The sequence below is a fragment of the Amphiura filiformis genome, chromosome 2, assembly GCF_039555335.1.
Source record: "Amphiura filiformis chromosome 2, Afil_fr2py, whole genome shotgun sequence".
Lineage (NCBI taxonomy): Eukaryota > Metazoa > Echinodermata > Ophiuroidea > Amphilepidida > Amphiuridae > Amphiura > Amphiura filiformis.
In genome coordinates, this window is record NC_092629.1 from 47,342,180 (window position 1) to 47,403,318 (window position 61,139).

The window sequence follows — 61,139 nt, forward strand, 5'->3', positions numbered from 1 at the left end:
GTTGGATATCCATATTTCGCGGTTAGCAGTTCTTTGTAGCCCTGCGGGGCAAATTAGTTGGATATCCATATTTCGTGGTTTGTGGTTCTTTGAAGCCCTGCGGGCAAACTAGTTCGATATCCTCATTTCGCAGTTAGTAGCTTTAACGACCCGTAACCACCCCAATAGCTGCATACCGCATCCAGCTATTTTAATTATCAAAATATTAGTTTTTTAATGTTATGGGGTAACATAATTATTTAAAAAATTAATAGCTGAACCCAATAGTTCAACCAAGGACTGGAAACGACATATTGATGACTTTATATAGAGTGTATTCAATAAACCCAAGCGGAACGAGAGTTGCTAAGTAACCGCTATCCGAACCCATAAACACACATGCATGATCAGACAACGAGTATTCAATTTCCTCATAGCATCCCACGTTGTACACACGTCAGTCGAATTTGGCGGTGTTGGTTTGTTAGCCCTCCAAGTTATAACATCGTTCACTTTGTGTTGAACATTATGTGGGCCTCGCTGTAATAACATAAAGATCAGTGTGATATCACAGAGCAGACCCTTGAGAGGGCACTTGGCTCATTTGCATGGCAGTCGGACTCTCCATTGTATTTGATCATCTGTGTATGGAGAGCAATGGCAACCCGTCATTGTATTTGTTCATGTGTGTATGGAGAGCCACTCTTGGAGCCCATGGGACTTAGGCTAGGTCCTCAGGTAGAGTCAGATCAGACGCTGTATGTACTAGAAACGCCCATTCTTGATTCTGCGTTCATTCAATATTAGCATTAAATTTGTATAGCCATGTATAGCTATGCATATAGCTTTTGGTCATAACCATGTTATTAAGTGTATTTAGATGCTCCTAATGAATATGTATTGCTTATTTAAATATTATATGAATATTAATATATGAGTTATATAGAACACTTACCATTAAAACCACAGTATTCAATCAAATCAATAAGAGTACGACTGTTACAACCAATGTTACGACCTGTCATGAAACCATTTTGATCATCATGTATCAGATCAATCAAAACAAACAAGTTTAACACGATTCGCCATGGTTTTTAGTCGCAATTATAATCAGTCGTTAAAAGCGAAATAGGGCGATAATTTCTGCATTTGTATGAGCTTGGAACGGTCCATGGTTTTCCATGGATTAGCATGTGTTCCTCACGGACCAACCTGGGTAAACAAACAAACAAAAGTAGGGTCACGTTAAAGTGGGTAATGGTGAATCCAACGGACGAGGACACAAAACACATCAAGGATCAATAAATGATACAAGAGGCGGCCGGATAACTTGAATATACGAACAACTGAAAAGAAAGAGAGCAAGGTATATACCAACTTGATGTGGAGAAACAAAATACAAAATAGGGTCACGTTCCTTTTTTGGGTGAAAAACAAACCAAATTTGATGAAAGAAACCCAAAATAGGCCTATATCCTTTTTTTGTGTGAAAATGTCTCCTAATTTTTAGGCTATGATCCCGACTATGATATCGAAACATTTGTGACGTGTCATGTCAAAAGGAGACACTTTTGGGCAGGACCGTAAATGTAGAAATAGCCAAAAATCTGCCCGGGTGATTTTTTTTCACAATTTGGGTTTGTTGCGAATTTGTGATGTTATTAGTTTAAAATATTGTCTGATAGTTTCAGACTGGAATATAACTGGCATCTTGCATTTTTTAGACATTTTTCAAGGTAATTCCTACTCTCAACATTGTCAATAATATTTTTAAAGCCCGATATCTCAATTTCCAATTTTATAATACCATAACTTAAGATATCTTCGCTTAGGAATGTCCGATTTCATTGGGGAAAACTGCGTTGTGGAGCAAAACCTCAAAATTGATAACCTGCCCAAAAGTGTCTCCTTTAGACATGACACGTCACATTTTTAATTTTTAGGAAATTTTCAAAAGAGCTTCCCTGTTACCCAAAATATAATATGAATCGGAACTACTGTTTAGTGATGACTGGGCAAATGGTTTCAATGACATGATTGGCGCACTCTATGCACAGCAATAAAATCAATTTAGAAAAAGTTTCCATAAAGTATATAATATTTTATATAATACATAATAGAGATAGTGCAACAAATAGCTGTACAGGTCAGTGATTAATACCAATTGCCATTCCAAAGACTTCCAAACTGGTTTAACTACAATCCATTTGGCCTACTGATTATTGAGACTCGTCATAACTATATCTTAAGGTAAGTCATTACATTACCTCCTTCATACTTTAAATACATAAATCGTAAGTATCGTGTATGCCGGGCGTGTATGTAGGTTCCCATTTTGTGTAAATTTGTACATAATGATGCCAATGCGCATCCATAGTTGACCCGTTCTCACAAAACAACATGTCAAGATTTAACAACCAAATATGTCAACATTTGTCAATCTTTATTATGTTAAGGGGGTACTACACCCCTGACCAATTTTGTGCATATTTTTGCATTTTTCTCAAAAATTATAACGCATTGGTGACAAGTAAGATATGTATATTATAGGGGGCAAGGACTACAACTACTGCACTGAAAATTCAGCAACTCAAGATAAGTAGTTATTGATTTATTGATCAAATATTGGTTTTCCCTCATTTTTGACTGTAACTCCACAACTGTTGTCTGTGATGAAATAAAAATTTCCAGTGCAGTAGTTGTAGTCTTTGCCCCTATAATATAAATATCTTACTTGTCATCAATGCGCTATAATTTTTGAGAAAATGCAAAAATAGGCACAAAATTGGGCAGGGGTGTAGTACCCCCTTAATGTTTTGTTAATGTTAATTAGGTCTGCGCTGTAAAAACAGTTAAGGGTAGACGCGGTATTGTTGGTCGAAGCAGCCTAAATATCGATTTTCATTATCAATATATTATTGAAAAATAACACTTTGATGTTTTGCAAAAGTTCATTCTACAAATCATATACTTTGAAAACTTGCTTGATTTCTTGTTGTTAATGAGTTATGTACGTTTTACAAATGTGTTGTTGTTTCAGCCCTTTTTACAACATAACTAAAAAACCACAGGACCTACAAATCTATATTTGTGATATTTGAATTCTTCTACATTCGCTATGAAATGATAAATGCAATTTTTGCCAAAGCTCACTACCGTAGGCCTACCATTCGCAAGATGCAGGGAACTACTAAATCGCAACAGTTTAAAATAGTTGCTACCCTTAGGCCTAAATATTTTCTAACAACTATTGTACCATTTCTAAGTTCTAAGTATTTAAATGCAATATAATGTGTTAGGATAAATTAAACAAATGAAGTGTTTGGAATTTGACATTGGCGTTTAGAAATGAAACATGTTTAGAAACATGGTGACATTTGGTGTTTAAAATCCTAACACTGTTTTGCAGTGTAGGCCTATAATATTGAGCCTATATGTATCTTTTAACTCTCTCTTGCACGCAATTGTCGACTGGTGACGTAAAGTTTAATTTATTCGCAATTGTACATTTTCATGTCCGTATAAAATGCATAAAATGAGTACAGACAATTATATTGCCATATTGCTCTTTGCTATTTTGAAAACAAAAAAAGTTTCTTAAGGGTTTATCTCATCAGGTAGGCCTATGCTGATAGTCCAGGTTTTGCAGGAACGGGTCACATAATTATTTCAGCTTAAAATAATACTCATTTGTTGCTAACCGATTGCGACTAGTTAAATTGACTATTTTAAGGGTTATTTATTATAGGTGTAGGTCAAATGTAGATCATGAAGAGCAAGAATAAAAAGATTTTTTAATTAGGCCTAGGCTATCCCGGGATCGGGAGTAACTTCTAAATGGGAAAACTCTCAAAAACAGGATTTCCTCATTTTGTCACAAATGCATTAAAATGCATTTTAGAAAAAAAAACTGCACTGGTACATGTACCAAACACAAAAATAAACAAACAATAAATCCCTGACATCGCACGACTTGAATAGGCCTAGACTTGACGGCATAGCGAACTTGCCGTAACGGGTCATTGGAGCATAAAAGTGCATTATCAATCAACTTGTTTATCATTAGGGCCTATGGCATATTTACCTGAATACAATTAAGGGGCTGTGCAATAATTATGAGCCCGGGGGGATTTCCAAACGGCTCGCCAAAACCCCTCCCCCCCCCTCTCTGCCCCCCAAAAATTGCTTGCCCCCCCCCCCCCAATCGGCCTGCCAAAATATCTTTGCCACCCCCCCCCCCTTTGCACATGACAATTTTTTGGGAGTCCAATTTGCAATGGTCTGCGAGCGCAACGAGCAGGAAAATTTGCATGTTTAAGCGTTTCCGTACTGTTATCCTAAGCCTTTTTAGAGCGTTTTATTTAAAAGGCGCCCCGTGAATGTGTGCCAAAAATCGCTTGCCCCTCCTCTCGGTTTGCCACAAATTGCTTGCCCCCTTCGGCTCGCCAAAAATTTCTTGCCCCCCCATTTTACCTTCCCCAGGGCTCATAATTATTGCACAGCCCCTAAACGGTTGATGCAGCATCAGATATCAGCGGCAAAAAGGTGCCAAATAGGAGAGTTGTCATATGACCTATGGAAAATGAATTCATAAATAAATACCAACACACAAAAGTATATAAATTTACTTCTGTATTCATAAATACCAACACACAAAAGTATATAAATTATGTCAGGCGGATTTATCCGCCTGATATACTGTGAAGCTCCTAAATCTTCTTCTTTCTTCTTTAGTAGAACCAAAAATTGCTACTAGTGCCAGACGCTTGGACCAATTTTGATATAAAATTGGATGGATTGAGCATGATACACAAAGATATTGGTCGAGCTGTGAGTTTTAAAAGATATCGTGCGAGGCGATAGCCGAGCACGATATCTTTTAAACTCACAGCGAGACCAATATCTTTGTGTATCGTGCGAAAGGATCCATTCAATTTTATCATTATTATGCTTTGAGAATCTGTTTTTTGGTCAAAAATGTGATATTTGGTCAAAAATGTGATTTTGGTCAAAAAAGTGATTTTTGGTCAAAATGAGATTTTTGGTCAAAAATGTGATTTTTGGTCTAAATTTTAAATTTCTCGATTATATTCTGTAACCGCCTAAACGGTGGTACGATATCTATACACTACATGTATGGTGATCGTGGACTGCAAGCTGATGCAGAGACCTCCGTGTTCAGGTGAAATTGGTCGCCAATATCCAGAATAATTGGTTTTAAAAAATGTGTATAAAGTATAGGATGGCAGATTCTCAAAGCATAATAATGACCAAACTTGGCCACAAGAAGCACTGACCCAAGCTTAATATAACTTCTACACAGATAGGGGTCAAAGGTCATGTAAGGGTTATTAGGGGTCATTTTGTGAAAATCTTAAAAATGCTACTTCTCCTTTAAATGACATGCTATGACCACCAAACATGGTCAGCAAGAACCGCTGGCCCAAGCTTCAAATAAGTTGTACCACAGATTGGGGTCAAAGTTCATGTAAGGCTTAATAGGGTCATTTTGTGAAAATATTTGCGTGAAATGTAATGAAGCAGCTATCATTAGAGGCAGCAATTTGGCAGATACCTTGTGCAGGGAAACAGCTATCTGATAACAAGAGGAGTTTTGTATAATAATCATAAGGGGATCATGAAACATCAGCTATGGTCATCCAAGGTCAAATGTTACAGCTGTTCCGATGGGGCAGTAACTCTGGGAAAATGATCCCTGACACTTGGGGAGTATGAAACCACAAAGGTCATGTGAGGTCAAAGGTCAGGTCAAATTTAAAGTTGCTCCGATAGTGCTGTAACTTCGGAAAAATGATCCCTGACAATTGGGGAGTATGAAACCACAAAGGTCATGTGAGGTCAAAGGTCAGGTCAAATTTAAAGTTGCTCCGATCGGGCTGTAACTTGGAAAAAATGATCCCTGACAATTGGGGAGTATGAAACCGCAAAGGTCATGTGAGGTCAAAGGTCAGGTCAAATTTAAAGTTTCTCCGATAGGGCTGTAACTTCGGGAAAAGGATCCCTGACAATTGGGGAGTATGAAACCACAAAGGTCATGCGAGGTCAAAGGTCAGGTCAAATTTAAAGTTGCTCCGATCGGGCTGTAACTTGGAAAAAATGATCCCTGACAATTGGGGAGTATAAAACCGCAAAGGTCATGTGAGGTCAAAGGTCAGGTCAAATTTGAAATTGCTTCGATTGGGCTGTAACTCTGGGAAACCAATCTCTGACACTTCATGAGTATAAAACTAAAAAGGTCATGCGAGGTCAAAGGTCAGGTCAAATTTAAAGTTGCTCCGATCGGGCTGTAACTTGGGGAAAAGGATCCCCGACACTTAGGGAGTATGAAACCATAAAGGTCATCTGAGGTCAAAGGTCAGGTCAAATTAAATATTGCTCCGATCAGGCTTTAACAACTTGCGGAAATGATCCCTGACACTTGGGGAGTATAAAACCGTAAAGGTCATCCAAGGTTACAGGACAGGAAAGGTCAAATGAGGTCAAATGTTAAAATAGGCCCGATTGGGCTTAAATGTGATGCAAATTACCCTTGATTTGAGAGAGCATGAGTAGTCAACTCACGTTTACCCGAGGTCAAAGGTCAAATGAGGTCAATCAGAAGTCATCGCCTGACATTCGTGGCTCGTGAGCCACAGTAGCTCTAGTTTACTTCTGTATTCATACTAAATGTTGTACTGACAAATTTAACGCAAAGTAAGCATAGAGAAACATTGTGAATCACAGGATGTGAACATCTATACTTTGAAAGTTATAGGCCTAGATGTAATTAAAATAATAAGCATATCAATTATCTCGTATAAAATATAGAATCTAAGCACCGTTAAGGGGGTACTGCACCCCTGTCCAAATTTGTGCCTATTCTTGCATTTTTCTCACAAATTATAGCGCATTGGTGACAAGTAAGATATGTATATTATACAGGGTGTCCCAGAATGATTTTTACCGTGTTTGCAAAAATAACTAAAAATAGAAGACGGGCAGTGTATCTATTTTTGATACCAGCATTATGATGTTGAAAATGTCTCCTACTTATTCTGTTAATTTCAGCACGCTACCTTTATTTGTTTTGGCGTGGCATGCAATAATGTAAAATCGATGAAAAACGACTCGCATACCTTTGAAAAATGGCACGATACGATTAAATGAAGAACGTGGGATGTGTGGACGACAACTACTGTTGGGGTTGCGCCTTAAAGCTTGCCGGACAGCTGCAATGTTCGCTCTAGTTCTTACAGTCTTACGAGCACCTGAAGCTTCACTCTGCCGATTCCTGACAGTTCCGTGCTCGTCAAACTTCTTTACGTTATACACTATCGTCTAATGAATCTTCTTTACGTCTCAACATAGCTGCCGGTTTGCCAGTAAGTTTTTGAAAGAAATCCACGCTGCTGTACAGTAAATTGAGGAGCCGTCTTTTCTGTACCACAACCAGTTCGATCTCTGCAAGCATTTCAAATGACATGGACCTCACACCACAATAACTATATTTAAAACTACCGCCAAAGAGAGAATGGGATTAGGCCACAAATCCTTAATTCCATATAATGATTGCTTCGTAACGTCATAAATAATAGATAGATATCGGCTATTTAGTGGAAATATGAACAGGGCACAACTAAAATACCTGCATAACTTTTTCCAAATAACTTTGTGCTGAACGGTTAGTAATGTTACAGATTTTCAAAATAGGTTGCGTTGTCAAAACTTAGAATTCACCATTTTTACGCAATCTTCTATAACTTCTACTAGAATCGTCCAATTTTTAAATTTTTAAAAATCTGAGAAAGCTAAATACATGTAGAACTTAAAATGCAAAACAATATGACCATTCAACATGCCCTTCATACCTAAAAAATTCCATCTTTCCCGGTATAGATCATTCTGGGACACCCTGTAGGGGCAAGGACTACAATTACCGCACTGGAAATTTTATTTCAACTCAGACAACAGTGGTGGAGTTACATGCAGTCAAAAATGAGGAAAACCAATATTTGATCAATAAATCAATAACTACTTGCCTTGAGTTGCTGAATTTTCAGTGCAGTAGTTGTAGTCCTTGCCCCTATAATATACAATATCTTACTTGTCACCAATGCGCTATAATTTTTAGAAAAATTGCAAAAATAGGCACAAAATTGACCAGGGGTGTAGTACTCCCTTAAATCATGCAAGATAAATTAATTTCATAGCAAAAAAAGTGTATCTCTGAATTGTGCTGATCATTTTCAACATGTATCGATCGACTTTTAGGGCGACTATGCATAACAATAGAAGAGGGTCATGCTAGGGTTCTGAGTGTTCAGACCCCGGGTTCAGACGCGTTCTGGATTCGTTTGAAGTGTTCAAGAGCAAAATCTTCTGATTACAAAATTCAAAATCAAGCATGAAGATATCGGGGCGATGACACTGTGCATCGCCCCGATATCTTCATGGCAGAAATTGCCATGGTAGGTTGAATCCACAGCCACTCATGGCCATTTTGTTCGTTGAGACGCATAATGACAATAGTCTGGTAATTGACCTCTCTATGTGTGAGTGAGCATGTATACGCCATGATCATGATGATGAGGTCAATGGACGTCTATACATACATACACTGGGCTTTTATATTGCGCCATTTCGTTTAGACCACAGCGCATAAAAATACAACAACATACTATTTAAAAAGCAATAAATAAACAACAATCTGAGTGAAAAAACTACTATTGAAATGCTTTTAGACTGCCTCCACGAAAGTGAGTGCAGCTAGCCTACGCTGCGCTATAGTTCGGCACATATAAAATCAGAATATTTTTGTCAGTTTTTGAGTTCAAGACGCACGCTTCTTTCTCAAGACGCTAGCTAACGACTATCATATCCGTTGAACACATATATTCAAGTACAAGAAACAAAATCTGGCTTCTTTAGACTAAATCAATTACGGGAGATATTCATCATTTTTTTTTTTTTTTTTTTTCCATTTTTATTGCCCTGTACTTGGGACTGGTGGGTGGAGAAAGGTTACAGAAAACCACCAGCCCCCTTCTTCATGTCAGCCATACAATATTATAAACAAATATGCAATTATTCCTTTAAGCCCAAATTAAAGTTTGATATGCAGCTACACTTGTAATTATTGACGCCCACCACTCACAAGTGCTGTGGTGTATACACCACACATATTCATCATTTTCTACCCCGGTATCCAAAGATTTATCGTCTGAATATCAAATCGTGCACAGCACATTCACGTGTATCGATCCCGGGTATTCATTTCAGTGTCTCTGCTGTATAATGTAATTATTAACCGGGCGATGTCGGTGTGCATTAGGCACTGAGACATTTGAAATTACGAATCACGTCATCTTGTAGGGGTGGTACAATAAATATGTGTACCCCGTGGTGGTGAATTATAGGGGGACAACGATTTTTTGACACACAGGGGGTGGGAACATTTTTGGTACGTCGAAGGGAGGGGGACAACCACCATTGGCAGGTCAGGTGTGGGGTAATTTTTGGCACAGATGTTTTGTGCACTCTTTACTCTTTGCCGTTCCCATTTTATCTCTGAAAAATTTCGGGTGGGGGAGGCAATTTGCCCCGAGAACTCTAAGAACCGGCAAGATAAAATAGTGACAAGTGGAGTGTAGCTAGGAAAGCGAGCGGAGCGACTAATGTGTGGGGTCCAGGGGTCCGCCTTAAGGTTGAAATAGTTAAGAAAGAATACAAAAATTCTTTCTTAACTATTTCAATCTTACTAACTTGTTCAATCCTTACCTATTTTTGTATTACAGTTTAACGCAGTTTTGAAGATGAAGATCGCTCTTCTGGTTCTCTGTCTTGCTGCCTACTCTTCGGCACAACTTAGTAAGCATATAATAACTTGAATAAGAATAGAGTGTGATGTGCCCTGAGTAATTTAATTTGATGATTTATCTCTGTGTACAATTAAAATTTATTTTATGAGACATTTTAGGGATTCCCCTTTCTTGCATCAACTTGGTCAAAAACAAATGGAATCATTTCTAATTTTGGATCATATGGGAATACCCCTGAGGTTGTAAATTGAAGATGATGTCACGGGATTCCCCTCAGGAAGTGATGAAATGTGAAAGGTTAATAATATAATTAAGACTTGGGAATTTCTCAGACTGCAGAATAGTGTGGAGGTAGTAATAGCCTATTGATATTATGGGGTTTTTCCCAGTGCTTGATATATAAGAAAATGTAAACACAATTATTGACACAGTTGATAGTGTTGATCTGGGCTAGCTAGCTAATATTCTTACAGTCCAATTCCTTCAAAGAAAGGAAATTGCAAACCAGAAATATTTTATGTAGTCAAAGTACTACTATTTGCCAGTGTTGTCGGAGAAGATCTAGAATACGTCAAAGAACGTACTTCTTCCAAGAAAGGAATATATATTCTTCTGTCGACTTGCTGAAGTCTGGTGTTTTGATTCAACGCAACTGTCAATATAAGTGGGGACAACTGCATCGCAGTCCTGCTTCCTGAAGATATTGTGTGAAAGGTGGGAATAGCACCATTTTTGGAGAAAGTAGCGCAAGGAGATAACGGTTTGGAGAAAGCAACGCCATTTTTGTGTGAGGATTTTACTTGCAAGGATATTTATCAATGCAAGTGTACAAAGGACTTCACTGATTTTCGCAGGGCAAGAGAATATGGTTATACATCAGCCGTCCAGAACATTGCAAGAACTCTTTATGATCACCAAGAAGAAGAATGCTGGCTAAGTACTAAATAGTTAAAGAGTGATTATATTTAATTATTGTGTATGTACATTTGTTGTCATATATTGTACAAATTATAACTAGCTTTCAATTAAAGACTTAGATTTTGTTAGCTTAATCAAACAGTGTATTTGTGTTGTGCATTCGTGTGAGTTCGGGTAAAAGGTGATTTTGGCCTTGAGTCAAGTACGACTCGTAACAAGAGAATATAGCGTAAACATAAATGAAAGATAGAACTTTTATTCTAAACGCATAAAAGTTGCTCGTCTTGAATTTTCAGTTGTTAAGGGCTCGGATAGCAACGTTTGCACAGTATTTTTGTGGGACATGAGAGCACATCAGACATATCGAATTGCATTCTCAATACGAAGAATGTCCTTCTGACATGTCTGATATCAAATAATTTTGATTTTTTTTAATTCGCGATATAATAGGCCTACTAAATTATTTGGCAAATTATTTTTGACATTCCTCGAAGTAAAATTTATAAATCTAATGACATTTACTTAAAGCCTGTAGCTGGGAGGAAAAGCCGACGATCATTTGAAAATATTGACTTTTTTTTCGTAATTTCAATGATATTTGTCTATAATTCCATATCTGTTCACATTGTGGTACATTAACTGAACACAATACCTTTATTCTCTAAATTTCTTGTTATACAAAAAACCTACCACGAATAGTTTGTGGGGAAGGGTTTTTTTCACCGAGATGAAATAGCATTTCCGCGTGTTTCAGCAGTGGCATACTCACGGAGCTGCAAGGGGCTGCGAACGCCACTGCGTTTCAGGCCTTATGGGGCGGGGGGGGGGGGTCATGTAAACTATTTTTTCTTACCCCACAACCTATTGCTTCAACTTACACAATACCCCACAAGAATGCTAACACACTAAAAAGGCTGGCTACGCCGCCTCTGAATATGACTGATGAGCTGAAGACTGACCACTATTTCTTCTTGCAGGTTGTGATAAAGGATGGACGCTTATCGGACGTGAGTGTTACTTGGATTTCCAACCCACTCCTGCGGGTGAACCACTGCAATTTTTGAGGACCTGCTGCGACCAACCACGCGGCAAAGAAATCTGCGAATGGTTTGAAGCACATCTAGTCGACATTAAATCTCAAGAAGAACAAGACAACATCCGGAGCTGGCTTGAAAGTATCAACTCAACGGACGTATGGATGGGAATGACGTCACCAGCTGATGGGGGAAACCTCTTCCATTCCGACCGTACTCCAGTTGAATACACCTCATGGTCTACCAGTGGGAGAAACGACCCGGTAAACTGTGTGAGGATGGAGCAGACGGAGGACGAGATGTTCAACTGGTCCGATCGGGCATGCCACTGGCAATACGGAGTCTTGTGCGAGAAAGCAGCGAATGAGCCTAAGATGAGAAAGGGCAATAATTAAGGCACAACATCTGTTTTAGTCCTATAGCGCTATCAATGCTCGAAGAGGTACCGATGGCACTTTTTATCGTACCCTATAATTGTACAGTGCATTTCATTTTTTTATTTAAAAGAAAAAAATAACACTATAACTGCAGTTGATTATTATGCTTGATATACTTTATTACATCTCAAGGGAGTGATGTTAAGAGGCATCGGTACCTAATTAACCGGGCACCGATAGTTCTATAGGACCAAATTTGATGTGGTGCCTAACAGCCATCAGAGCTCTCTCAAATCTGTTGTTACGATCATAGGTGTAGGGCTGGCACTTTCACAGTAAAGGGTATTCGGTGAGAGCAACATATAGGAAAGTATGGGTTCATTTGGTGAGAGCATGATTTTTGGCATTCGGTGTGGGCAAAATGTACAAAATATGGGGTCATTGGGTGAGAGACGGACTGTTTGGATCTAAATTAAAGGGGCATTGGGCATGTTGGGTGACCTTTTTAAAATGGGGCCTTTGGGTGAGAACCAAAATAAGCTTTGAAAAATTAATTTCTAGTTCTAAATGACTAAAAAAACAGTGATAGATGACTCGTTGCTGTTCAAATGGAAAATAAAGGTCTTTGGGTGACAGATCGAAATGAGTTATAAGGGATCCTTGGGTGACAGACCATTTGCTCATAACAAAATATGGGTTTTTTTGTGTGACAGCGATGCTGAAAGGGGGTACTAACGGCCCTACATAGACGTCACCTCCAAAGTAGGAGTGCCCCTCCCCCGGGTGATCATGGGTAGGACAAAATGGAAGTAAAAATATTTCCATAAATATTGAAATAAAGGTATCTGTAAACTGTTTATCATGTTTATTTAAGGGCTTAATTGGATAGCTACGTTTTCGCGTATTTTTTGTGGGACCTGAGAGCACATCAGACATGTCGAATTGCATTTTCAATACGAGGAATTTCCTTCTGATATCAAATAATTTTGATTTTTTAAAAATTCGAGACATAATGCACTCTTTATGGCAAATAAATGTATTTGAAAGTTAAAAGTCCTCGAAGTAAACTAATGATATGTACTTAAAGTGTATGTAGCTGGGATGAAAAGCCGACGATCCGAAATTGAAAGTTTGACCTTTCATTGAAGATAATACATTTTTTCCCAAAACGACATCAATTGTTTTGGTGTTTTGGGGAAAAATCTATATCTTCAATGCGAAAGGTCAACATTTTCAATTGATCATCGGCTTTAAATCCCAGCATTATACACGTAAGTACATATCATTAGACTTATACAATTTACGTCGAGGACTGTTAAATTTCATTAATATAATTTGCCATAAAATGAATATTATATCGCGATTCTCAAAAAAATTTTATTTGATATCATCAGGACATTCCTCGTATGAAAAATGCAATCATATAATGTCTGAAGTGCTCTCACAAAAATACGTGAAAACATCGCTATCCCAGCCCTTAAACCCATCAGATATTTTGATATTTTCCGTGGATGTATTCACAATCTTGTCAATCAAGAGATAAATGGGTTTTTTTCTAAGCAGCTATACAATTTAAAATATGGCGGCTCGAGAAAAAAATATATAGTCAGTCATTATTCTATTAACGTATGACACCTTTTTGGACCAAAAATAACTTTTTAGCCAAATATGATCTACATCTACATCTACATAAATAGGCCTACTCAACAAAGTTGCATGAAAGCAATATCTAGTAAGGCGCCAGTTGAATACAACATGGCTATACAAAACTGAAGAAAAAATACATTAAATTACATATTATTAATACAACTCTTGAAGCAGTCAACTGATTTGGCAATGATAAACAGACACAGACCTTATTTGGTCTATAGGCCTACCCAGGCAAAAAATTAGGCATGAGTCATGCCCATGAACATGCCATGATCTTGCCAAGAATATGCTAAGAACATGCTCTATTTTCGATAGCAACGGGCATGAATTTTCGTGAATTTGGGAATTTTTGATGGGGTTGTTCATGCTCACATATGCCTTTTCGTGCCTTTTCATGCTTTTTTGTGTCATGCGTTTGGTCAGAGCCTTGACATGTTCAGGGCATTTTCATGGGTAGGCTAACGAATATGGGCATGAATCGCGGTCAATGTCAAATTCTCTCTGCTTCCATGCCCATAAATTCATTATTCATGGGTAACTCATGGCATGAATCGTAGTCAATGTCAAATTTTCTCTTCTTCCATGCCCATGAATTCCTTATTCAAGGGCATCAATTATATTTTATTGGGTTCAAATTTCATTCCTAATTTCATGCCCATGAATCCATGATATAGGATTTTATGGCATGTTCATGCCACATACAAAACAAAATAATCGGAATGTCTTGCCATGTTCATGGCATGATTTGCATAGCAACCAGTAGCGAATTTTGGGAATACCCATGATTTATTTTTGCCTGGGTATTCCAATAAATAAGGTAAGTGCCCCAAAAATGAAAAGAAAAAACATAAACTAGCCACAGTTTGGATTTGCCCTTTTCCTATAGTGTGTTCCAAAATAATTTGAGGCAAAAATGTGTTTTTTGTCATTTTCTCCAAAAACGTTTCTTTTTACCCCAAATATGTGTTTAGATTTAAATTTCTTGACTAAATTTACATTCCAAAAATGTATACTTTTATATATCTTGTTGCATTATTTTAGGTAATGTATTTCACACATGCATGCACTGTAAAAGCAAGAACAAATTCCTAAATTAAACAGTATTTTTGTTGGACATGCGATCATCAGACGCATCAAATTGCATTCTGAATAATTATAAGGGATATTAATTTGAGATATAATACAAATTTTATGGCAAATTATTGACAATTTATATTTTCGAAGAAAGATTTAGTGATATGTACTTAAAGTGTATGTAGCTGAGAAGAAAACCCCTCCATCATTTGAAGATTTTGACCTTTCGTATTGAAGATATACCCCCCCATATGATCAAAAAGTTTATTGTGTCTCAGGTCCCACAACAAATGCTGTACAAACATTGCTGAAATATTTTAATGCCGGCATGGATCACTGACAGAGTAAACATGGTAAAGGGAACTTATGTTGATTTTTGTGTCTACATAGTTTTATCATAAATAAAGGATGAAAATCATGTTGAAATAAATTCGAAGCATGACTTATTGTAGGCCTACTATACTGAAATACATAGGAAAAAAAATTAAATACGCAATGTGTGATCTTTTAAAATGATTTTGGTTCATGGTTCAATCTTGCCCCCCCCCCTCCCCAAATACCGATGTAGGTATACAGTGCCCTCTCTAGCTAGTTCTTTGAGCGCAGCAAACCTGCAAAAGGCAATGGTTGGAGCCCTCTATTGATAATTGCGCTGAGTATTTTAAACGCAAACAAGAAATGTCTTTAAAAAGACAACGCCATGGATGAAGATCATGTTTCATAATTTTGCATTGCAAGTACTTGGAAAGCTAGTAAATTTGAATGTTTGGCACAACTAACCGGGTGCTAAATATTGGCATTTATTGGTAAATACCACCAATGACATACTAGGAAATACTCAAAATTTTCATGTCGAAAGCTGAATTGGAAAATGTGTGCTAAATTGGTCTACATTTAATTCATACTTGTAACAAACGGCTCAATTGATATCACATCCTCTGAGTTTTACAACAATCCAACAATCTATATTCAGATAACCTTAAGAATGTTTGCTGCTTAATTAAGGGATTTCATATCAACCACATTTCATGACAATCCAATTATCTATTATCAGTAACTGTTAACCTTGATATTGAAGCATTGTAATTAATTTTAGATATATTTATTCGCAATGTATAGTTTACTGGTAGTTACAATCACATCATAAGGCCACTAACAGTCAATTTTGAGTTTCCCGTCACATAATTTCTGAAAACAAGTGAGGTAACTTTTTCATTGTTCATTATTTTTCTGCCTTTCGTTATATGACTAACACGAATGTAAAATGTGTTGTTATTTGCCACTCATTCACTTGAAGATGGATGTTTAGCCCTAATGAGATTCAAAAGTATATTAAAAATAGTCACAATAATGAATTCAAGTGAGGGTCAGAAAATGAAGTGAGGGCGGTGACGGGAACTCAAAATCGACTTTCATTGGCCTAATCAAAAAGACTGATTACTCAATCCCAGGGATTCCCGGTTGGTCTACACGTACCAAAAAATGTATAAAACCAAAGCCACTATCTACCCCAATTACTGGTATCCCCCCCCACCCCTCGACGACTAGTGTCACTCCCAACATCAATTAGTGTTGGTAGTAGTGCATGCACTATTTATACCCAGCTCTGGTCAGATCAGGGAATGGTCAGATAATGTTCATTATTATTGGTAAATTAGTGGTCACACTTTACTTGTCAATGCTTGTTGACAGCTTATCAGTAGTCAGATCAGCAGGGGTGCAGTATTCTTTTTCATAGAGCAAAATTGTTCAAAATGTTCTAAAAACCTTATTTTTGAACGGATTTTAATCGTTAACAAAGCAAAATGTATGTTTAATATATTAATTATTTCATTAATAGCAATTTCCTAAATTTCCATCCATAAATAACCACAGAGCATTATCTGTTTACAAAATAAGTGTTTATTTTCAATTAGCCATCTTATCAGTAAAACTGATAGGAGGCCAAATTATAGTCAAATCAATTAGCCATCTTATCAGTAAAACTGATAGGAGGCCAAATTATAGTCAAAAACAGATTCTTTGTCTGGTAGTCCCGGCAACCCAGTCTATATGTGGCTCAGTTGTAAACATACACAACACAAACTGACTGTGAAGGAGCCTATATGCACGTAAACAACTTTCTAGTACATGTATAATAAAATCCGTTTTTGAGTATATTAAAGAAAGTCATGCATTGGCAACATGAAGGAAATACCTATTGCTAACTTGGTAAAATGCATACTCGTAGTCCAATCTTGTACATCATAGCACCCAGTTTGGGTTTGTAGTTTCGAAATGTTGCAATTAAACATTAGTTCTTTCAAATATGAAACGCTAAAACACAAATCTAGAACAAACAATCATTATATTTAGAAAGATATAGCAAACTTTCCATGATAGAGATTGGACCCAAGACAAAGTACACCCAAATTAGGTGACAATTCGGAATTAAGCCATGGCTGGAAAAAAAAAATAGAAATTGAGCTTATCATTCTAGCTTATCATTCTGAGAAACATTTCTTTGACGCTATAGTGTAATGGTGATGTAGGCCTACCCGTATCTTCTAGCGGTTCCCCGGAATCTCATCTTCATGCGCACTCTTGGCATCTTCGGTAGTTTCTCCGATTGGTTTCAGAAACCGAAAAAGTGTTATTATATTTTCGGCACTCGATACAGCTTTCGATGCATGATGAAAAACTACAAGTAAATAAATCGCACTTAAATTTGTTAAATGCGCATTGGACAACACGTTGACACCAATAATACTTAATCCGAACTGGGATTTTGCAATGAGCATGGAGGTTGCGCAGAGGCCAAAGGCTGTCCAACGAATATCATCTACGTAATGGAAAGCAAAGTTCGGGTCAGCTTGAATTAAAATGCATATGTAAATGCGTCGCGAGTCATGATTTACGAGTCAGCCGGATTATGCTGCTGCTCATTTTACTTTTATGTAGAAAATAATACGAAGCCACCAAAAGCCGAGAATAAATCCACAATATCGGGGTTTTTATATTCAAATCATGTAATATTTGAATACTTAAAACCACAAACCACGATAGACCGCCAACATCAACCGCTCACTATGGATATCCAAGTATATTACCCCGCAGGGCTATAAAGAACCATTAACCGCGAAATTTGGATATCCAGCAAGCTTTGCCCCGCAGGGCTACAAAGAACCACTAAATGCAAAACGCCAAAAACCGTTTCTTGGGATTTTCTCCAAAAATGACATTTTTGCCGAAATTTGCCTTTACACACATGACAAATGAAAGGGTTTAACCCTGGTTGAATATCCATCACATCCGAGTCGCCATAAGCGAATATGAGTAGGCTACATGTATGGATTGAGGGCCTTCAGATCATAGTGTTACTGGTTTATACCGTAGATGGCGATATTTAAGTTGGTCAAAGATTCACGGTTGGTACAGGTGCAGGTCCAATGACAGTAATGTGTGCTATGTGCCTCCGATTGATTCACATCACGCATACACGTATTGCGTCGACTCGGACGTGCATACCGTGTTCTTAAGTTAACATATACATACTTCTATCCCTCTCCATAATTTTCCTTAAATGCCATTGCCAACGTCTTTGTCTGTCTGCACTAGTACTGTCAGTCTGCCGTTTTTCACCCCCGTCTTTGTCTGTTGTTTGTAGGCGTCTTTTCGTTTTTGCACAGAGGGCAATCACGTCTTTCGAGCTTTGCTCTTGTGATTGTCCTACCATCTTTTTCTCTATATTTTGTTACCTATATGATATGATGATGGTGAAATAAACTTGAACTTGAACTTGATACCGTGTTCTATCCGAAAAACCTGACGTCAGATGCCTTTTCGCTGGTTTCAGTATACGATTTATTCCGTGTAAGAAAATAAACAGGGGTCAATATTGCCAAGTACCGGTATGGACTTTCCGCTGAATTTAGACACGCTCGTTATATCGTGTCATATCACGCGGCTAAGAGCCAATAAGATTGTAGGAACACTCTGAAGTGTTTAAGAATATTTTATATCGCGATATATAAATATTCATAGGCCCTGTGCCGGTCAGTGATTACCAACTGCTATTCCAAGCTGGTTTAACCACAATCTACTTGGCCTACTGATTATTGAGACTCGTCGTACTATTTTAAGGTAAGTCATTTACACTACTTCTTTACGTTACTCCCTATTCCAGGAAAAAACAATGCCAATTTTTTGGATAAAAAATATAATCATGTTTTGTCAAATGAAACATAGCTAAATCTTAATCCTTTAGGTAGTTTTAACTGGCAATGAAAGTCAAATTTGAATAGTTTTGCAATTTGAGGGGAAATGGGCCAAAACATGCAATTTTGCATGATTTCTTACAATTTCGTCATTTAAAGACTTAGTACTCAAAATTTTGAGTATAGGCCTAAGCTATGAATTTGCTCATAATTAAGTTAATTTGATAACTGGTCATAAAAAGTATTAGAAAATGTGTTTTCCAACAATGCATAATCTGAAATTAGTCTTAGTACAAATCTTCAGGCTTGATTGTCACATTGTGAAACACGAAAACACCCTAAAAACGCATGATATTAGCTCTTATTTCCAATCATTGGCCATATATCAAAAATTTGACATTTATTGCCAGTTAGATCTGGCTATAAGGATAGGGATTGTTAAGTTTCACTTGGCAGAAGTTGATGGGGTTTTTTTATTCCCAAAAAATTAGTCCTGTATTTTTTTGGGAATAAAGACATACATATTAAGTATCATGTTAAGCAGATCACATTTTTGATGTGCAATTTGTACATAATGATTCCAATTCGCATCCGGGCGCTCTCACATGTAAAAATTCTAAGAGAATTTTGCAATCTAATGCTGGTATAACTTTCTGCAACTTTGATACGTTGCGTCTGGAACCACTATACTTCACCAGGCAACTGACCGCTGGACTGGTCACGTCCGGTCACGCTCATACATGGGACTGGGCCACAATCCAGCGGACCAGTTGCCTGATGAAGTCCGATGATTCCAGACGCAACGTAGCATTGTTGCAAAAAGTAAGTTCCAGTAGTAATTGCCAAACTCAATGTTTGTTAATGTACATTTTCAAATTTGGAATCATCATGCTGAATACAGTAAAGGCCCCAAGTGTAAAAAAGTGCTTAAGGTTTGACACTATTTTAAAGTGTTGCGATTTGGTAGTTCACAACATCTTGCGAATGGTAGTCAGCTTTGGCAAAAATCATATTGCTCATTTCATAGAGAGTGTGTATAGAAGAATTTAAATATCACCGATATACTTTTGTAGGTCCTGTGGTTCTTGAGTTATGTTGTAGGAGTTGAAACACCTGCAACACTTACATAAACGTACATAACTCATTAACAACGATAAATCAAGCAAGGTTTGAAAGTACATGTAGGCCTATATGGTTTTGTAAAACATCAAAGTGTTATTTTTCAATAATATATTGATTTACATAATGAAAGTCGATATTTTTAGCTGCTTCGACCAACAGTACCTTGTCTACCCTTAAAATGCTTAAAAGTGAAGGATAAGCCATACAAATAATTATTGTCATTTGGTATTTTTAAAAGCCAATGATTGGTAGAGTGCTCAACCTTTTGGGATCATTATAATAATTTGAAACAAGGAATAAAATTACATTGCAGTTTGACAAAACTGACTTCACATTTTCAGTGGCGTGTCCAGCGGGCACTTTGTTAAAAACATGTAAAATCAGCCGTTTTTGGCGATTTTAGCCATTAAGCCCCCCGCATAAATATGAAAGTCCCTCTGAGCCCCCCGCAGGAAAAGATCCTGGACACGCCAGTGATTTTGGTTCCTGAAGAATGAGGTATTGTTTCAAGACCTCGCGAAACAGTTCTGTAAAACTGCAATGTAATTTTATTCCTTGTTTGTAATTATTACTGTCAGTATATAAATGTCAGATTCATGAGTCAGGGCCGGATTTACCTTTTTGGGGGCCCTGGGCCAGGCCACAATTTGGAGGCCCCAAACGCACCGTGAGGAAGGCATGTGCACTCAAGTAGCTAAGTTTTTAGATTGTACTAGGACATTTGCGCGTGAAGCGCGCGAAAAAAATTATAGTTTTGGCCCAAATTGAAACTGAATTTTGCTATATAGGACATTTCGCGCGCGAAGCGGGCAAAATTTTGCAATTTGTGTACCCTATTTTGGCCCAAAACATGGTTTTTTTCGTCTAAATGCACACTGCACAGGGGAATTTTTGGGGCCCCAAAATCTGGGAGCCCTGGGCCCGGGCCCATCTGGCCCTATGGTAAATCCGGCCCTGAAATGAGAAGCAGAATATATTTTTTTGTTTGGTTCAGGGGTTCTTGAGATAGCTCTTTGATATTTTGAAAAAAAAACCTCAAAACTTGGCTCGAGAACTTCTAAAGGGGAAAAACTCTCAAAAACAGGACAATGATTTTCTCTTTCTGTCACCTATATGCATTAGAAAAGGTCACATGATACCGTCCCGACACTGCATGATATAACCAAACACAAAAGAAATCAAACAATGATCCATGACAACGCAAATTGAATAGGCCCCTGGACTTGACGGTATAGCGAACCTTTTGACTCAATTATACTTATCGGGTCATTTGTACATTACAAAAAAAGTACACTATCAATCAATTTGTTATTATAGGTCTGTCACACTACGACGGACTGGATCAACGTACATCACCGAATACAAAAATATTTTATTCGGTGGAAAAATCACCAGTCCGGCAGAAGATTCGGTGGGATTTTGGGTCCGATTCCCGTTCGTCTCTCTATGCGTTGTGACCGCTAATAATCCTGCAGGCGTCTTATATCTGATCGTTCAACGTCCGACAAATGACCGGATTTGGGGGTCCGATTTCCGTTCGTTTCTCTATGCGTTGTGGCCGCTAATAATCCTGCAGGCGTCTTATATTCGATCGTTCAACGTCCGACAAATGACCGGATTTGGGGGTCAACGTCCGACAAATGACCGGATTTAGGGGTCCGATTCACGTTCGTCTCTCTATGCGTTGTGGCCGCTAATAATCCTGCAGGCGTCTTATATTCAATCGTTCAACGTCCGACTAATGACCGGCGAATCCGTCGCATGTGGCACCAACAGGGACGTCCACCCTATCAGAAAAGTGGGGGAGGAGAGGGTGTTTGAGAGGGTTTTTGACCCCTTAGAGGCAGTGACGTAGCAAGCACTTTTTCAGAGGGTGAACAAAGTGGGGAAAGACAACTTTTGTTTAAGGGGGAAAACTTTGACGAAAATGGTCAAATATTGGCTAATAAGTACAAAAGGGCTACAAATCTTATATATCAGGGCAACCAGCGTCCGGGGGCAATAGAGGTGAGAAACCTTTGGACAATGAAGGCCCAATTGAAGCCATTTGTCATTTTTGGGATCAATTTTAGCACTATTATTGGGTACTATTTTAGTTTGAAACAGCCGCAAATTGGTGAAACGAAAGCCTAATTGAAGCCATTGAAAAGTTTTCACCATTATTGTATAATATAAACAATATTGTTTTAAAAATAACACGTGGATGTCCATAGCAGAAGCAAAAGGAAGACTTGTCCATTTTTCAAAATGAAGGTCCAATTGAAGCCATTTGCATGGGGACTGTAGGGCCTATTTACATTATTAGGCCTAGGCCTATTGTGTAAAAATTTAGTTTTAAAAATGGAAAATTTGGAAAATTGTTTTGGTGCATCATTTTTACACTATTATTGCCTTAAACATGTTAAACAAAAAACAAAGAAGGCCCGAACTGAATTTGCAAAATTTAAAATGTTACACTGGTCCACTGACACTTAGATATAAGACTTCAGACTCGTAATTTCAGGTAAAGCATGCATGGATTGATATGTTAAAGTCAGTAATAGACCTAAGTCCGTCTTAAATACTGACTTTGGTGACAAAATGTCACGGGCCCTACATATCGACGGGCCGGCAGTAATTTTCACAGGCTTTTGGGCCAAGGACCCACCTTTAAGCACTGCCTATAATATTCACAGGCCTATACTTGGGCTTACTGCTATCCTGGGCCTACTCAATAACGTACAATTTAACCTTTTCTCTTCTTTTTTCTTTCTTGTCAATCACTAAAACTGGTAGGAATTTGATATCGCGTCCTCTACCCTTCAGAAAGTGCCCCTCCCCCAATACTACTTACATGCATGGACCTACTTATTACGTGCAATTTAACTTTTTCTCTTCTCTGTTCAATTTTTCTCACTTTCTATTCTTTTTTTTTCTCTCCTTTCCCCCTTTTTTCTACTTGTCAGTCACAACTAAAACTACTGGGGGATTTGATATTGCGTCCCACACCCTTCAGAAAGAGCCCCCTCCCCCCATGATCGATGCACATGTTCGCCATAGGCCTACATCCGGTACAAAAACCTGCGAAACCTCCCAAACACCTGCGGTTTATAAACGAAAGAATAACGAACAAACCAATCGAATATATACAGGATCGTACGAACACACATCGGACAACTTCCGAACATGTGTATCGGCACACTTTGTTTCAAGTTTTGTGCATGCACAAAACTTGAAACGGAGTGTCGACGGACTAAAAAACATCACCTAACACGAAACGCATTTGGCGGATAATAGCAGGACATATGAAGAACATAAAACGAACATTGACGAACACTAACGGATTTGCTAAAATACCGTCCGTTTCTTGTACGGAAGACCGATCCGGTGTAGTGTGACACTAAGACGGACTGGGTCAACGTACATCACACCGAATATTTGGGGTGAAGGCCTCACAGGAACGTGTTTGCAACGAACACGGGCCGAGTGCAACGAACAAAGAACGAACATGAACGAAAGGAGAGCGAACAAACTCCGGCAATATGCAGCACCATACGAACACACATCGGATAAATACCGAACATGTGTATTCGGTACACTCCGTTTCAAGTTTTGTGCATGCACAAACTTGCCGACGGACTTAACGAACATCACCTAACACGAAACGCATTTTGGCGGATGATAGCAGGACATAAAAAGAACATAAAACGATCATTGACGAACAACAACGGATTTACTAAAATACCATCCGTTTCTTGTACGGAAGACCTATTCGGTGTAGTGTGACAGACCTATTACTTATTTATCAAAAGGACCTATAGCAGTAGTGTTTCCAAATTCATCTGAATACCATGCCAGGGACAATGAGATCCAGGTTTTTGAAGGGGATGGGACACTTCCTCCCAATTTTATAGCAAATACAAGCTCTGTTGGTCATTCTGAGAGAGTGAGGGAGGGGGTATCCCCATAGGCGGCGGAATGGGCGGTGACACGGCGCGTTGTCCCTCCCCCTAAAAATCATAACATAAGAAAAAACGAAGCAATATGTGCCTAGGGCTACATTTGCCTTTTTAAAACGAAAAACATTCTTGTTTTGTCCCAAAGTAGTATAGAAAATTGTACAAATTTGCGCGCTTTGCTTGCACTGGCCCCACAAATAGCAAAAACACCTCATATTGGGCTAAAAGTCCGATTGAAACCAAGACACAATAGGCATATATAGGCCTACATATTCCCGACCCTTCTAAATTTTAATGCCTCCACCCCCACTGTGTATGCCTTTGAAATCTTTTGTTCAAAAATGATCATGAATCGTCAAAAAAGTGACCTTTTTACCTTTTCTTTCACTATAGCTTGCTGAACGTTCTAAGGCTTTCTATAGCCTCCCAGGGTATTCCATTTAAAATCCACTCTACCCCCTGGGAGATTTTGGAAATATCTTTCACATGGGGAGTATGCATTTCAAATGGAATGAACACATTAGGCAGCTCAATTTGAATTTCATACCCGCTCTGAGAAAGATTCAATCTAAATCTTCCACCTGATACCATGTGAGTTTCAAACGGAGCTGCCTGATGTGTTCATTCCATTTGAAATGCATACTCCCTCTGTGGAAGATATTTCCAAAATCTTCCACAGGGGTGGTGTGGATTTTAAATGGAATAGCCCAACACACAATTATTATTCCCGCCCAATGAAGTTTTTGTCCCCGGCAAACTAATTTTTTATTATTATTGTTATTATCATTGCTTCTGTTTTTTAAGCCACGAAAGTTTGTTCCTTTCTTGGGTCTATGGTTCAAGCCCCTGGGTCTATTGTTCGAGAGAGCTCTTCTGGCGACGAGGTCACATTTGACTAATCTACTTGTTATTCATTGTTTCGTGAATCAACGCATATCATGATAGATGTGTTAAATAACCGGCCGGGATAAACAAGATCGGTCATATCAAAGACCCAATATACAAAATGGTATCTGGGGTCCCTAGATCTAGGGTCTTTGATATTACCCAATAAAGTTGACCGCTTATATAAATTTATATCTGATATACTTACATGGTTTCAGAGTTGTCGCTTAAAATGATAGATTAAATTTCATTATTTTGTGCCATTCTTAGAGCTGTTTCAATCAAAAGAAGTAACGTAATTATTTCATTATTTGTGCCATTTGGTCCAGTGAGATATAGAGATATTGAACGACTTTTTAGCGTGGATTTTCCTGGCTCCGGATTTACTTCGAAAAATACCTGGGCATAATATAATTTGAAATGCCCTACACCAACATCTTTAGTACAGTGTGTCCTATATCATTTAGAAATCATCTGTTAGGAAAGTTTTGATATATTTTTTTAAGCAATCTGTATGGAGACACACTTATGTTCTGATTGGACCAGGCTCAAGCAAATTACTCAAGTCAGGCTAAACTTAGCCCGGGAGCAAGTAATTCAGAGAACCGACAAGATTGACAAGTGTAGTGTAGTAAGGGAAGTGAGCTGTGCGACTAGATGGTGGGATCCAGGGGTTTCGACTTCACTATTAAACTAACCTTTACCTACTTTTTTGTAATTACAGTTTAACGCAGTCTTAAAGATGAAGATCGCTATTCTTGTTCTCTGTCTTGCTGCCTACTCATCGGCACAACTAAGTAAGTTGTGCATCTAATATTTTCATTTAAAGCTACAACCTTTTTCAGCAGTATGATCGAGTTCATTGATCAATTCGGCTACTCTTGACTTGTGATGTCAGAGAACTAGTGACCCAGTGGGCCCTGGGGGTACTCAAGTTTGGTTTTGGTAGGGACGTGCCGCTGAGAATTTGAAAGTGGACCCATAAATATACCAATTTTTCAAGAAATGTGGACCCATTTATATACCAAAAGTCAAAATTTTCGGCCAAATTTAACCCAAATTGTCTTAGTTTTTACAAATTTTCCCAACATTTTGGGAAAATTTTGAAAATTTTGGCTAGATTAAGGAAAAATTGGGCTATTTTCCGAAAAATTGAGAAAATTTGAAAAAAGGACCCATTTATATACCAAAATAGGCTTTGAAAAAGGGGTCATTGATATACCAAAAGGCTGAAAATGCTACCCATATTTGCGGCACGTCCCCGTATGGTCATTTGTACTGAGAACCCCCCCGGGCAGTGGGCACGTCAGCAAAATGACGTCAATATGTTCATCGGAATAATAGATGGTGGCAAGCTCTGGTATGAAAGTTTGTTTACGTCAATTGGTTAGTTTAACGTTGTAATAACATAATTTTACGACCGTGGGTAAATTTTTGTTGGTTTAAAGTTGTAATGTCTAACGATCGTCAAATGAACCAACCAATTTACGTCAAAAATACTTTCATGTTACCATACTGCAACGATAACCATTATATATATATATAACGTTATTTTAAATTGGCACAACGTTATGCTCAATTGGGACAACTTTGGTATTTTCACTTTCGATTTTAATTTTTTTAAATCTTAAAGTAGCTGAAGAAATTATTACCTTCACGTGAAACTCCAGTGCCGCCGACATCGGGGGGGGTCAGGGGTGTGTTTCTAAAATGTATAAATAATTGTTTGTTACAACCTTCACACACCGTCTTAAAAAGGGTGGTTACCATGGTTACGCCGCCGATATTATTGATGAGCTGAAGACCATTTCTTCTTGCAGGTTGTGATGAGGGATGGACACTTATCGGACGTGAATGTTATATGGAGTTCCAATCCACTCCTCCGGATGAACAGCTGCAAATTCGAAGGACCTGCTGCGATTATCCAACCGCCAAAGCTATCTGCGAAAGGTTTGGAGCACATCTAGTCGACATTAAATCCCAAGAAGAACAAGACAACATCCGCAGCTGGCTTGAAAGTGTCAACTCAACGGACGTGTGGATGGGAATGACGTCACCAACTCCTGGGGGTAAACTCTTCCATTCAGACAACACCCCAGTTAAATACTTCACCTGGACTTCCAGTGAGCCAGGACGTGGTCTAGGGAGAAACGAACCGGTACGCTGTGTGAGAATGCATGAAGAGAATGATAACTTGTTCGACTGGTCAGATAGGGCGTGCTTCTGGCAATATGGGGCCTTGTGCGAAAAAGACCCGAATAAGCCTAGAAAGGGGTAGAGCCATAAAAGGCGAGGCATATAATTATATCAGAGAGGATCAGACAACTTTCTCTCAATGCTCTGCGCGCTAGCCACAGGTTTCAACATAAAAAGTCCAAGTTTTAAGATATTTTTCAAAATTTCAAGATCTCTTAAAGAGGAAGTTCGCCGGAGCAGTTCTTCTGGGGTGAACCAAACCTGCCTGGTTATCAAATGAATCAGTGACAATGTTATCTCTGAAATTAACCGATGTTAATTGATGCAATAACATTAAAACATCAATTAGCACCTGTCAAATTCAGAGAAAATTATGGTAACTGGTTAATTTGATAACCAGGCAGGTTTGGTTCACCCAAGAAGAACTGCTCTGACGGGGCTTCGTCTTTAAGGCTGAATACCATGTTTGTTTGTATACACGGTCCCTGTTTGTATTAATTTTAATGCATTTTTCATGCCGCTTCCAAATGTTGTCGTGAAAATTTACAATTCTGAAATGTTTTAATTTTTTTAAATTTGAAACTTGTCGTCTGCAGTCGAACCCGCTTGAGAGAGTTAGGATGATCTGTACTGATATAAGTTATGAATAAGGCAGAATGAAAGCCAAAATCTTAAGGGATCTGGAATGAGCGTTTTGAGCGTTTCGGCAGTATTTTTTTAGGGATATGAGAGCACATCAGACATATCGAATAGCATTCTGAATACGAAGAATGTCTTTGTGATATCAAATAGTTTTCATTTTTTTAAACTCACGATATAATACAAATTTTATGCCAAATTTTATAACAGTCCTCGAAGTAAATTTTATAAATCTTATGATATATTCTTAAAGTGTATGTATAGCTGGGAGGAAAAGCCGACGATCAATTGAAAATTTTGATCTTTCATATTGAAGATGTGGATTTTTTTCCCCAAAAGAACTAATTTTTGTTGGTGTTTTGGGGAAACAAATCCATATCTTCAATACGAAAGGTCAAAATTTGCAATTGATCGTCGGCTTTCCATCCCACCTACATACACTTTAAGTATAAATCATCAAATTTAGAAAATTTACTTCGAGGACTGTTAAATATCAAAAATATCAATTTTTAATAATTTGCCATAAAATGTGTATTACATTGCAAATTTCAAAAATCTTAATTATTTGATATCAGAAGGACATTCTTCGTATTCAGAATGCAATTGATATGTCTGATGTGCTCTAATGTCCCACAATAAATACTGTCCAAACGTTCATACCCCATCCCTTAATGCTAGAGACTTACAAAATATTTACAAATCTTTAAATAAAGGTAAAGGTATCTGTTAACTGTTAATTTAACTCATTAGATATTTTCCGTGGATGTAATCACTGTCCTGTACTCAGGGCCGTTCCTAGGGATTTTGCCGCCCTATAGGCAAAGCCTCTCCCTGCCGCCCCACCAGCATACCAAAAAGTGTTAAGGGAGGTTACCCCTTTAAAACTAGCAGGGATACATAATGACGCCCCTTTCATGAAACAATTGCGCGCTTACCACTATTTAATTTTGGTTATAATGAAATTGAATATCGAGCTAAAATTGATATTTCAAATGATTTTGTGCGAAATGCGCGCGAAGCTCGCGAAAATCTGGACTTTCATCATTTGGAGGGGCGCAGAATCGATCCTGAATTGGTCGATTCGGCGCCCCGTAAGGGTGGCGCCAAGGGGCACGTGCCTCCCCCCCCCCCATCGCTACGCCACTGGTTTTTTCCGCCGTTTTCTGTTTCTCTTTTAGCCCCCTTTTTATTTTTCCTCCCATTGTTTCTTTTTATCCACCCTCATTTTTTCGTCCCTTTTCTTTCTCCATTCCTGTTTTTTTAGTCTTCTTTTTCACCTTTTTTTTGCGCCCCTCTACGTTTGCCGCCCTAGGCGACCGCCTTACCTGGCCTAATGGTAGGAACGGCCCTGCCTGTACTCCTGTATCCAACAGATAAATGGTTTTTTTTCTAAGCAGCTACAATATAAAATATGGCGGATCGAGAAAGAAATATATGTATGTATAAAGCTAAGCCAGTCATCATTCTATTAATGTATGACACTTTTTGGACCAAAAATGATTTTTAAAACCCAAAGTGATAAAAAGATACATTTTGGGCTTATTTGGTCATAATTCATAAAAATAACTCCAATGCCCCAATAATGAAAAAAAAAACCCTTCCTAGTATGGAGTGTATAGGTTACAAAAAACACACAAAAGCGAAATTTTGGATGGGAATGACGTCACCAACTCCTGGGGGTAAACTCTTCCATTCAGACAACACCCCCGTTAAATACTTCACCTGGACTTCCAGTGAGCCAGGGCGGGGCTTAGGGAGAAACGAACCGGTACGCTGTGTGAGAATGCATGAAGAGAATGATAACTTGTTCGACTGGTCAGATAGGGCGTGCTTCTGGCAATATGGGGCCTTGTGCGAAAAAGACCCGAATAAGCCTAGAAAGGGGTAGAACCCATAAAAGGCGAGGCATATAATTATATCAGAGAGGATCAGACAACTTTCTCTCAATGCTCTGCGCGCTAGCCACAGGTTTCAACATAAAAAGTCCAAGTTTTAAGATATTTTTCAAAATTTCAAGATCTCTTAAAGAGGAAGCCCCGCCGGAGCAGTTCTTCTGGGGTGAACCAAACCTGCCTGGTTATCAAATGAATCAGTGACAATGTTATCTCTGAAATTAACCGATGTTAATTGATGCAATAACATTAAAACATCAATTAGCACCTGTCAAATTCAGAGAAAATTATGGTAACTGGTTAATTTGATAACCAGGCAGGTTTGGTTCACCCAAGAAGAACTGCTCTGACGGGGCTTCGTCTTTAAGGCTGAATACCATGTTTGTTTGTATACACGGTCCCTGTTTGTATTAATTTTAATGCATTTTTCATGCCGCTTCCAAATGTTGTCGTGAAAATTTACAATTCTGAAATGTTTTAATTTTTTTTAATTTGAAACTTGTCGTCTGCAGTCGAACCCGCTTGGAGAGAGTTAGGATGATCTGTACTGATATAAGTTATGAATAAGGCAGAATGAAAGCCAAAATCTTAAGGGATCTGGAATGAGCGTTTTGAGCGTTTCGGCAGTATTTTTTTAGGGATATGAGAGCACATCAGACATATCGAATAGCATTCTGAATACGAAGAACGTCTTTCTGATATCAAATAGTTTTCATTTTTTTAAATTCACGATATAATACAAATTTTATGCCAAATTTTATAACAGTCCTCGAAGTAAATTTTATAAATCTTATGATATATTCTTAAAGTGTATGTATAGCTGGGAGGAAAAGCCGACGATCAATTGAAAATTTTGATCTTTCATATTGAAGATGTGGAAAAAGACCTAATTTTTTTTTTTGTTTTGGGAAACAAATCCATATCTTCAATACGAAAGGTCAAAATTTTCAATTGATCGTCGGCTTTCCATCCCACCTACATACACTTTAAGTATAAATCATCAAATTTATGAAGTTTACTTCAAGTACTGTTAAATATCAAAAATATCAATTTTAATAATTTGCCATAAAATGTGTATTACATTGCAAATTTCAAAAAATCAAAATTATTTGATATCAGAAGGACATTCTTCGTATTCAGAATGCAATTCGATATGTCTGATGTGCTCTAATGTCCCACAATAAATACTGTCCAAACGTTCATACCCCATCCCTTAATGCTAGAGACTTACAAAATATTTACAAATCTTTAAATAAAGGTAAAGGTATCTGTTAACTGTTAATTTAACTCATTAGATATTTTCCGTGGATGTAATCACTGTCATGTACTCAGGGCCGTTCCTAGGGATTTTGCCGCCCTATAGGCAAAGCCTCTCCCTGCCGCCCCACCAGCATACCAAAAAGTGTTAAGGAGGTTACCCCCTAGCAGGGATACATAATGACGCCCCTTTCATGAAACAATTGCGCGCTTACCACTATTTAATTTTGGTTATAATGAAATTGAATATCGAGCTAAAATTGATATTTCAAATGATTTTGTGCGAAATGCGCGCGAAGCTCGCGAAAATCTGGACTTTCATCATTTGGAGGGGCGCATAATCGATCCTGAATTGGTCGATTCGGCGCCCCGTAAGGGTGGCGCCAAGGGCACTTGCCTCTCCCCCCCCCCCATCGCTACGCCACTGGTTTTTTCCGCCGTTTTCTGTTTCTCTTTTAGCCCCTTTTATTTTTCCTCCCATTGTTTCTTTTTATCCACCCTCATTTTTTCGTCCCTTTTCTTTCTCCATTCCTGTTTTTGTTTTCTTTTTTGCCCTTTTTTTGCGCCCCTCTACGTTTGCCGCCCTAGGCGACCGCCTTACCTGGCCTATAATGGTAGGAACGGCCCTGCCTGTACTCCTGTATCCAACAGATAAATGTTTTTTTTCTAAGCAGCTACAATATAAAATATGGCGGATCGAGAAAGAAATATATGTATGTATAAAGCTAAGCCAGTCATCATTCTATTAATGTATGACACTTTTTGGACCAAAAATGATTTTTTTAAACCCAAAGTGATAAAAAGATACATTTTGGGCTTATTTGGTCATAATTCATAAAAATAACTCTAATGCCCCAATAATGAAAAAAACAACCTTCCTATAGTATGGAGTGTATAGGTTACAAAAAACACACAAAAGCGAAATTTTGGATTTTTCCTTTTTCTGTAGTGTGTTACAAATTATTTGAGGCAAAGAAATGTGTGGTTTTTTTGATGTAATTTTCTCCAAAAAGTGCTCTATTTACCCCCAAAACTGAACCTTGTTCAACATCATAGACCACTTTGCACCCTTTTCGGTTTTTTTTAATAATTCCATATTATTTGGTCGAAAATGTAAAGTTAGTTTAGAGCCTATAGTACCATTGTAATTAAAATTGAACTAAATTGCCCTGATGATACCATTGCATTCCAAGAAATTGGTTTTCACTTTACATATTTTTTGTCACTCGATAAAAAGATCCATTTACCTTTAATAGATCATTAAAAACAGCACATATTTTGACTATTGCAAAACTTTATTTGCATAAGAGTAAAGATGACAGAAAAAAGACCAAACGTAGATGCTTAAATAATTATTTCGAATTACCAAGCAATTGTACCTTACAGTTCCAAAATTTCATTAAAAAAGGCAATCCTGGCAAATATTAATGTTTATTTAATACAAATTTCTCACAGGTAATTCACTTGCTTGTTTCCAATCCTGGAATAAATTCTCTTATAATGCCTGTTATTAACACTAATAAATAAGAATTAAGATACATGATAATGTTAAGGTATACGTGACAGTAATATGTATTAGGAAACTTCGAATAAAGACGGCTGTCAAAAAAGAAATTCTTTTATTTTCTAATATTTAAATATCTTACTGTATGTACATGGATCACCGAAATATTCTGATTTACGTATGAGCTATAGACAAAAATGGAACATCAATGTTTTTGTTTGCTTATGACACCCGCCTGAACAACATATCCAAAAAGGTCAAAAAAAGGCACAGGGGAAATGTTAATTTGCATATTTCCAAAATGGCCGCTAATGCAGGCCTCAATTTTCAAAATTAGAGGAATATGGATAAAAATCCTATAGTTGTATACCTCTCATTATTAAGATTCAGAAAAAGTATAGTTTGACTTTATCTCCGATGCATAGATTGAGAATGCAATTATATTGTTGAATGCAATGAATTTGTCGTTTCAAATATCATACTCGACTTTGTCTCGCGTGATATTTGAAAAATCTAGCGCGATTGATAAATTCAGGTATCATGCTAGACTATACTCCGTAGTCCACTTGCCCATTTTGCATACTCTGGCTATTACATTTAAGCATAAAACTCTGATTTATATTGATTTGTGCGCAACTGATAGATTTTCACATCTGTATCTGATCTTTTCAGTCACCGCACTCCCTCTAGCTCTATTTGTTAGCTTCCCAAGTGGATTTTCGTGGTTCGCTATCAATAAACTGGTAGATTCCAAAATCAGAATTGTTCAGTATTATTAAGTGAGCCATTATAATTATGCAAGATAATGTTGCATTCAATTACTTTTATTGTCACTAATCATCTGATATTCTTAATTCTTTATGACCATTTTACTATTGAATACTTTAATTTTAATAAACATCAGTATAATTTTGAGTTCAACGAAATGGGTTCATCATGACTAATAATAACATATTTTTAATAAAATTCGACTATGGCATAGTCTAGTATCATGCGAAAGTATCCATCCAATTTCATCATTATTATGTCTTCAGAATCTTTTTTTGGTCAAAAACATGATTTCTGGTCAAAAATGTGATTTCTGGTCGAAAATGTGATTTTGGGTCAAAAATGTGATTTTTGGTCAATTTTTGGTCAAAAATGTCCCATCACTACGGAAGCGTCTAAGTGCCACGACTTGGCAAGATAATGATCTTGCCATGTCGATATATTATCAGCATTATGTCAACATGACGATATAAATTATCTCACCAAGACAACTTACCAAAACATGTAAATCGACAAAGCAAGATAGATTATCATGCCAAGTCGACATACCAAAAATTAATGTCGTCTTGGCGAAATAAATCATTATGCCAAGTCAACTTCGCAAAAAATGGATGTCGACATGGCAGGATAACTTGTCACGTCAAGGTGACTTAACAAAAAATGTAAGTCAACATGACAAGATAAATAATCATGCCAAGTCGACTTACCAAAAATGGATGTCGACATGTCGAGTTATATGGTATATTAGCAAAAAATGGTGTTGACATGGCATTATAGAATAAGCATACATTTTAATCGTAAGTTAAAAGAATGTGCGCGCAGGGAGCGAAAGATTTGAGTCGCCAGTTATAACCCTGCTATAAAATTCTATGACCCCCAGTATATTCTTGACCCCATTCCGAAGAAAATGACAGCCCCTAATATACCTAATCAAAATGAACACTATAACTCACCAAAACGAATTGGGATCAAAAATAAATGAGTAGCGATCACAGGTGAAAATAAGTGGGAGACCGGAGCCGTTTGGCACGCAGAAACGCTGAAATGGTCCCTGGTTCCAACCCAATTGTAGTGGACCAGGGGACACTTTTCTCACAAAACTGGCCCCCTGGATATTGAACCAAAAATATCAAATTCAAAGCAACTAGTGCTATTTAACGCATCCAGCACATCTTTATTTTTATTTAGTTTAGTGGTTTAAAGTAACCTTTGATCACAACACAAAAATTTGCGTACCTGGAATTTTCAGTCGACACTTCGACTTTCATCAGCAGACTGGCAACCCAAATTAGAGGTCAGCGACCTTTCGGACACTTGACCCCACAATTGGGTCGTACACTCTAGGTAACTTTTATTGGCCATTTGATGATTGGAAATGGCCCCTGGTTCCTAGTTAAATGTGTTAAATAAGGTGCAATTTTTATGTAAAAGTAGCTCCTGGTCCATCATTCCTTATTTTCATCCAAAGTGGCCCTTGGTTCACTCCAAATCTTGGTGAACCATGGACCACCTTTTTGCCAAAATTACCCCTGGTTCAGGCTCTCTTATTTTCACCCTTGGTAGGGATTCTATTAACAAGGCGGTTCTCGAACCACGAGTCTCGCCTGCTTTTGCATCCGCCTGCTTTCGCGATTACTTTTGGTAGAAGTAAATGAACCTGCAACAACCCATGGTGATTTGCCTGTTCAATTTGACCTTTGACCCCTATTTTGATGGTTCTCGGATGGGCACAATTACCTGGCTGTTGGTGACTGTACCCACCAAGTCTCATGCCCATTCAACAGTTTTTACTAATTTGACCTCAGATGACCCCTGGTGACCCCGAAATGACCTTCCAAAAATTTGGCTTTAAATGTTGACTGTAACCACCAAGTTTCATGCCCATGTGACAGTTTTAAGCAATTTGACCTCAGATGACCACAGGGTGACCTTGGATGCCCCCAAAGTGACCTTCCAAAATTTTTGCTCTAAATCTTGACTGTACCCACAATGTTTCATGCCCATACGACAGTTTTTAGTAATTTGACCTCAGATGACCCCTGGGTGACCTTGGATGACCCCGAAATGACTTTCCAAATATTTGACTCTAAATGTTGACTGTACCCACCAAGTTCCATGCCCATACAACAGTTGTGAGTAATTTGACCTCAGATGACCCCTCGGTGACCTTGGATGACCCCGAAATGACTTTGCAAATATTTGACTCTAAATGTTGACTGTACCCACCAAGGTTCATGCACATACAACAGTTTTTAGTAGTTTGACCTCAGATGACCCCTCGGTGACCTTTGACTCTAAATGTTGACTGTACCCACCAAATTTCATGCCCATACGACAGTTTTTAGTAATTTGACCTCAGATGACCCCTGGGTGACCTTGGATGACCCCGAAATGACCTTCCAACAATTTGACTCTAAGTGTTGACTGTACCCACCAAGTTTCGTGCCCATACGACAGTTTATAGTAATTTGACCTCAGATGACCCCTGGATGACCTCTGATGACCCTGGAATGACCCTCCGAAAATTTGACTCTAAATGTTGACTGTACCCACCAAGTTTCATGCCCATACAACAGTTTTTAGTAATTTGACCTCTGATGACCCCTGGGTGACCTTGGATGACCCCAAAATGACTTTCCAAAAATTTGACTCTAAATGTTGAATGTACCCACCAAGTTTCATGCCCATACGACAGTTTTTAGTAATTTGACCTCAGATGACCACTGGGTGACCTTGGATGACCCGAAATGACCTTCCAACAATTTGACTCTAAATGTTGACTGCATACCGCGGAAACATGGCATGTTGCCTCAGGGGATCGACGCTAAGTCAGGTACCGCGTGAGCAAACTCAAAAATAGCGCAAACAGCGCAAATGTACACAAAAGAAACTTCGCGCGTAAGATAAGCGATGTCGCCAGGTCTGTACGCTGTACCGGCGTCAGCTGAATTCGAGTACGCTTAGAGGGCACAGGCATGGAAAATTCCAATCTGTGTATTAATAATCTAAGGTTGACTGTACCCACCAAGTTTCGTGCCCATCCGACAGTTTTTAGTACTTTGACCTCAGATGCCCCCTGGATGACCTCTGATGACCCTGGAATGACCTTCCGAAAATTTGTCCTTGACTGTACCCACCAAGTTTCATGCCCATACAAGTTTTTAGTAATTTGACCTCTGATGACCCCTGGGTGACCTTGGATGACTCCAAAATGACTTTCCAAAAATTTGACTCTAAATGTTGACTGTACCCACCAAGTTTCGTGCCCATACGACAGTTTTTAGTAATTTGACCTCAGATGACCTTGAGTGACCTTGACCCACTAACCAATAGTTAGCTGAATTCGAGTACACTTAGAGGGCACAGGCATGGAAAATTCCAATCTGTGTATTAATAATCTAAGGTTGACTGTACCCACCAAGTTTCATGCCCATACGACAGTTTTTAGTAATTTGACCTCAGATGACCCCGAGGTGACCTCAGATGACCTCAAAATGACTTTCCAAAAATTTGACTCTAAATGTTGACTGTACCCACCAAGTTTCATGCCCATACGACAGTTTTTAGTAATTTGACCTCAGATGACCCCTGGGTGACCTCAGATGACCCCAAAATTTGACCTCAGATGACCTTGGGTGACCTTGACCCACTAACCAATACAATCTTGTTCTGTCTGGGGTCAAGATGCACCCACCCACCAAGTTTGAAGAATGTGCGACCCCTAGTCTCCGAGAAAATAGGTTTTTGCATGTTATGCATAAATTATGCAAATTAGGCTGAACTATGGGAACTTTCATATGGTGGTGTTCGAGGTCACACACTGAGGTCAAAGGTCATTTGAGTTCAATGACTTGTAAATGGGCTGAAAATAACAAACAGTTTAAATCCATTTGCAACAAGCTTGGGTCAAACGGCACTATTGCTTTTGAATTGCGAAAGCAGACGGTCGCGAAAGCAGGCGAGATTTTTTTGGCTCGAGAATCGCCTTACTTACTAAGGTGATTTGGGGTGATAATTCATCTTGCCATGTCCCCGGGGCCATGTCGACATCCATTTTTGGTAAGTACCCTTGGCGTGATAATTTATCTCGCCATGTCGACATCCATTTTTGGTAAGTCGACTTGGCATGATAATTTATCTTGCAATTTTTGCAAAAACTCACAATTTTTGTTTTAAGTCAACTTGACGGGACAAATTATCCTGCCTTGTCGACATCCGTATTTTGTTAAAGCCATATTATAACATTTGCTGAGGAGGACGCCCTCACTGATTTTTAAAATTCATTTTTACACGATTATATTGTACTTTATTAAACCAATATACCCTGCAAAAATCAAGTCCATATGTGAATTTGAAAGGGCCATAGATCACAAACTATAGCTCACAGCCATTCACCATCATTAACTTTTTTGTTCAGAATAACTAGGTTGATATAATGACATATTTTTTAAATCAATAAAATATATATATTTTTTTCCATGCAAAATTACATTTTAGGGCAAAATTACATTTTAGGTCAAAATGGCCAAAATAGCACAAAAATGCCATATTTTTATATTTTAGAGTTGTGCTGTGACAAGTTTATTCACCAGTGTTGGAAATACATGTGACATGTAACATCTACAATAGAAATGAAATTTCTACTCAATTTATTACAGCTATTTTAATATTTGACATTTTTGGGCAAAAATGGAAAATAATCACGAAAAAACACATTTTTAACCCCAAATAACTCCTAAATGTGCCAAGTAAAACGTGGGAACTTTTTGGATATTAATTCAGACATATCTTTACTCTTGATTTGTTATGTTTTCATGTAGTGCCCAAGAGGGGACTACGGAGGTGAAAGATAAATGCTCATGCCTCATAGTCTATTAGGGAAGAATTATAATGGGTACATATAGCATTAGCATACATGTAGTGGCCCCTTGGCTTTTACCTATTCCCACCCCAAAAATAATTATTTTGAGGGAAACCATGCATAAAACAGGGAAAAATTGGGTCAGTAATTACTAATTCTTCTCTGCCTGGGCAATAATGACTAGTGGTCATATGTAATAATGCACACAAATACCTGCTCTGCTTTGTATATTTCATACAAAATCCATTTTCTTTTCAGTTTGGACACCTGCCTATCTAGGGAAGCATTTGGGATTCTAAGGGAAGACAGAACCATCAAGTTTATCTTCCCTTTTAAACCTCAGCTTCAGATCCAAATCCTTGATTATCCTTCCATAGATGCAATATTTCGGAAGCAATCTCCGAACTCTGCTAAAGAAGAATTTTAATGCTAAGGCTTAATAAATCAGGGGCAGGTGAGTCACCACATATATATATGAAGGAGCTGAAAATGCTGAAAACAGTTGCAAAAAGCTGAAAACACCTATCAAAAAGCTGCAATTTGGGCAGATCCTATACTTTTGTATAGAGCAAGTGTACCGGTACTGGTACAAAAAAGCTGAACTCTCACACCCCTGAAAATAATAAATCACAGCCCTGAAAATAATACAGAGCCTAGAAGTGTTTGCCAGCCTGTCTTCCCTTTGAACCATTAGTCCTTAGATGCAATGGTTCAGTGTCCAGACTGTACCATCTAGGAAACGATTTGATGATACCAATTTTACCAATTTGGTCTATTTATAATGCAGGCAGGAAGTTGTGCATTATTTGTATGTTACTGTGTAAATGTGTGTCAAAAATCGCTCCCTTCCGAGCTGCAAACAATTCCCTCCTTTTCAAGGGCTCCGGGGGGGGGGGGGGCACTTCAATATGAAATGGATATATTCGCACTAAGGGCATTGGTGAGAGCAAAATGTAAAAAATATGGGGTCATTGGGTGAGAGCATGATTTTTTTTTTTTGTTTAGAGCAAAATGTAAAAAATATGGGGTCATTGGGTGAGAACATGACTTTTTTTAAATTGAAACAGCGCCACAAAAACCTCGAAAATTGAATTTCTAGTTCGAAATGGCTTCAAATTTCATTATTTTTTCAAAATAAGTAACAAAATCAGTGATAAATGAAAGTTGTTTTTCAAATTGAACTTATAAGGGTCTTTGGGCGACAGATCAAATGGAAAAATAGGGGGTCTTCGGGTGACAGAGCATGTGTTCGTAAAAAAAATGGGGTCTTTGGGTGACAGTGATGCTGAAAAGGGGGTCTTAACAGCCCTACATACGCGTCACCTCCAAAGTTGGAGTGCCCCCCCATTTTACCTTTGCAAGGGCTCATAGGGACCTACTTGCACAACCATTACATTTTCAACCCAAGGGTTCAAGTTGGAGATAATGAGCCCTCTCCAGACATGTAAAAAGGATCTTTTTAACTGTGTGGGCAACAACAATGGAGCTGTCCACCTAGATGAAAAGAATTTCACTTAAAAAAAAAAAGAATTTCACTTGTTCTTTACCTCCCTGGCACCATTCAGTTATACCTGCCTATTAAGTGGTTCATTAACTCCAGACTATATGCCCAAGTTCTATTCAGAGAAGATTTTCTCTGTTCTATTCAACGTCACCATGATGTAATGGCAGTTGAAATCTATATATTCACCCCTTATGAAAATAACAGGGAGTGTATATTTCAAATGGAGTCACCCATTCAGGTAACCCCATTTGAAATTCACACTCCCTCTGTGGGAGATTAAGGTCATGTCTTCCATAGGGGGTGTATGGATTTCAACTGGAATAACCCATTTTGAGCAGACAACTCAGAATGTGTGACTCCATTTGAAATTCACACCCCTGTGTGGAATAATAAGGTCATATCTTCCATAGGGGGTGAATGAATTTCAACTGGAATACTAGGTTGCAATAAACCTTGAACTTATTAGCAGGTGGGGTGCCTGGGAAAAGCAAACAAGAACTGTCTTTAGAAAAGATCACATTTCATAATAACCCGTCCATGGCTGAAAAATAACAAAATAAAACATTGTGACAGTTATGGATGCAGAATAATAAAACTTAAAAGTATAAGGGGTGACTCCATTTGAAATCCACCCTCCCTGTGTAGAAGATTAAGATCATTGCATCATGTGTTGGGCATTGCATAAAAATCCTAACATTTTGCTTTTTGGACTTCAGAATATCCATTGGGACGGTTCCAAAGGCAAATGTTTTCTCAATGCTTTCCAAATAACTGATGTGCTATTATTGCCCATAATCAAAAGCATGTTTTAAGCACATACAAGGAGCATTTCGTGATCCAAGCCTCATCCCCTACTTTTCTCATAAAAAGTTGAGATCTTATATACCATTTGAAACCCGCCCTACATAATGTTTTGTGCAAACAAATTCTTGCAGATTCATTAGCTTAGCAGAAATATTGTCAAATTTTTATTTATGTTCTGTTAACAGAACATAAACTTTTAGTGTCCAAAAATTCAGGTACATTTGTAATTCCGATATTGCGTTTGTGAGATATACATGACTACATCATGTACATACAGGGTGTCCCAAAAAAAAGAGGCCCCTCATTGCGCCCTCTTTTTCTCCTATTTTTGAAAAGATGATCAAATGTATTTTGGTATGTAAAGAAACCTTAAATCGTTAGCTTTAATAAACCGAAACAATTATTTCCATCAGCTCATAACTTTTGAAGAGATGCCCTTTTAAAGAAATGTATCCGTTTTTCACTCTGTCCACGGAGGAGGTTTGCTACTTCAAAGATTGAAAAGTGCATATACCATGCATGAATATAAAACATTCCTCAATGATAACTTTATAAAATAACAACTTTATTTTAGGGAATCTGCTTTACCGGTGTGCTTATGGGTTATGGATTTTGTTAAGTGTCATTAATTTGGGCGAAATTGATGTGACTTCTTTTGCTATCAATTTTTTTTCTCGGGTATTTTATGCCTTTTTGTTTTATTATGTTTATTACTTTCTTACTTTATTGTTTTTTGTTTTATTTTATTGACAACATAAGTCATTTCTCTTTTTGGAATAAAAGGTAGCCCTGAAAAGGGCTGTTTAATTTGTCTTTGGTTCTTTTGAAGTGAGTTTTCTGTGCTGCTCTGCCCTCTACCTGGTTGCCTCCGTGACGAATACAGGTTTCAGCCCTAGTCCTCATTGCATCAATTGCATTGCGTACCATCCTTGTGCGCCGGATACTTGCGAATGCAGCAGTAATAGGGGGTTGCGAAGATGTTTGAAGCTAGCTGGTGATCCTCGCTTATAGTGAATGCTTTCCCAAGCCTAATGCTATTATCTATCCATGTCATTAACCGTGTGTTTCGTTTAGATCTTTGATGTAGCCAAACCTCATCCGTGGACAGAGTGAAAAACGGGTACATTTCTTAAAGAGGGCATTTCTTCAAAAATTGTGAGCCGATTGAAATAATTGTTTTGGTTTATTAAGGGGCCGTCCATAATTTTCGCCATTTTCACTTGCGTACAAAGCGTACGTAACTTTTTACCCCCCTCCCTCCCTCGAGTTACGTACAAATAAAATGGCGAAAGATTTCCACTAGTAGGCCTAGCAGATTTAGGGTTAAGGTTATATTAGTGTTCCAGGCGGGCAGTTGGTTCTGATTAATATTTTTACAGATACGTAAAAGTTGAGAAATGCTGAAATTTTTTTTTTAAACCACTATATTTTCATGAAAGCGAAAGCCATCAATAAATTAAAGTACAGCTTAAAACGAATTGAACAATTTTAGGTCAATTGGTTATAACTTATGAACAAAAAATATATTGGAAAATACCATAATTTTTCACTTTCATTTTTTTTATTGCTCAAACAAATCGCCATTTTTCTTACGTACACATACCCAGGATTTTTACCCCCTCCCTCCCTCTTACGTACGCTTTGTAAAAATGGCGAAAATTATGGACGGCCCCTAAAGCTAACGATTTAAGGTTTCTTTACATACCAAAATACATTTTATCAACTTTTCAGAAACAGGAGAAAAAGGGGGCACAATGAGGGGCCTCTTTATTTTGGGACACCCTGTATATAGACAATGTGTAATAATTTTGTTCTGGTGTACCAGAACGTAATTCAAATTTTACAATATTTTTGCTAAACAAATTAATCTGTAAGAACTTTTTGTGCATAAACATTACGTAGCCAGAAGATGAAGCTGTGGATCACGAAATGCTCTTTTAATTAAGCCATATTGTGACATTTCCATAATTGATAAGAATTTCTTTTCCATAAAATGTGTTATTAACATCGCATACGCGTTTGACTAATATTTCATCACAATAATTAAACAACAGTTCCTGTGCTTAATTCAAAATCTTGGATTTCGACAAAACTACAGCACCTAAAGTCTTGATTTTTGCAGGGTATGCTAGTTTAATAAAGTACATTACAATCATGTAAAAACAAAATTTTGAAAAATATTCAGGGCCTCCTCCAGTAATTGTTACAATATGGCTTTAATGAATAATGAAATGCAACCTCTCTCTGTAGGTGTCCAATTGGAAACTAATGTTCCCATTTTTATAATTCATCTTATATTCATCAGCTTTCTGTTCAATTCACTCCAGTGATACGAAAGACCTCATAAAACACATTCATTTTAAAAATAATCAATTAAAACTTCATGTCCAAGTTAATTAAATGCATAAAACAAAGAAAACACACATAATAAAGATGTTTCCAAGTGACAATAATTATCATTCTTTTCAATTATAAATTATACAATTTATTAAATTTACAGGCAGTTTATTACATTTTCTTACAATTGCAGAAAAATATTATATATTTTGACCTCGGTATTTTGACTCCTTTTCTTGAAATTTCCCCAATACAGGCGAATTTTAATTTTAATTTTCTTATCTGAGGCTAACACATGCATGCTGAAAACAATTGTGGCGGTGGGGGGGCTTGAATATAAACATGCAACATTTGCTTGATTGTTTGTTAATCAATCCTCAAAAATACTCTGTAGCAAGTCATTTTAATACCTAACGTATATAACAATTTCCCTCTAAGTGGCATACAATCATTTTCTGCATTGATGCCAAATTTAAAAGAGACCATAAAATGTTGATATGGCTGAATAGACCCTGAATTGGCAAAAAAAAAGGTTGCATTCACTGTGTGCTCAAAATCCTGTCCTTTTCCGACCTTTATATTAATGCTGATGCATCGCACTTTTATATTTGAATGAATTTTTGAGATATGGTACTTTTTATGGAATTGAAAACAACAAAATACAAAAGATTTGAACTCTGGGCTATTCCATAACTTATTACCCCCCCAAGCAAAGAAGACATGAGAATTCCAAATATTTTTTTCGAGTCTAAAATTCTTATGACTCCCACACACACACATAGACTCAAGACACATTTTTCTTTGCCGGAACCAGGGAACAAAGTCGTGGCGCACACAAAAAACTTACCAAGTGCGCGGCGCATATCCAAATTTTGATCAAAAGCGTAAAGCGTGTGTGCAACAATTTAGCATTATCGAACAGTTAATTTAACAGTTATCTTTAGTTATTAACTAAAGATTATGCTCACATCTTGATTGTAAGTTAAAAGAATGCGTGTGCAGCGCGTGGACATTTTGCGTCACTAGCCCTTAATATATTATTTTATAACCCCTATTTTTGGTGTAAAAAAATTACAACCCCCCTATTTTGGGTCTGAAAATACCCCCACCCCCAGTATATTCATGACCCCCCTCCCCCATTCTGACAGCCTTCTAATATGGCAATATACCCGTATTTCCAATCACTACACATATGTAACATAAGATAAGCAAAACACATGAGTAGAAATGAGAACACAGTGCATGTTGCACCAGAGGTTTTGCTTGTCAAATAGTATTTGGGCCAAAAATAATGTGTTCTCAAAGCTCCATATTCCCACACACATGATTAATGATTTTAATAGATAAAAGAACTTGTGAGACTTTGTTATTTAAAGCAAAAACAATACTACTTTTCAAGCTATGCTGTAATGTAAGGTAAAAACATCAAAAGAAAAACAAACAAACAAACAAACAAGTTGACGAAAAGGCCTAGAACGTAAAATATCACATAGGCCAGCAATTGACCTCTAGAAGGTTTCATGGCAGAGTGATTTTGAATATAATTTCTCTAGATTTTGAAGTTTATGGTTTTGGACTGCATTATGCAAACTCTAATAATCGCAGGGATTGAAAGTGCACAATCAACTTCAGAAATACAAAGAAGAGACAGACTAGCTTTATCAGCTAATATATCCAAGTATATATTCATAATAATATTTTGTCTAGGTCATTAATTCTTTTGAAAGTTGCAAAAAAGGTTGTAAACAAGCCTGGCAGCATAGATTCATCAAATTGACCTGGGTCTAAACTTCTTTGCATGTCAAAACTTCTTTTCAAAACATGTCTGCGAAAGTTCAGTTGGAAAGTCAAGGATACTGTGATTTATATCTTATTAAAAAAAGTTCTATGTTTCTATGGTTGTGTGACCAAATGTGAAACAACCAATTTATAATTAATCAAAATCCAAGTTTCAATTATTCTTATGTACAAATATACCTTTAGCAATATTAGTAGTAGTCTCCTCAGCAGCCGTTTCAATGTTAGTAGTCTCCTCAGCATTGCAGCCATATCAATATTAGTAGTCTTCTCAGCAGCCAGTTTGATTTTGCTCACTCTTCACACCAGCTGTCTGCTAACATATAACACTGTTTTTGATTAGCTAATGGTAATGATCTGACACAGTGAGATCCTAGAACTTTTTTGTGTACGTCCCAGTTCGACTCCACATCACTACGCTCACGACTCATGAATATTCAGCAGCTGATTAATTAGACAATAATAACTGCGCACCATCTATTTTGAGGTCATTGTGTGAGGGTTTTGTTTTGGGCTGAGGTATTTTTCCGAGGCCCAAAACAAAACCCGACAATTTCACACAATGACCACAAAATAGATGGTGCGCAGTTATTATTGTCATTCATTACCGTTGTGTCTAATATTTTGAACAAATCAAAATGGCATTTTATGTTATTTTATGCCATAAAACACTGTTAAATATAACCAGTTTTAATCATTGTTGTAACCTACCCTACAAAAAAAAATCAACCAGGCGAATATAACATTCGCGCCGACAACAAGAGCTACTAATCACAGAAGCGCGACGGCATCAGCGTAGGCGCAGCGTTGTTTATACACGCACGCACGCCGCAGAAGTCATTGTTGGCGTCCGAGTCATTGTGAGTTATTCATAACCTCATTAATAAACGCGGCGCGTGCGATCCAATCATATTTTATTATTTGCGAAAACGCTAACGCAAATCGAGGTCATTAATATCTCACAATTGACCGCAAAATGCGTAATTGTTCCAATGTCGCACACAATTGACTTCTGCGTGCTGCGGTATTGTGCGCCCAACAAACTGGCTTGGCGCTGGCTGCCGTCAGATTTGGATTTGCGCTACCATATTTGCACAGATTGTGATACGCACTTTTGTTATTGGTCGCTCTGTTTTAGCCTGATCGATTTTTGGCAAGGGAAGATGTAAAATCATCTATTTTTATAAACTTTTGAGCAAAATTTTGTGTTATTTTGTAAGGTGAAGAGATTAAAGTGACGGTTATGAATGAGGTTAATAACTTTGCATCGGTATATATCGGGCATTGTGAAAAATCTAAACATTTTGCTTTGGACCTCGGAATATCCCTCGGGCTACGCCTCGGGATATTCCTCGGTTCCAAAGGCAAAATGTTTAGATTTTTCACAATGCCTCCAAATAACCGATGCGCAGTTATTAACCTCTAATTAATGACCTCGCAATTAGTGCGCGGTCACTCAGGCAATCAATTTCTTTTGATTGGATTACAGGCTTCGCGTATATTAATGAGGTTATGAATGGTCATTATATTGAAAACCTTGTTACAATTTATGCTTGATGACGTTTGACATCGTGTGAGAGATTTGAGCCAACCAAAAGCTTGTGTGTTATCATCGGCAAACTATTTGCTTGCATGGACTAGATCGAACTGGCGGCAGAGGAGACTATATTAGTAATTAGTGTCAACACTGTTAATAGCATATATTGTATAAACAATCCTGAAAAATAAACACCTATATTAGATGATTCTTCTGATTGGCATGCTTCAGTTGCGTACATGGAATAACTAGTCTTGACGCATAATCATGTGATTATAACTTTTTTTGTTGTTGATAATCACATGATATCATTTTTGACCTCAATGTTGTTCTTTAATAATCACATAATTATCTACATCTACGGCTGGTGCTAGCTAATCATAAGAATCACCTATTCATTCATACATCCATTTATATAAAGCATATTGCATTTGAATTTACCGGTATGTCGGCTTAAGAAAATAATCACTTCATTGTGCGTTTGTAAGAATTCATTTTATTGAAAAGATGACATAGACGGTGTGTAATAAAACTAATACACCATCTATGTCAGATGAGATAGTATGGTATTCCTTAATCAAATAAAGTATTATACTAAAATGCAGCAAACCTTTGACGAGCGCGACTACTGTGATGTTGCAAATTCGGCGCTATCAACGCGTACGGCGCACAGTTCATTCATAAATCTCCACTCGGCAACAACAGGTCGCCTCAACAGCCAATCAGAGACAAGTGCGTGCAACGCAGTAAATATGCGATGTATCCTTACAATACGCACTCGTCAAAGGTTTACTGCATTTTACTATATACAGGCTGCATCAAAATGATTGGTAGGCCTACCCATCAGTTATAATGTTTATTGAAAATCCTGCTTCTCCCAAATGTAACATTGGCATTACGTTTTGTTACCTGGAGAGGTTTGATCATGTCTCACCTCCTTTTTCAACCAAATCGACGGTAATAACTCTTGTAGTGAGGGATCAACATTTAACCACAAATTGCCTCAGGCAAAACTCACTTCCTGGGAACTAAATACCACACAAGGTCATTTTTATGTAACTCATTGACCATTTGTGTTATATATATACTGCCAATAGCTATATGATATCCTTGTGATCTGGTCAACTGATTGACATGTACCAAGCTCAGGAGGGAATTAAATTTTTGATCATTTCTCTCCAGGTAGTGAAACGTAATGGATCCTCTTGTAATGATCACAATTTACAGTTGTATGACCATTTATAACATTTACCTACAAATTAGGTGAATCGTATGTTGTATTTTAATATGGCAGTCTTGTTAATAATTGGTGGAAACTCTTGGGTACCAAACATTTTGATACAGCCTGTACTGACTACCTTATTGTTTGTAAAAAATGCCCTGAGGGAGTTGCATTTTTTCAAAAGGGGGGTTTATTAGAAGTGAATTTTTAAAATTGGTGGTGAACTTCGAAAAAAAAACATTCACTTTTCGAAAGAATCACTCACTTCAAAATCGGCCGTGGGCTTTGGAAGAATCACTCACTTCAAAATCGGTGGTGAACTTAAGATGAATCACTCACTTCACTCAAAATTGGTGGTGAACTTCGGAAGAATCACTCATTTCAAAATTGCCGAACTTCGGAAGAATCACTCACTTCAAAATCAATGAACTTCGCAAGAATCACTCACTTCAAAATCGGTGGTGAACTTCAGAAGAATCACTCACTTCAAAATCGGCGGTGAACTTCAGAAGAATCACTCACTTCAAAATAGGTGAACTTCGGTAGTTTGAACTATAATAAGTTTTTTGGGGGAGGGGGTTATTTAATGATCGGTATACCCAATGATCGTAAGTGAGGGTATGCTGTGAAACTAGTAGTAACGGTTGCCTTTTCCAGAGGTCTATACTTTGAACAATATGGTATATAAATTTTTATTTCTCTCATGGCTTCAAACTCGAGGTTCCATGAGGTTAAAATTACAAACATAAAGGAAAAAACATACCTTATGCATGCTTATATATTGCTTAAATTTTACAGCACCTACAATTCCTAAATATTAGGAAAGTGAGAAAGATTATTCAATTAAACTCTCATCAGAGAAGCTTATGTTAGATTTCAGGGGCGTAGCCAGTTTTTTTGGTTGCGGGGGTGGGGGGATAAAATTTTTTTGGGAAAGACGAAAAACAAATTCTAGGTTGCATCGTTTTGACCCGATATTATCGGTGGGATATATATCTATATACCCTTTTTTATAGAGACTGTACATGTTAAGCTTTCAAGAAAAAGGGTCTTATTGGTGCAAAAATTGAGTGATTTACACTATTTTGGCTCATGATCAGGGTGAATTTTGGCGGGAAACAGGCTCCTTGCCCCTTTTCTTTCACCTTCCCATATTTTCTCTTTCATTTTTTTGTCAGGGTCATGCACTGTTCTCTTTCATTATTTTGTCGGGGGGAGGGGGGCACCCTCCCTCTGATCCCCACTGGCTACGCTACTGTTAGATTTCCAATAGAATAACACACACACATGTGTCTTAAATTGTGCAAATATACTACAACTACTCATATTGATCAGTAATATGAATAGAGGACACTTTTGTACATGCGACAACAACTTTGATCATCATAATAATTGTTCTCATAAATTTGCATAACACATCAAAAATTACAACGGAAGCAAACTGGCTTCTGCAGCACTGTACTCAATTATTTGTGCGGGTTATTTTTCCTTTCTTCCTAAAATTGCAGCAAGGGAATACATATATACATTTATATGGCACATAGGCCTATATCACACAATACTATTATTATTATTATAATTAGTGATAACCTTACATCAAAAACAAATTTTGTAATGATTGCAGCAAAAAAAAAAGCAAATTTGCATAATTAGCTGAAAAGCATCCTATGTGAAATGCTTGCATTTATTGCGATATGGCAAAATCACAAAACTTGCCATCTTGGAAATGCGGATAAGAAAGAAAACATATTTCGTCGGCAGAGTGCAACACTACCTTAAGTACAGTAGAATACAATAGCTGCCATTTGCAACATTTCAATAAATGTACTTACTTTTAACCAATAACACTAGAAAAAACACCCAACTACATGTACAGGTGATATCTTGGGTTTAGCTTTATAGTGGCCATCAGGAAAGTATGAGGGGATTGATGAGGGTATTGTGCTGCAAACAATAGGTATTTTACATAAGGCAGCTATTACATTCTACTGCACTTACGATAGTGTTGCACTCTGCTGACGAATTGCTTTGTACATATTTCTTAATGATTATTCCTCATACAGCTTTGAAAATCAACCAGTGTTAGAAATATGACTTGAAAAGTTACTGGCCAGCCGGGCATGTAACGCTAAAAAGTTACAGGCCTGGGTGAAAAGTTATCAGCACAAACCTTTAGGTGTCACTGAAAGTCTATTTTTAGGCTCTGTGGCTTCTCTAATAATAGTTCTTCAAACTATAGGGGGTCAAAAGCCTGTCAAAAGTTACCGCCTAGCGACTCCAGCCGGGCCTGCAACTAGATTGCTAGTCAAGAAAGTTAACTGCCCGGCCAAAATGTTACAGGCCAATTTTGCCCCCCTGCATGTATCAAGATGGCAGTCAAGTCCTGGTTTTCAGAGTTTTAATTCTGTGGCACATCCCGATATACTTTATTCATCCTATAAGCAGCAGAAATGATTTGTTTTACTGCATGAGTCAAAAGAAAGTCCTAACTCACACATATTTACACAAGCACGCAACAATCACACATTTAGAAAAGTGCAATTTACGTAGGTGCTGCGCCCAACTGCATAACGTCGTTGGGCAGGAAAAACCTCCTATGTGTCATTGGCCCCTGAACATGTTCAAATCAAAACCTCCTATGTAACCTCTTGGCAGTTTTGGTTTAAACATGTTCAAGGGCCCAAGTACATAGGAAATTTTTCCCGCCCAACTACATAAATGACATGCTATGTCAATCCGTGATGTTAAGAGTCTTGTCACATATATGTCGAATAAAGTACAGCAATGGGTGCACAAAGATTTTTCAGCAAGTGAGGGTTCAAACCCCGGATCAAAAATTTATAAGAATGACTGTCATAATATAATAAAATCCAGGACCTTCTGTGAGTTAGGCAGACACTCTATAACCATTAACTCTCCCTGATAAGCAGGGGTAAAACAAAATGGGGTATACTAAACATCAACAATATATAATACAAAGCTTCTCAAACTGTCAGTCGCATGTGGGGGAAGTACAAATTAATAAAAAAATGGAAGACAAGAAGAAGTTCGCCTCCTTAAAGAAGAATTTGTGTAGGTTCTAGGCCGCTTTTATCTTTCATCACTGTGCATTAAGATGAAGTAATATCGTACTGGTCATCGTGTGCAATAAAGTAACAACATTCGTATTATGGCGTGACTCTAGGTCACACCATATTTTCTCATAAGTTGGGTCACAGGAAACAAGTTTGAGAAGCCCTGATATGATACAATAGACACTGGCCACAAGATCAATTACTGACACTTCATCACCAAATTATTTAGTGGTAATTCATCTGACATAGATAATTTTAAAGACTAATTACTAGTGAATGTTCTCAGCCATTCGGGTGTGACATCACAAAGTTGATTATCTCTTACTGGTACTTGATTTTATTGCTATAAGTTGTCTGATGGTATCATACACAAGGTAGCAAGTTGCAATAAAAGTCAAGTTTAAGTACAGTGAAATTCACACACCCTGTTTGGGAGATAAAGGTCTTGTCTTCCATAAGCAGTGTATGGATTTCAAGATAATTGTACTTGGTGTCAGAATATAATGCTTGCTTGCACACAAGTTGTTGGCAAATAAAAAATTAATACAATGTTTAAAATATGTCATCATTCTCTGTGTATAAATTTCTGTAAATATCAAAATACCAGAAATCACTTAATTTTGTTCGAAAAATTTCCACAAAATAAAATATAACAAGCAATCTATAAAGGTCATTTTCAAAATAAATTTTGACAATATACAGGAAATTCCCATTATGTTTGGTATTGATCAAAGTATACATACATAATACACTAGTCTATACAAGTGTCATAATGTTACCCTGCTACGATAATTGCCTCACTCATTTCATTGTAAAGTTCTTTGAGAACAAGTACAAAATATGGTTCAAGCATGCATAAACATATTTATTCACCAATCTTTGCACAAGAACAAATGATAATGAGACAAATTAAGAGGAATAATCAGAAATGATTGAGGTGATTATCTGATGCATGCTTGAACAATAGTTCGTACTTTTTATCGTAGCAGGGCGATATTGCTCTTCTTTGTTCAAATTAGGCAATAGAACCAAATTAGTTTGATCTTTCGATCAACCATCGATGCTTGGTTGTTCCTTACTATTTATAAATTAAATCAATTCAATGACTATTGTTAATTGTGATAATATTGACCAATCAAATTTACCAGTAATTCTGATTACCTTACTTGATATTTCATTAATAAAAAGCATCGGAGGAGCATCGACGGTCGATCCAGATCAAACAAATTTTGCTATGTTAGTATGTCATATACGCAACAGGTACATTCCATCAGGGCCAAGAATAGTTTCAACTATCTAAAGTGAAATCAGTCCCTGTATCTATTTCCTACAAGGTATCTGCACATTGACAAGTTGGAGCCCATATCGATTCATTGGCATGCCACAGGCAGTACCCCACCTGTCCCTACATGGATCATACCTCTCTACTGTGTTCACATTGGCTTTACCTGTAAACCCTCCTGCGACATATACATACCCATCATGTACAGTCGCTGAGAAACTGCTCCTCGGTATAGACAGCTCCCTCACGTATTGCCACCTGTTAGTTTGCGGGTCATATTTCTCGACAGTGTTCAACCACCTACCGTTAAAACCGCCTATTGCGTAGATGCAGTTGTTGAGAACTACGGAGGCAAAGTACGCCCTTGCATCGTGCATGGGGGCCATCTTGGACCATAGGTTTTGACGTGGGTCGTATCTTTCCATTTCGGAGTGGTACATATTGTCTTCATTCGCATTTCCACCTGTAATTTGGAAGCAAAATAAATCAAATAGTCCATGTCAATTCATATATGGGATGACTTCACAACCAAACCATCAGTCGACTGCAGTTAAGCTAGTGCTGCATGTCATTAACCCTCTGGCTTTCGGGCACCGCTCACGATCAGAAATAAAACAAACAGGAACAGCGACAAAAACTGATGGCAGCTGGTAGCAAACTGTAGTTACGATAACAAAACCGACTGGTAAGAAAGTCTATTAGATTACCTCAAAAGGTCAAGTCATCTGTCAAAAATAAAAATTGTGACAAGAAACAGCTAGGAAGAACTGTCACCCTTGTGAGTGAAAATACAGCTTTAGCCAATGTTAACATGGAGTCATCAGAAATTCCTAACCTTTGAACTAACACCACAGCTATATAACTGTAATGGAAAGAAAAGTGCAAATATTTGTCATTTTTTCAGTACAAACAATTTTGGCACAAAATTATGTCACAGCCATAAACATCAATCTCCTAATTTGGATATATAGCTGCCATTCCTAGAGCTACAAATGTGACTCGTCCACATCCAATTAAGAGGTGCCTGTCATCTAGTTTGTATCTATATCTATGGTACCAGCAATTGCAGTGGCCTGGCATCATTGGGGCACAGGCATGTGCCCCACAATTAAAGTGAAAATCTTGCAAAATCCCATTGAAAATTGCCAACAAAATGGCCAGTGCTCCCTCATTCAGGTTTGGTGCCCTCATAAGTTTTGGGGCAGGAAAAACCCATGTCCTTGGCCCCTGAACATGTTTAAAGGAAAACCTCTGATGTAACCTCTTGGTGGTTTTGTTTTAAACATGTTCAAGGGCCACAAGTACATTATGTGTTTTTCCTGCCCAACGATGTTATACAAGAAATAAATGAAGTAACTTACTTGTGCCACCAAAAACATAAAGCATTCCATCAATCACAGTACAGCATCCAAATCCACGAGGTATTGACATGGGTGCGCAAACCTCCCAAGAATTGCCTTGGAAGTGAAATGCCTCAACCGTATCCAGGTAACTGAATCCATCATGGCCACCAACCACATAGAGGGCGCCATTTAGGAGGGCAGCCTTGCATCCGTTGCGACATTGAGCCATAGGTGGGAGAAAAGTCCAAGTGTTGCTTGTGCTGGAGTAAACTTCAACTGAGTCTAAGGCCTGAACAGAAGTGGTGCCCCTGTGATGAAAAAAGTTTCAAGAAAATCAGGGTGAAAAAGATTGAGATAACTTGTGGATTTGGTAAAATTTGGTCCACGTTGTTTGATTGGTTCAGGTCATATATCAGCATCTCACTATTTGATTAAGCAGGGTATATATTATCACATTCTTAAACACTTGAGAAAGTTCCTGCAATCTTAATGGTTATTAGCTGTGTTATATGACACAATATAACACGGTTCAGCACACCCCTATAGACACGGTACATGTACACATACACACTATTTGAACCATTTGGGGGCGCATGATGAGCAAGAACATATACTATTTGAACCAATTGGGGGTGCATGATGGGCAAGAACGGGACTGCAGCCGTATGTAAATCTTTGTCATATTCCTTGTCAAAATTAATATTCAGTATACTTATGATAAATATATTTATTTGAATTAATATATTTTAGATTGAGAACGAAAGTATTGTTTTTAGCTGCTGCCGAGCATCTATTGTTTATACAACCCATGCGATACCACATTTTTGGTGTGAAACTTGGTTTTGCCTCATTGTTCTATTTAAAAGACGAGTAGATGAGTAATTATATGAGATAATTGATGCAAGGTACATAATGTAGCAGCTAAAAACAATACCTTCATTCTCTAAATTAGCATACTTCATAAATATGCAACTACACTCTTTTGAGGTTTTGTACAGTAGTGGAAGAAGAAACAATAAAGATTAACCCTAACCCTACCCATGGTTTTTTGGCTATCGGAAGGGAAAGAAGGAACGAAAAGGAGAGAAGATGAAGAAGAAAGTCACTTGGCACCCCCAGGATTCGAACCTCGGACCCCTCGCATGCCACGCAGAAGATCCCCAGCATGTAGCTACACAGGTGACGTTGGCCTGGCCAACGATTCCCTGGGTATATATGACTTGGTCTGATTGCGTCATCAAGTCCCGTGGAATGCATGCACGCAGAGTGGTTTTAATAGTGAGCTTTAATGAGTCCTAGTTGGGTTAGGGTTAAGGAGGCATATAGGAAAAACATGCATGGTCACTAACCCTAACCCTACCCGTGGTTTTTGGCTATCGGAAGGGAAAGAAGTAACGAAAAAGGAGAGAAGATGAAGAAGAAAGTCACTTGGCACCCCGGGATTCGAACCTCGGACCCCTCGCATGCCACACAGAAGATCCCCAGCATGTAGCTACACAGGTGACGTTGGCCCGCCAAGCGATTCCCTGGGTATATATGACTTGGTCTGATTGCGTCATCAAGTCCTGTGGAATGCATGCATGCAAAGTGGTTTTAATAGTGAGCTTTAGTGAGTCCTAGTTGGGTTAGGGTAACCAAGCATCAAATTTCAATCAAAAGATCAAACAAATTTGGCCATATTGCCCTTACCAGCAGCATAGATATATTTGCCAACAGCCACAGCTCCAAATGATGTCCTAGCAGTTCCCATACATGCCACAGTCTGCTGGTATCCAGAGGACTGGTATCCAGAAGATTCCTGGTATCCAGAGGTTTCAAAGGATGGTAGAGTATTCTGCCACATATTGGCTTGTGGCAAGAGACATTGCACACTGGTTAGAGGATAACCTGTGCTCTCACCACCAAGGGCAAATATAACCTGCATTATAAGAACAGAATCAAAGGCAAATGGGCTATTTCAGTTGAACTCCATACACCCCTGTATGTGAGACATGACCTTAATCTTCCACACAGGAGGAGTAGATTTCAAATGGAGTTGCCCATTCAGGTAACTCCATAATTCATACTCTCTGTGTGGGAGATTAAGGTCATGTCTTACATGGGGGTGTATGGATTTCAACTGGAATAGCCTAATGAATATGAATAACAAGTTTCTAAAACAAAGTATATGGCTTACTGGATACAAATACCGTATTCATTCCAATAAGCGCCTAGGGCATTTTGGGTGGGCGCTTATTTTTTACCTTGATTACCTAATTTTTCGTAAGAGGTGTTTATTAGAGACCAATTAATGTATGTTAAGGGTCCTGAGACGTTCTAGTAGCTTTTCTGATGTAAAAAATGTATTGCAAGTTTATACAGGACTTGTAGTCCTCCAGCTATATCGATGTCTATACATGTATGTCACTTCAACATCAATGGTACGCTTTAGCGAATTCAAAATATCCTAGTTGGGCGCTTATTGGGGCATGGGCGCTTACTGGAACTAATACGGTACTAATTACTTAGCAGGTATTAACCAAATTTTGCTTATAGAAGATAGAAGATATATTTATAAGTGCAGATGTGAGCAGTCTAAGCTCTCTTTTAACGGTTTAATATTGTCGCTGATACCTTGAAGCTTGAACACTTTCGTGCACAAAGGAAATTAAAGCTTGATTGTCAAAAATGGGACCCTTTTCTCAGGTTGATTTTATGTATTATATCTTAATAATATTTAATTCTATTGTATTATGTTATGTTAAATTGTACTGGGTTTTGCATACACTTGTTCTCATCGTTATTTTATGCTGGTCTTGGCCCGATCCATTCGATTTTTGCATGCACATTGTATTGAGTAATTGTTTTGAGGAAAAAAAGTGACTGCTATCTATGAATTAGACAGGTACTAATTGATATTTTAATGTTGTTGCATCAATTAGCACCTGTCAAATTCAGAAATAACCTTGTCACTGATTAATTTGATAACCAGACAGGTTTGGTTCACCCCAGAAGAACTGCTCTGGCAGGGCTTCCTCTTTAATATGGTATTAACCTGTTCAGTTGTAGAATATCTTGCAGTAGTGTCAGAGTTCAGCCAAAAGTTATCTGTAGTACAACTAGCACATTTGACAGCAAAGTCTGCTAGCATTGGCTCCAGGTCAGCCTGTCCTTGTATGAAGCTTGTGGACAGCAAATGAAACCTGCCAACAAAGAGAAAAAGACAGAAAAAAAAAGTGCAATGATTTAATAGTGCACTACACACAGGCATTGGCTCCAGGGAGCACGGTGGCCTAGCGGAACGGGCACTGACTCATAATCGGAAGGTTGCGGGTTCGAGCCCCGGCGACGCCATCGTGTTGTGTCCTTGAGTAAGGCACTTTATCTCGATTACTCCTCTCCACCCAGGTGTTTAAATGGGTACCAGCATTCTTAAATGCTGGGAAGGTAACAGACTACGCTGTAGAGGAGGTGTAGCGATCCCCTATAGCAACATTACATGGAGGAGTCTGGCCCAATCGCCAATGAAAGAGAGATGGGCACTCCGATCACTGTTTATACAGGACCGTCTCCTTTACCTTTACCTTTTACACACAGGCATAACCCCAAAAGACTCAGCAAAATTTACAGGAAATCTTCGCTGATATCACTGTGGCCCAAGACACACCATAATTATAAACCATTTAGCAACAATTAGGTATTTTGAAGCTAAGAAGCGCATACCCTATACATACCACAATAAACCATCATACGGGTAAAGAACAACAACATTCATGAATATTCATCTGTGTTGCTAGAATCAGAGGTGTATCTAAGACTTTTTCAGAGGGGGCAAGACAAGGGAAAATTTTGACGAAAATTGTCAATTGTGGTCTAAAAAGCACAAACAAGGCCTAAACATAATAAGTATCAGGGCAGCCAGCATCCCACAGGGGGACAAGACTTCTCACAGGGGCAGCTTCCCCCTGTTCCCCCCGCTGGCTACACCATTGGGTAGAATGATGACTAAAGTTAAAACTTTTGATCCAAACAATTCTTGGACAGAGACCACACAAGGTTTTACCATGGCCATAATTTAAAATCGGCATCATATCATCAGCCCCATACAACACAGGTTGTTAATTGTGGGGCCAAATATTTACAAAAGTTGAAAATGGACAGGCACCAAAACCTTTTGATTCAGCTTATACATATACTTACCTAACATGTTGCAGCAACTCTACAAGAAACACAAAACGATTCTTTTTATCAAACTTGACCCAGCGCATGATAGCAGCGAAAACGCATTCCTCCGACTCCACATCTAAATGATCGGCAGAAATGAGCTGGACAAGCACATTTTGAGGTAGGAGTAGGAATTCATCTAGTGTAGCCACTTCTTTGAAGTGTTCCTGAGTGTAAAGTGTGGCTTTAGTCTCTAGATCATGACATGAATACAAAGCTGCAAACTGTTGAATACCTGCATGGTGGTAGACAAAACAAATATTAAGGTTAGCAAATATTTTAAACTGTTGCGATTTGGTCATTCACAGCATCTTTTGAATGGTAATGAGCTTTGGCAAACATGGCATTGATCATTTCATAGCAAGTGTGTAGTAGAATTCAAATATCACAGTATACTTTTGTAGGTCCTGTGGTTCTTGAGTTATGTTGTAAAGAGGGCTGAAACAACAACACCTTTGTAAAATGTACATAACTTATTCACAACAATAAATTAAGCAACTTTAAAGTATATGATTTGCAGAATAAACTTTTGCAAAACATCAAAATGTTATTTTTCAATAATATATTGATTTAGATAATAAAAATTTATTTTTTGGCTGCTTCGACCAACAATACCTCGTATACCCTTAATACTCTGCATACTAGCCATAGGCTTCAACATAAAAATAAAAATGAACCAACACTAGGCTTGTTTGTACTCATTTTAGTCATTTTTCATGCTGATTCCAAATATTCATGAACATATACAATAAAATTATTATTATAGTCTGAAATATTTGAATTAAAAAAATTGATAATGGAAATCAGGAAAAAATTGTTTAGTATGCTAGCAACTCCATTGGTACTTACTCACCTATACAGTTAGTAGGGTGAAGCCTTGATGATAAAAATTCAGCACAGGCATTGATAATACTGGTCATTTGTAGCATACTGGCACAGGACATAATACTCTGGACATTTGATTCAGTAACCTTTAAAAACAAGAACATTAAAGAGAGGGTGAGAGTGCATGAGGGCATTGTTGCGTGAGTGGTCACAAGCAATGTACGACTTGGGATATGAGCCATGCATGTTGATCATGTGGGAAGAATGATGGCCCACCAATGGTTAGGGCGTGAGCTTCATAAATCAAATGTTGCGGGTTCGAACCTCACCACATCCAGTGTTTTGCGTCCTTGAGCAAGATAGCTTAATTCCCAATTGCTTCACTCCACCCAGGTGTAAAATGGGGAGCTGATGGGGGTAATCACAAAATCTCAGTCGCTGAGAGTACCTGCGCATCAGTCACGGACTTGGTGAATCGGAAATGATTCTGATATGTCATAGCAGCGGAATATTGTTGAAGTGTGCTGATAATTAGGTCATGCCTAGCTGAAGCGCACAATAAATCAAACAACATTTTTTAATATCAATTGAATTAGCTTCCGTAGTCTCCTCCACCTTCCAGCCCACCTGTTTCATTCCACTCACCATGCATATTTCACCAGTTTAGTTTCAATATGGCAAAAAAATTTTCACTCGCTTCACACGCATTTATACCATAAACTTATTTTGTCACCAAAATGTGTTGGATTCATTATACTTCAAGAAAAAAATTTCCAACCGCAATCCCCCGTGTCAAAAAGAAATCTACGCCACTGCTGCTTATAAGTTTACAGACCTGCTTCACTGCTCTAGTCCACAATCTTACCTGTATCTCAGATGTATATGCATATTTAATAATTGCTTTCAAAGCGGCAGGGTCAACATCATGTATAGCTATAACTTCTTGTGATTTCTCCGATAAATTTCCACCAAACATGGCCTTGAAATACACACTACTGGCAGCTAATACAACTCTGTAATCAAAAAGAAGAAGGAAAAGAAGATAGATGGGGTTACTAGTAAAATGTCAGTACTAAAGTTTGGCATCACTACCTTCCTCCTACCATTTATTTTATTTGGCAGAATACATGAAGGTTGATAGCAGATGAGTAGATTGAACAAACAAGACAGTGCTTTGGTTATTGCACTAGAGTGTGAACATGGCTGCCTGAAAGAAACTGTACAATGTCTAAAGCAAAGACATGAAATATCCTTCCTCATGGGAACAGTGAGGAAATTGATAAACAAGAGCTTTGATTAATGTACATGAGTGTGATATATCATAACATGTAGACCTGCCTGATAGAAATTGTACAGTATCTAAATTAAAGACAGAGAATGTTTAAGTTTCTACCTCCTGACCAGTGAGGTAATTGAATGCGTAGCTGTTGAAAAACGAGAGGAGTTGCTGTACTATCACGGCAATTTTTGACACGAAGATATAGGGAGGATGACGATGTGTACCGTATACCAAATTAGTCCTATATATATACCGATGCTTACCATTTAACATTGTACATCACCTAGAAAGATAAATCAATAAAATTAATCCAAATTGGTAGGGCTAGCCTGCTAGCTTAGGAAGCCTGACCACTAGCCAAGCTTCGAGAAATTAGACCGTAGTGTAGGCCTACCGTAGTGTGACATCACATAACATGTCTGTCAGAATATCTGAAGCAAAGACACCGAATGTCCTTACCTTCTGAGCAGTGAGCTAGTTGAATATTGTGAGAAACCTACCTATGAGCTTTTATTATTTCATCTCATACTTGTAGTGTGACATCACATAACACCTCTGCCTGTAAGAAACTGTACATTATCTAAATGATACACGGAATGTCCCTACCCCTTGAGCAGTGAATATTGTGAGAAACCTACCTATGAGCTTTTATTATTTCATCTCGTACTTGTAGTGTGACGTCACATAACACCTCTGCCTGCAAAAAGCTGTACAATGTCTGAAGAAAAGACACAGGATAACAGCCATCTTGGTGGAGTACACTCAGCACTTTGTCATCTGTCATCTTGATATAAGTATTGAAACATCACTACCTAAAAACAATGAAAAATAGATATCATCAATGGGTTCAAATCTCAGCAGGACCAAAACAAAAAGTCTGCTCTTCCTATGGTTCATCTTGAAAAGGCTGGGCAGATGACCCATGATAATAGGTCTTGTTACAGTCAGTTCCGATCAGGGTTATACGATATCTATTGTTGGCTTAACTAACTTGCCTGATCCATGCCCTGATTTTTTAGTCAGGTGACCAAGCCAATTGAAGTCAACAAGATTGAAGTGGATTTGGTGTACATATACCATAGCAAGACAGCTAGCTTTGAAAGTGCCTACTCTCTATGGGCCATTGCAGGTCTTTGAGCATAGGCAGTGCTAAGTTCATCCCATCATCAGAGGTTCGAAACCTGGGCATCATATTTGACTCTTCGCTTTCTATGGAAAACCATAAATAACAATAGTGTCTAGAGCAGCATCCGTTAGAAATATAGGTCATATTCGAAGACATGTAAACAGGGAGACTGCTGAAATGATGGTATCAAAAGTACATGCTTTTATAACCTCCAAGATAGAAAGATAGACATTGGCACCTCCCTGTTGCATGGCTTCACAGAGACTCAACTGTACATTAAACTATAGAGAATTCAAAACATTGCTGCCGGACTTGTAACATTCAGGAAACCACATCAGCACATTACACCTGTTTTACATGACCTACATGTACACGGACTACCAATTGAGCAAAGAATTACATTCAAAGTAACCTTGTTTGTCTACAAGATTTTGTATGTATCAGCCCCAGCATATTTAACTGGACTTGTAGAACTAAATTCACTAGCTCGTAACCTAGCTCCGTTCTGCTACAAAAAAACTTCTCCAAGAAACATTTGCCAGAAGCCAGTGGGGCAGTAGATCATTCCATGTTGTAGCTGCAATAATTTGAATCAATCTGCCATTTTCAGTTCGCTCTGCTAAGAGCGTGTGAAGTTAATTTTAAAACAAATTTTAAAACACATTAGTTCCAAATTGCCTTTAATTGTAACATGCAAT

General features: G+C 37.9%; 3 protein-coding genes and 2 long non-coding RNA genes across 5 annotated transcripts in view; 3 read left to right on the plus strand and 2 right to left on the minus strand.

The window, feature by feature from the left end:
• The first annotated feature begins 2,105 nt into the window (after positions 1 to 2,105).
• Positions 2,106 to 12,496, plus strand: LOC140146302 (uncharacterized). Its single transcript, XR_011858222.1, has 3 exons — positions 2,106 to 2,229; positions 9,774 to 9,846; positions 11,693 to 12,496. It is a non-coding gene; the product is annotated as an uncharacterized lncRNA (long non-coding RNA).
• A 6,141-nt stretch (positions 12,497 to 18,637) lies between these two features.
• Positions 18,638 to 27,425, plus strand: LOC140146303 (type-2 ice-structuring protein-like). Its single transcript, XM_072168103.1, has 3 exons — positions 18,638 to 18,972; positions 25,716 to 25,788; positions 26,812 to 27,425. Exons 2-3 carry the CDS (start codon positions 25,734 to 25,736, stop codon positions 27,267 to 27,269), a joined length of 513 nt encoding a protein of 170 aa, XP_072024204.1. The 5' UTR covers positions 18,638 to 18,972; positions 25,716 to 25,733; the 3' UTR covers positions 27,270 to 27,425.
• A 1,012-nt stretch (positions 27,426 to 28,437) lies between these two features.
• On the plus strand, positions 28,438 to 32,605 carry LOC140146304 (uncharacterized). The gene is made up of 2 exons (XR_011858223.1): positions 28,438 to 29,445; positions 31,874 to 32,605. It is a non-coding gene; the product is annotated as an uncharacterized lncRNA (long non-coding RNA).
• Positions 32,606 to 48,520: 15,915 nt separating this feature from the next.
• On the minus strand, positions 48,521 to 53,311 carry LOC140146305 (kelch-like protein 28). The gene is made up of 2 exons (XM_072168104.1): positions 53,027 to 53,311; positions 48,521 to 52,128 (listed from the first exon to the last, which is right to left on the minus strand). Exons 1-2 carry the CDS (start codon positions 53,235 to 53,237, stop codon positions 51,704 to 51,706), a joined length of 636 nt encoding a protein of 211 aa, XP_072024205.1. The 5' UTR covers positions 53,238 to 53,311; the 3' UTR covers positions 48,521 to 51,703.
• A 1,357-nt stretch (positions 53,312 to 54,668) lies between these two features.
• The window catches only part of LOC140141040 (kelch-like protein 20), a 7,557-nt gene continuing 1,086 nt past the window's right edge, over positions 54,669 to 61,139 (minus strand). The window contains exons 2-7 of the mRNA XM_072162822.1: positions 59,954 to 60,127; positions 58,902 to 59,049; positions 58,065 to 58,182; positions 57,188 to 57,446; positions 56,043 to 56,190; positions 54,669 to 54,926 (exon numbers count right to left, since the gene is read on the minus strand). Of these exons, the coding sequence (XP_072018923.1) occupies positions 54,669 to 54,926; positions 56,043 to 56,190; positions 57,188 to 57,446; positions 58,065 to 58,182; positions 58,902 to 59,049; positions 59,954 to 60,099 (1,077 nt within the window). The 5' untranslated portion in view covers positions 60,100 to 60,127. The remainder of the gene's footprint in view (positions 54,927 to 56,042; positions 56,191 to 57,187; positions 57,447 to 58,064; positions 58,183 to 58,901; positions 59,050 to 59,953; positions 60,128 to 61,139) is intronic.

What these genes read in the sequence shown, in the direction of transcription:
- LOC140146305 (XM_072168104.1), bottom strand. Translation starts at nt 53,237, where the DNA reads ATGGCTCAATGTCGCAACGGATGCAAGGCTGCCCTCCTAAATGGCGCC. An exon ending in TTATGTTTTTGGTGGCACAA is followed by an intron (nt 52,129 to 53,026) that starts GTAAGTTACTTC and finishes TCCAAATTACAG; the next exon opens with GTGGAAATGCGAATGAAGAC.
- LOC140146303 (XM_072168103.1), top strand. Translation starts at nt 25,734, where the DNA reads ATGAAGATCGCTATTCTTGTTCTCTGTCTTGCTGCCTACTCATCGGCA. An exon ending in CTACTCATCGGCACAACTAA is followed by an intron (nt 25,789 to 26,811) that starts GTAAGTTGTGCA and finishes TTCTTCTTGCAG; the next exon opens with GTTGTGATGAGGGATGGACA.